Source organism: Gastrolobium bilobum, unplaced genomic scaffold, assembly GCF_033153095.1.
Source record: "Gastrolobium bilobum isolate Gb01-03AN ecotype WA unplaced genomic scaffold, APGP_CSIRO_Gbil_v1 utg1211, whole genome shotgun sequence".
Taxonomy (NCBI): Eukaryota; Viridiplantae; Streptophyta; class Magnoliopsida; order Fabales; family Fabaceae; genus Gastrolobium; species Gastrolobium bilobum.
The window spans coordinates 319,830-391,918 of NW_026898913.1; the positions used below are offsets into that span (position 1 = coordinate 319,830).

General features: G+C 33.9%; 5 protein-coding genes and 1 non-coding gene across 7 annotated transcripts; 2 read left to right on the plus strand and 4 right to left on the minus strand.

Annotated features, from left to right (window-relative positions):
• Positions 1-4,961: 4,961 nt before the first annotated feature.
• Positions 4,962-7,938, minus strand: LOC133285381 (FCS-Like Zinc finger 11-like). The gene is made up of 3 exons (XM_061482590.1): positions 7,725-7,938; positions 5,521-6,678; positions 4,962-5,449 (listed from the first exon to the last, which is right to left on the minus strand). The coding sequence occupies exons 2-3, from the start codon at positions 6,558-6,560 to the stop codon at positions 5,299-5,301; spliced, it is 1,191 nt and encodes a 396-aa protein (XP_061338574.1). The 5' UTR covers positions 6,561-6,678; positions 7,725-7,938; the 3' UTR covers positions 4,962-5,298.
• Positions 7,939-15,972: 8,034 nt separating this feature from the next.
• LOC133285351 (pentatricopeptide repeat-containing protein At3g16010) lies at positions 15,973-18,525 on the minus strand. The gene is made up of 3 exons (XM_061482561.1): positions 18,309-18,525; positions 18,042-18,196; positions 15,973-17,850 (listed from the first exon to the last, which is right to left on the minus strand). Exons 2-3 carry the CDS (start codon positions 18,115-18,117, stop codon positions 16,007-16,009), a joined length of 1,920 nt encoding a protein of 639 aa, XP_061338545.1. The 5' UTR covers positions 18,118-18,196; positions 18,309-18,525; the 3' UTR covers positions 15,973-16,006.
• Positions 18,526-20,387: 1,862 nt separating this feature from the next.
• Positions 20,388-26,129, minus strand: LOC133285343 (heat shock 70 kDa protein 15-like). The gene is made up of 10 exons (XM_061482552.1): positions 25,955-26,129; positions 24,208-25,409; positions 23,694-23,921; positions 23,518-23,613; positions 23,159-23,383; positions 21,802-21,996; positions 21,576-21,722; positions 21,193-21,342; positions 20,977-21,107; positions 20,388-20,890 (listed from the first exon to the last, which is right to left on the minus strand). Exons 2-10 carry the CDS (start codon positions 25,375-25,377, stop codon positions 20,674-20,676), a joined length of 2,559 nt encoding a protein of 852 aa, XP_061338536.1. The 5' UTR covers positions 25,378-25,409; positions 25,955-26,129; the 3' UTR covers positions 20,388-20,673.
• Positions 26,130-37,984: 11,855 nt separating this feature from the next.
• Positions 37,985-43,470, minus strand: LOC133285342 (heat shock 70 kDa protein 15). 2 transcript variants are annotated; one of them, XM_061482550.1, is made up of 10 exons: positions 43,330-43,470; positions 41,597-42,798; positions 41,069-41,296; positions 40,892-40,987; positions 40,536-40,763; positions 39,395-39,589; positions 39,169-39,315; positions 38,786-38,935; positions 38,570-38,700; positions 37,985-38,482 (listed from the first exon to the last, which is right to left on the minus strand). In XM_061482550.1, exons 2-10 carry the CDS (start codon positions 42,764-42,766, stop codon positions 38,266-38,268), a joined length of 2,562 nt encoding a protein of 853 aa, XP_061338534.1. In that variant the 5' UTR covers positions 42,767-42,798; positions 43,330-43,470; the 3' UTR covers positions 37,985-38,265. The 2 variants fall into 2 exon arrangements, with proteins under 2 accessions (XP_061338534.1, XP_061338535.1); XM_061482551.1 differs by having other exon boundaries at positions 37,986-38,482; positions 40,539-40,763.
• A 13,377-nt stretch (positions 43,471-56,847) lies between these two features.
• LOC133285394 (small nucleolar RNA snoR101) lies at positions 56,848-56,929 on the plus strand. Its single transcript, XR_009748002.1, has one exon. It is a non-coding gene; the product is annotated as a small nucleolar RNA snoR101 (small nucleolar RNA).
• A 1,051-nt stretch (positions 56,930-57,980) lies between these two features.
• Positions 57,981-70,648, plus strand: LOC133285363 (regulator of telomere elongation helicase 1 homolog). Its single transcript, XM_061482572.1, has 24 exons — positions 57,981-58,088; positions 58,495-58,751; positions 58,984-59,132; positions 59,993-60,074; positions 60,210-60,357; positions 60,551-60,707; positions 60,951-61,234; positions 61,388-61,433; positions 62,163-62,304; positions 62,391-62,545; positions 64,895-64,986; positions 65,071-65,169; positions 65,267-65,335; positions 65,699-65,785; positions 65,948-66,016; positions 66,086-66,201; positions 67,217-67,274; positions 67,346-67,451; positions 68,081-68,154; positions 68,252-68,609; positions 68,692-68,846; positions 69,520-69,665; positions 69,966-70,100; positions 70,285-70,648. The coding sequence occupies exons 1-23, from the start codon at positions 57,987-57,989 to the stop codon at positions 70,045-70,047; spliced, it is 3,033 nt and encodes a 1,010-aa protein (XP_061338556.1). The 5' UTR covers positions 57,981-57,986; the 3' UTR covers positions 70,048-70,100; positions 70,285-70,648.
• The last annotated feature ends 1,441 nt before the right edge of the window (positions 70,649-72,089 follow it).

Here is a 72,089-nt window from a genome sequence, read left to right on the forward strand (position 1 = left end):
AAAGTTATAAGCAATGCAATATATCAAGAAAAAGAAAAGGAAAAAGTTAATTCACATAGTTGCATAGGTTAACAGTGAAACTTTGACATAAGTCTTCCGCTTAAGCTTCTGTTTCATGTTGCGATTTTGTACTGTATGCATGTTAATAAATCGGTTTGAAATGAGGCATTACACAAATAAGTGCAAAAACCAATATCAAATACTCGTCTTAAAATTTTGATTCTATATTTATTTATAAAAAACGTAAGGTCATGATTTAAATGATATTCATTCGATGACGAAATAACATATCCATGGTGAAAAGATACTCATTTTCAAAATCAAATTTTTTATTCATAAACATAATTAATTTAAAATTAATTCCAACAAATACTCTATATTTATAATTATTTTCATTGGTATTCTATATATATATATATATTTTTTTTTTACAAAGGAGGAGGTAATGATATTATATCGAAAATAAACTCTAAAAAGAGTAATATTTGATAGTGTCGAAGATGATGGAACGAATCAAAATTAATGTGGAAGCCCAATCATAGAAGGTGTGGCTGGAACACTTTGTTGGGAGATGTGCCACAAATCTCCAATATCTAGAGACGTTTTGAAGTGCTTTCGGATCATTTTTATTGGGTGGGACAAACCAATAAAATTAGGAGGGAGAAGAAAAAACAGAGAGAAAAGAGAATAATTTTTTTTTAATCCATATGTCATCCTCTCAATGGAAGGAACACAAAATCTTGGTGCACCCAAAAAAATTTCCACTATCTGCATGTCTGCCAGCTGTCTGTCAATTGAAAATGTTTTCAGTGTTCAATATATCACTTATCAAATATGATAAAAATATATAATATTTTTGTATAATATAAGCTATATTTATAAATTTTTTGTTTACAAATTCTTACAAACTATATTATGTATTATGGGTAATACATATTTAAGTAATATGTACTATCCATAATGGGAAATGACATTGTAACAACCAAGTTGTGTTACTACCATATTACTACCAATCAATCTCACCGTTAGATCGATCATGTTGATCCAACGGTTATATTTATTTCCATCTTTGTATGGTTATGATTTCCAAATTTAAAGTGAAAGCATTAAATATGAAAAATCATAACCATACAAAGGTGGAAATAAAAATAAAGTATTAAATTTGAAAAATCATGACCATACAAAGATGGAAATAAATATAACCGTTGAATCCACATGATCGATCTAACGGTGAGATTGATTGGTAGTAACTCGGTAGTAACACAACTTGGTTGTTACAATATCCTTCCCCATCCATAATACATAATATAATTTATAAGAATTTATAAATAAAAATTTATAAATATAACCATACTCTTTTTATACTATCTTTTTTTTATGATTATTTTTGTTTATATCTTCTTTTTCTTTTTAATAAAAGAATATGTACTGTCGTTGTACCAAAAATAAGCTTTGTCAACCACATTTCTAAAATCCCTCCTCATAAGTTGAGATTGATATGTTAATGGACGATTCATTTTTGATGAGTGAAGACATTCAAGGGTGATGAAATATAGCAGTTACCTAAATTTCAGTTCACTTATACTCTCACTTTAATTTCTTTCATATTTTTCTTTTCACATTTAAATTTTATTTTATTTAAATCTCGATTGCTATATTTTTTATATTAAATTAGACTATAGTATTTTAAAACCAGGCGACAATTTATTTTACTTTCTTAAATAATTATATATCATTCTTAACTTATTTTTATATCATCATTAGAATTTTTTTTTTAAAATTTCATCTATTTTTTTATATTCTACTTAAATTAGTTATATATATATATATATTATAATTGTAATTTTTATAATATTTTAATATTTAATTTGTACATATTAATTATGCATATAAAACAAGATAAAAAGTATTATTTAAATGGTTTAAACAATATTTTACTATGTATTTTTTTAACCTACTTGAGTTTTGGTTCTATAGATTTTTTTTCTTTGATTTTACTTCTTATATTTTCCTCCATTTTTTGTTTTGGTACTTATTGAAGTTATAATTCTTATGTCTATCACTTATTTGAACTTCATATTTTTTATTCATTGATGTATTTCTCCTTGTCTTCTGATCAGATCAATCAAAGATGGGTTGGGTCAAATCATACACGATCGAAGGTTGAAGACTTTGGGCTATGTGTCATAATAAATGGGCTTGAGATTATTTATGTATGTGTAAGGGTTGTTTAACGATTCCGGCGCAATGAAAGAGACTAGGGGGTACCCTTCACATTTATAGCAAGCTTTGTGCCGCCTTTTGTAGGCAGCATACTTTCTTTGGTTATCATGGACTCCTACCTTTCTGTCTCAATTGGTGCCTTTCTGTCTTATTTCTTTGGTGAACAAGTCTATATAATAACATGTCTTAGAGTGGTGGCAAGCTGGAACTGTCTTCCTTGTGTTAGCCCTTATGTGCGGTAGAACTCAGCTTATTACTAAGACTTTCCTTAGCCTTTAACTCATATAAGGCGGCTTAATATTATAATCCGCGCAATGCTTGGTATATGTATACCGCGCAATTGGATCATTGTGCCTTCTCGGGCCCTTTATGGGCTTTAAACCTCACGGGCCTATACATTCATCCAGATCATCTTCCATTAAGGATTTGTCTTTATAATTTCATCCATTAAGGTTTTAGTTCTTAAGAGACTAATATACAAATGAATAAAAAATAATAACTAAAAGAAAAAAATTAGGAGACCTATGACTCAAATGGATTGAAACTATAGAAACTATAAAATATTTATTTAAACCTATTTAACTATATAAATTTAGGGATTAATTTTTATCATATTTTAGGAGATAATTTTATCTCCTACACATACATAAAAGTGTGTAGGGTCATGTGAGGAAAAGAAAGATAAAAGAAAAACACGGGTCCCACACATTTTTATATGTGTATAAGAGATAAAATTTATCTCGTACAATATGAGAAACATTATTTCCATAAATTTATTTTATTTGGTTTGTCAACATACAATATAAGATAATTTATCGTATACAATTCAATGTTATCCGGCATGCCAAATAGACAACAAGAATTAAAATGTGATAATTGAAAAGGTATCATCACGTAGGGTTGGCAACGGGTTGGCTCGTAACCCATAAAAAATGAGTCGGGTTAAGTTGGCAAAAATGAGCTTCCAACCCGACCTGAGCTAGCTCGGAAAAAAATGAGCCAACCCGTGGGTCAAACGGGCCAGCTTGCGGGTTGAGTTGTTTAAAAAAAAAAAATACAAAATATAATATTCAAAAATGGACAAAACCTACACATGTTATCATCGTCTTTCTTCCTTCTCTAAATCTAAGTCCCTAATCTTCTCACTTCCCTGTCATTTTTATATTGTTAGGTTGTGCTGGCTCTGTTTGGTTCAAATATCTTACCCACTTGGTAGCAAGTGATTCTGATTGTTTCTTGATGTTAGTACAAATTTGTTTGTGAAGAAAATTCGAAACTAGAATATTTTGTTTTTATTTCTCATTTTGTAACCCTTTGTTTAAGCTAATGAAAGTCATATAGTTGGTGCATTAATACTACAGGTTCATTTAAATAGGCTGAAAATGAGCCAACTCGCGAGCAATTTTCGAGCCAACTCGCTAGCCAATTTTCGAACCAACTCGCGAGCTATTTTTTCAAGCCAACTCATGAGCCATATTTTTGAGCCAACCCTAACCCGACTCGGGTTGGGTCGGGTTAGGTTTTCTGACTTATTTTTTTTTCGAGTCAACCCTAACCCAATTTATTTTTTCTAATTGCATGCGAATCTAGGTTGGGCCGGGTTGGCCCGTTTTGCCAACCCTATCATCACGCAAGTATTTGTGTTAATTGAAACTAAATTCTTAACAAATGATCTTGAGCATACTCTCCCCACATTTAAGTAAATTGATTGTCTTAATTTTTTTTTTGGTAAGACAGATTATCTTAAATTTTGAATCCAAATATTAAGGTAAGAAATACATCTTCTTAATCAATAAACAGCTTTCTTGAGTTAATAAATAATATTTGTCACCAACGCTTAAATGGTGGCTTTTTTTAGTATTACTCTAGGTATTTTTTAACCTTGAAGAATTTACATGCTTAACAGAAGAAGTTCGGATAAAAAAAAGTAAAATTTTAAAGTAAAATTTCAATGTATTTGCAAATTTAATTTTTCAATATTATTTGAGAATGATATGTAAGAAAACCAAAAATTTCAAGAGCATCCATGCATAGCAACAGAAGATGGGCATGTAAAGTACTGAATGCTTTTTATAATTTTATAAATATTAAATTCTTATATACTTTATTTAATATCTGTTTTTTATTTTTAAACCTATGCCTTAAGGTACTCATCAGCAAAATCCTTTCTTTCATATTTTTTAACCCAAAAAAATTATAAAATAAGAAACGGATAATTTTATCAATTTATCCCTAGTCATGCAAGGCCCCTTCTCTTGTGAAATCAGATGACACAATGACTAATCTCTTCATAAGAGGTAGGAAAACTTTATGAATACATCAGTGGGAATTAAATAGTTATTGGGTAATTAGACCTTATCCCTTTAAAAAGAGGTCCTGTTTTCCAAATTTCACTGCTATAAAATATGGGTTTTCGTTTTATCCTTTAACATAACACAACAAACTTTCCTACTCTCACAACATTTTGTGGGGCCCACACTTTTTAAAACAAAAAAATAAATAAAAAATTAAGGCACGCAAAACGAATCTCTATAACATTACACAATCACTTTTCCTACAACATAACTCTTATAAAACCCATAAAATATACTGGTATATATAGCCAGGATATGAGAATAAATTTATTATTCCAAATTTAGTTACTGACAAAACAATGAAATATTAAAACCAGAGTAGTTAATCAAAAGAAATCTCAATGGCAAATATATAGTATGATTAGGTTTAAAATAGCTAATTAGGTTTTTTGCAAAGGTAAAAGACAATGATAGACAGAAAAAAACAATTGATGAGCGAGGGCATGTGGCCTCTTTCAACTCATCTAGTGACATTACAATGCATATTTCTGTTTTAAGAGTTATCAGAATGAAGAAAACACTGCCTTTTCTAGCTATAACTCACTGAACCATGAAATTTGGTTCTTGACAACCAGCAAACTTCATAATTTGCTTAGCAATCATCCATAGCAAAATCAAATTCACATGGACAACTGTTTGTAAATAAAATTATCCACATCTTATACCCTCGAAACAATTTCATAAATTGGATGCTGTCTCTCAAGAAAATAAACAAAGCATGTTATTTGGACCAAAGCAGACCCGTGAGGAAGAGATCATGGTAACTTGAGTTATGAGAGCTCTCTGCTGAGTTAGTATAAGTTTTCTCCAATTCCTCCTCCTCCAAAATCTCCTCTGATTGACAGTTAAAACTGCAAAACTTTTTCTCATCTCTGCAAGATATAAAATAAATTATAGCTAATGCTTGTGGCTTAACTGAAGAAGTGAGATCTTTGGGACATACCTGTATATGTAAATGTCTTCCCCCTCTTCTAATTTCTTATTACATGAGGAACAAAAGCTCAGAACATTGTCAAGAGGACATGGGGCTGACCCTTCTGAAAATGCAGGAACATGAGAAGATTTGAAAGCAGGTTCTTCCTTCTTGCTGAACTCAGTAAAGTCATTGTTGTGATATTCCAAAATGCAGTCACCAAAAATATGTGTTCGCTTAGGGTTTGGACCATGAGAAATTATACAAGTATAATCCTCAGAAAGCTCTATTTCTCTTGCAGAGAGTGAGCCTACATATCCATTAGTAAAATCAATGGATATTGGAAGTGAACTTGATTTAATTTTTAGAGAATCATCTACTTGTGAACTTCTGCTTGTCACTGCAGGCAAACTCGTTACTGTAGAGGTATTTTCTACAAATAAGTCATTGTTTCCCAAATTGGAGTCTTGATTTGTGTTGATTAATGAAGAAGGCTTAGAGGAATCAGGCAAAGAAATATTACTTTTGAAAGCTTCAGATTCCCAATTGAACTCTTGCTTTCTAGAGACATCATCAAAGCTTTCCACTTCAGATTTGGGACTTTTGGTTTCAGAAGGAAGTGAAAGTACATAGTTTTTGGGTAAGGAATTAGATTTCAAATAAGATGCAAGAGATTCATGGTTGTTCTTTGAGAATTTAAGAATGCCAGTCTTCACCTGTGGTCCAAAAATTATATTTTTCCTCTGAAATTTACCAGGGATCTCATTGTTAAGTTTGGTTTCATTAGCAAGCGAAATTATGATGCCAAGGCCTACTTTACTGCAATCTAACTGCTGCTTATGCCCAGTTTGTAATGATGGTCTAGAAGATTTGACACTAAATGGGTTGCTAAGATTTGAGAAGAGTCTGCAATCCAGAGGAGATGTAGGGCTCCAAGCGGATTCAGAATCTGTAAAACCTTTTGCACCAACCCCCACCTTAGAACCAGCGGTGTGGAAAATTGAGAAGCTTATTTGTGTTGGGCTTAATGCATCACAAGGTAAAGAGAATTTGGAAGAAGAGTTAGCCATGATGAGATCACAAATCTTCCAAATATGATCCTATTCACTTCTTCAGCATAATCCTAGTGCCCAATTCCTCTTAAAAAGGATAAAATCATCATTTCCTTGCTGCATCATATTCAAAAAGCTAAAGAAAACAGCATTCTGTTAATTCCCAGTAAAACAGGAATCATGATCAAAGTTCACAACAACAACAACTGAGCAAGGCATGAAAGAATTGCTCATTCATTTAGCCACACACACAGCTATTTTCCATGTACACAGACATTATAAGCGAAAATGGAACTTACAAATTTAGACAACGATTAGCATAAGAATTATTACAAATTTGTGAATGGCAAAATGCTCTTTTAGCCAAAAAAAAAATCCGGAATCCATTGATAATTTTTGCAACTCAAATTAATATCAGAAAGAGTATTAGTTTCCATTCGCAATAAATGTGATATTTGCTGCACGAAGAGCAAGACAATAATCTAAATATCCATCTGAAGTGTTAAATTTTGAATGGCGAATCTCATGAGATATTAAGCACCCGATCAAATAAAAGCTTTGACAAAGACATTCTCGACAACAGAATGCTTCAAAATCAACTTGGAAAATATAATTTTAAGAACAAAGATCAAGAAACTCGAACACTAGAAAAAACCAAAAAAGGAAATCAAATCAATGCTCGAATTTCTACAGTCTACTGGGTTATTAACGTTCTCCAGCTGTTCAGGATGATCGGATTTTAAAAACAAAAAACAAAAAAGTTTGAAAAAACTGCAATGGGTATATATTTGAAGCTCCAAACTAACAAGTCAAATTTGCAGATGATACCACAAACAAGCACATAAAAATGCAACTCCTAAGAAGAATACCAAAATCCAATATATTGGTTGCAATTTCAAAAGATCTTTTTTTTAAAACAGAGGATTCATCAAAAGCTCAGAAATCAACATGAAAAATCAGCTTATACAGTCTGATTGAGAAATCTCGCAGAAGCATCAAAGGGTCTCTGATTAATACCCAAAAAAATTGAAAAAAAAAATGTTTCTTTGATGAAAAACCACTACACATTCTCCCAAATGAACTCCAAAACCATCCATACACATCTGGAGAAGCAAAACAGGAATCAAATAGGTCAGAAATCAAAGTACACAAAGCAGATAAATTTACAGTAAAGGGACCTACTTTCATCCAATCCAAGAGAAACCCAAATGCAGAAACCTTGCAGTGATGAACATCAGCAGCAAAGACCAAAACCTACTTACTGAGCATAAAACTCTCTTTGCATTTTCCTTTCTTTGATCAGAACAACTTTTTTAACTCATCTTCCTCTTGCATGCATCAAAGTGAGAGAAACACTGAAACTCCAACTCTTCCGATATACTCTTCTCTCTCTTTCTGTCTTTCTCGTCTCCCTCTCATGATTGAGAGCTGCAGATACGTACAATACATGTACACCGTATATGCATAAAAAATTGTGTGAAAGTGAAATATTATATGTTATTTAATTTTATTTAATTTTTAACCATGTAGGATGGAAAAGTCCAAGTGTAAGTAAACATTAAAAGCTAACACTACGGTAATAATAATAAAAAATGATACATTAGTTACTCTACTGTATACTAAATAAATAGCTTTTAATAATTTGAAATTTACTTACGGTGAGATATTTTAATTACTAAAAATTCTTACTACTAACTTACTACCTATCACATCATCATTGAATCAAAGAGAGAGAATGTTAAAAAAAAATTGAAGAAAGAAAAAATATTAATCTAATGATGATTAGATAAATAGTAAGTTAATAGTAAAAAAATTTGGTAGTAAAAATATCTCTCCTATTGGTTCGGTTCTGCTTAATAGTTTGGAATTTTGGATAGTTTTCTTCTTTGTTCAGGTTTTTGGGAGAGTGAATTCACAACTGCACATTCTGTGTGGGTCCATGTACCACGAACTTCAATTTCAAGGAAATGAATACTTTGTGATTATTTCTTTCTTCAGTAGGGATAATTAAATTTTACTTATTTAATATATGTAAAAAGAGAAATAAATATAAAAATTTCACAATCATATAAAATTTTAATACGAAAGGATTTACTCTCAACTTCAGCAAACATAAAAAACAAAAAAGCAATATTACCAAAAGCCAAAAAAACGCCTTTTAAGTTTTTGATGGTGTTTGAAGCATTTCATCTTTATTTTAGAGTTTAAACTTTAAACTTTAAAGCACCTGGGTTCATGAGTATTATTTATTTATTTTTGTCGCATTTTTTTTTATAAAAAAGTGGTTTGAGTTTAATTAACTTAGTTTCTTCCTTGTCATGTATCAAAACTCAAAGGATATTATTAGATGTATGCCAGAAAAAAAACATATTATTAGAATGTTCACTGAAAAAAAAAGGTAATTTTCATCATAAAATTTTAGTACCGAAAAATTGGTTGAAACGTCAATTATAGAGCAACAGCATGGGTAACATCACCTACCTTCATGATTTTGCGGGTCCCATATTTCTGAGCATCGAGATACAATATCAAAATTTGGATTAAACTCTTTACAAAAATATAAGTAAATAAATATCAATATGTCGTAATTTTAATTTATTAAAATTTATTTATTGATATATTTTTACGAAGAAGATTATATTTATTATCATTTTAAGTTTACTATTCTTATTATATAATTGGTTACCATTTGATCAATTTAAAATCAACAGCTCAAAAATGAGAAAAATTAGTTGCTGTTAATTTTAAATTAATCCATTGATAACTAATCAGGTTATAAGAATGATGAGCTTAAAATGATAATAAATATAATTTGCTTCTATTTTTATTTATCTATTTTATAAATAAAATCCATTTAAATTATGGGCTTTTGATTTCTCTTACAAACTTAGAATAATAATAATAAATTGCATGAAAAGCAAGCTCTCAAGAAGAGACTTCTCCCTCAACTACAACAGGAGAAGTCATTTGCCCCCTAAAATATACTAAATATCTCCAAATAAACACTTACGATGATATTTAAACGACATGCTCAAGAAAAATTATTAATGAACAATACCAACAACAAGGTAATATTGGATAATTGTTTATTATATTGTAAGAAATAATTTTATTTGCTACATAAATTTAAAAGTATGTGAAATTCATATTTTTTTATTTTTCTTCTCTTCGCATGACCTTATACACTTTCATATATATGTACGAGATAAAATTATCCCCTACAATATGAGAAACATCAATCCCTTAATCTTATAAGTCAAACAAATTATTAGTGACAAACTTATTTTTTTATTTTGGGAATAACATCTGTCATTTTAAAGGATATAAGCTTATATCATTTTAGATCATAACCTTTGATTTCCGTCCATCAACGATTATAATTTATTGGATCAAAATTATTAATTAATTAATAATAAATTTAGCCCATTAAGTTTGACCCAATAGATTATAACCGTTGATGGACGGAAATCAACAGTTAGGATCTAAAATGATATAAGTTTATATCCTTTAAAAGGATATATATTTTTCTCTTTTATTTTTATTTTATATCACTTTTAAAATATACATTACGGTATTTAATACTTAAAAATATTTTAATGAGAAAAGTAACAAATAAAATAACATATATCACCAAAAGAATGTATACATGAAGAATTTTATGGACCTATGTTGACGAACTTGGCAAGTGCACCGGTTGTACAAGTAATAAAGTGATAAGAAAGTTGTCGATCCCACGAGGACTGATGACCAAGCAATAATTTATTTATTTAACTAAAGTTGGATCGATCATTAAAGGTTTTCTTGAGAATATTGTGATTAATTTAAAAACAGAATTTGTAAACTATTTTTGATTTTTAATATTTTAGAAATTAAATTCAGAATTAATTAAAGCTAAAAATTGATTTAAGTTTTCAATAAAAAACGTAGCTAGGATTCAACTTCCTCAATGGTTTCTTAATGAGTTTGCTTATTCTTATGATTACATTCAAGATCAAATTATTAACAGCTCTTTCTATTATTGACTAAATCTCAATCCTTTGGTAATCTAATCCTTTATTCTAATCCAAAGCCTAATCCCTTAGTACTTTTTCATAAAATAAGCATTAACGCAAGAACTCATAGTTATAAAATCCTCTATCCCTATATCAAGCAAATTCCAGCAATCAACCAATCAGAATCATATACCAACATCCATATTGTCATATATGACTGATATGTTTATCTACGAGTGATCAAGTCATAAATAAAATTAATCATAAATATCGGATTGATTGCATAATTCAAAAGCAAGAATATAATTCATAAGAAATAAACAAACATCAACTAAGAACCCATTGGTTCTGTATCTTCCTAACTACAAAAATAATTTAGCTTGACATAATCATAAAGACAGAATTAAAATATGCACTAAAAGAAATTGAGTTCATGATAAAACTTGTCTAAAAGTGATGATCAATGATGCAGAACTGCTTCCTTCCTTCTCCTCTGCAATGATCTAGTGTTCTCTTCGGCTCCCTCCTTCGCTTCGTCTCGGTCTCTGATTTTCCTTCGCGTTCCAGAATGTCCTTTCACGGCTTCCTTCGCTTCGTATTTAAAGGTTGAAATTTGGACTTCTAAATTTTGGACCCGCTCGCTAAAGCGAGCTGCTTAGCAAGCAATTTTTTGCTTGTCGCCTGCTCACTCGCTTGAGCGAGGAGTATGGCGAGCTTCAATATTTTGCTCGCTCACTTGCTCGCTTCAGCGAGCAGTGGAGCGAGCGTTACATTTTTTCATTTATTATTTATTTAATTTCTGATTTTCCTCATGCTCCGCGGATTCCATTGTTGCCTCGTCCTTATCATATTGGTACTTTGTTATTCTAGTCTAAACAACCTGAAACAACAACAAATATTTAGAATCTTATCTATTTGTTGGCAATTCATTCTGTTTTATTGTTTTACTGTTTTATTATTTTAACACTATATTTTTAACTATTTTAATAATTATTTGAACTCTTTTTAACCATAAAAACATAGTGTCTTGGACACTTATCAACCTATATCTGAGGCCCACTATTATTAAGCCCAACAAGAGACAATCCAAACATAAATCAGACATAATTAAGGAAAGATATTCATCAAGTATACCAATCCTAATAGGACAGCATAATACATGGGTTTGGGCAGTTAGCAGAAGCACTAAAAGTCCAACACTCAATACCCACATGTAAACTCTATAAATAAGAGGTAAAATCTACAGCTTTGTTTGAGAGTTTGGAGGGGAAGGTAAGGAAGGGGATCCAAGGGGGAGGGAGGGGAAGAAAATTGGAGGGTATTTTCTTCTCTTATTTGGGTGTTAAAAAATGGTAAGTGGAAAAAGTGGAGGGATAATGAGATATTTTAGCGTTTTAACCATTTTTAAAAATTAATATAATTATTATATTTTACAAATTAAATTAAATTTTAAATTTCTAACAAAATTATTTATGTACTTTTCACACTACTAAAAAATATCATATTTTCAACGAAATTTCTACGTTACAAATGACAAAAATTATATAGAAAAAGTATTTTCCCGTCGAAAAATACTTTCCATTCACAGGCGACAAAAATTTGTATCCGTCGAAATTTTTTACAAAAATAAATTTTCTGTCAAAATCTATAATGGAATTTAGTTTCTGTCAAAAGTTTTGACGAAAATAAATTCTTAAATATTTTCGACCAAAAAAAGAATTCCGTCAAAAATTTTGACGAAATATTTTTCGTTTAAAATTTTCGATGGAAAAGAGTTCCGACGAAAAGTTCGACAAAATTATTTTAATAAAAAAATTTTAGGGAAATGTTTCGGTCGAAACTTTCGACGAAATTTAGATTCCGTAAAGAATTATGACAGAATATTTTTTCGTCAAAAGCTTTAACGAAAATATATTTCGTCTAAACCTTTCGATGGAAATATGTTTTGTCAAAAATTTCGATGGAATTTAGATTTCATAATTTGACGAAAAAAATTTCTATCAATTTTTTTTTTACCGAAATATTTTTCGTTAAAATTATTTATAGAAATATTTTTCGTCAAAAAATTTCGATTGAAATGTGTTTTGTTGAAAATTTTGATGGAAATATTTTTCGTCAAAATTTTTGACAGATATTTTTTTTGTCAAAATTTTTCTGCGGAATGATTCGAGGAAATTTAGATTTCGTAAAGAATTTTGAGGAAAAAAAATTTCTATCGGAAATTTTTACAAAAATATTTTTCGTAAATTTTTTTTACATAAATATTTTTTGTCAAGAAATTTCGCTGTAAATGCGTCCCATTGAAAATTTTGATGGAAATGTTTTTCGTCAAAAATTTTGACGAAATTATTTTATGTCGAAATTTTTTTATGGGAAATGTGTTTCGTCAAAATATTTTGTCAGAATTTTTTTTCGTTGAAAAGTTGACGAAAATATTTCTATCGAAAGTTTCGACGGAATTTAGATTCTACCAAAAATTTTGCTGTATTTTTTCCCCTCGAAAATGTATGTAAGTGTTTATGACAAAATCTTGTAGAGTCTCTAATTTCGTCTCTAGTTTTGATGGAAATTTTTTTTGTCTCTGTTTTCGACGTAATATGATTTTTGTCAAATATTTAGTCATTATTTTCAATGAAATTTTTTTCATCGTTAAATTCTGTCGGTATTTGAGACTTTTCTAATAGTTTCACATTTGTGTAGTTTTCATATTTTAATGCTAAGGATGAATAAGTAAATTTTAATATTTCCCCCATCAAACCCCTCAAATTGGGGGAACTTTAATTTTAAGGATGAGAGGGGTTTTAGAGGATTTTGCAAAAATCCTCAATTCCCTTCCTTCATTTTTTTAAACTCACAAACAAGGAAAAGGAGTAATAAAATCCTCTCTTTCCTTTCCTTTCCCTCATAAAACTAACTCCCAACAAAGCCATATGCACGCTCTCTCTTACTGTTATGTTGTCACTGTGTGCGCTCACACACACCTTTGGCAAAGCCGTATATTATTCTTTGTGCGCAGTGATCTACTTGACTCAAGGGCATCTAATTCATAGATACCTTAAAGAGGGCACCTAGATCCAAAAGTTACATACTAGCCCATTGGGCTAGACATTTCTGTCACTAAGACAGAACAAAGAGGATTTTCATTCTTATATGAATTCAATGTTTCTGTTTTTTCTGCAAAAAAAAATTATCTGTCACATTCACATAAAAATAATGAACCTCGTTGTAAAGAAAAGATATAAAAAAATTAGTGGAACCCATTCATTTTTATATGAATGTGGCAGAAAAAAAAATTCAGCAAAAGCATAAATATTTGGGGCAGGATATACTTACCACAAAAATGTTTACCATATTTACAACCAATCTAATCACTGTTGATTTCTGTCAATCTAACTGTTATAATTTATTGAGAATTAATAATTAATTAATAAGTACATCCCAATTATTTCCAATAAAATATAACCGTTAGACGAAAATCAACGATGATTAATTTAGTAGTAAGAGTTGTAAAACTTTTCAGTAGTAAATATAACCTCCTTTTGTAATATTTGAAGGTTATTTTTCCTGTTTTTAAAAAATATATACAAAAATGTAAATATTTAAAATAATACTTGTAGTTTTGTTTTTATTTTAACTTGTGACTTAACCATCTTACTACTAAAAGCTAGCTCAAAGAGTGGGAGTATCCAAGACCTTATAAACTTCACATTAGTTGCACATACAACCAATGTGGGACTATATATCTCAACATACCCCCTCACACGAGAGCCCATGGAGCTTGAAGAGTGGACAATGCAACATGTCCAACTACCTGTGCTAAGAAACGCCACAAGAGAAAGTGGGGGGCAGCAAGGCTCTGATACTATGTAAAGAACCAATTCAACCCAAAAGCTTAAGCTGTTGGATAAGATTACATTAATGATTTTATATATCTCAACATATTCATAGGTCTTAACTTTTAACCTATCCAATACATTGTTTATACCGAGTGATTTATAAATTAACGTAATTCTTCGTTTATAAGGCTTGACATATGCATATATACTTTTTTTAGTTGGGAGCATCTTTAGGACCCGGAAAAAAACAACCAATATGAAACAACTAGAGAAGAAAGAGTTTTTGATAGTTACTAACTTACTATACAACAACAATAAAACTTTCTCCTAACAATAAAAAAAAAAATGTTAGATAGTAACATGAGAAATGTGTTAAACTTGGGCCGTTTGAACCAACAAAGCACCGATATACAATTTTTTTAAAAAAATATGCGTTGAATACCGATATATTCTGACACGTATCCAACGTACGGTCAATATTTTGTGATATACGATCAATGCTTCGACACATGTTCCTGACACGCGATCAAAACTCCGACGCACGATCAAAACTCTGACGCACATCTGCATATTTTTTTTAGGTCTAAATTTTATTTTATTAATTAAACATAAAAAAAATTATAAATCAAATTTTTTGTTACAAAATTTGTCATGAAAAATTATCAAAGTACAAAAAATTATATTTTCTTTATATTTATGTTATGAAATTTTAATATTTAATTAATTATATGACTTATTATGAGCTCATATATCTATCAAATATAAATTATTATATATTAAAAATATTATTTAATATTAAAACGTGTCCTAACGTGTCAAAATATGATATTTTTTAGAATTAACGCATTAACATATTATGTCATGTCCCGTGTCAGTGTCCGTACAACGTAAGTTTGAACCTTAAAAGAAGGTTCATTGATTCGACTAGTAGTCAGTTGTCACCAACGCCCTAACTCATTGTCTTAAAGAGAAGTTTTTAATATGGATGAGCAAATCAAATAATGCGCCATTATCGTTGCAGATTTCTTAGCTCTAACTGTAAGCTGCAATCGTAATTGTATTAAGCAAGCCTCATCCACTGCATGCCGCCTCAACATTATTAGAACGTTCCTCAATGGCTCAATATTAAAACAAACCAAAGATGATCTAGAAGCTCAAATAAATACTGTGTATTCATATACTATTGGTTCTCTACGGACATGATTGCCAGGGCCCAGGGTTCCGTTACTGTGTCCACTCTAATATAAGTGGGAAAAACAGAAAGAAAAGTGATATTAGTTGCATGAGTATGTGTCCAGATTGTGCAAATTTTGAGCTAATAAATAATTAAGTAAAATTTATTAGTTTCTTTAATGACATAAAAGGGATTGCGAAGATTAATATATCAGAAATTTCCTTACCCAGATTGATATCAACTATATTTTTTAAGGTTTCTCTACACAATAATATATGTTTTTTTTTTTTTTTTTTTTAGTTTTTGAAACATATACGGAAATTTGCACATTTTTCTTGAATGGTTCCTAAACCTTACCAGCAGAAAATTTGGATCCTTGCATTCAAAATCATTATTGAAATTCAAGGGTATTGATTAATAAGCATTGATAGAGTCAGTCAAAAAGGCAATACCAGGTAGCTCTCAGGACCCTACCATTTTACAATCTTCATCAACATTACCAACTGCCTCAAGTATTGAAGAGTAGGTGATGAGATCATACTGGAATCCTTTTGAACTCATTTCTTTCATAAGTTTTGCTGCCTCTTCAAACAGACCTGCTCTGCTAAGACAACCAAGAATTGTGTTGTAAGAAACCGCATCTGGCTTAATAGTAGAATTTTTCATTTTTGTGAACATTTCCATAGCACGCTTGGGGCCACCTGTCCTAGCCAAGCCATTTAGGATAATATTATGAGAATTTATATCTGGGGTGCAACCATTTTCTTCCATAGTTCTAAACAAGGAAAAGGCTTCATCTATCATGTCTGCCCTTACTATCCCAGTCATGAGAGCATTATAAGCATAAATATCAGGGGTGCATCCAAGTTTTTTCATCTCATTAAAAAGATTGGTAGCTTCATTGAGTCGCCCACATTTTCCAAAATGCTTAATCATTACAGCATACACACGAGCACTTGAACGTCCACAGTTCTCTTTCAATTCCTGGAATAGCTCATTTGCAGCCTCATAGCGTTTTGCTCTTCCAAGGCTATTGATCAGGCTGCAGTAGGCAGCAGGACAAGGTGGAAAACCTTTTTCATCCATCTCCTCAAGAAGCAACAAAGCCTTCTCAACTCGATTTGTTTTGCAGAAACCATCAATGAGAATTGAATATGTAAATGAGCTGGGGACTATTCCATCCTTTTTCATACTCTCAAACCATGAAGCAGCCTCGGAAGGTGGAGCTTTGGCTTCAAATAAAGATTTGATAATGGTATTATAAGTCACAACATTAGGCGCGCAATTCAGCAATTTCATTTCATCAAAAAGCTTAATAGCATCTTTTAAGCGATCTGATCTACCCAAAATGTTAATCAAATTATTCATCAGAACGACATCAGGTTTACAACCATCTTTCAGCATATTCTTGTATGTTATGTATGCGTTTTCAACCCTCCCAGATTTCCCCAGTCCCCTTATCAATTCTGTATAAGTAAAGACAGTTGGGGAACACCGCCGCATTCTCATCTCCTGGACAAGGCCCAAAGCTTCCTCAACCCTACCCAACTTAAAGTATATTCCCATCAAGGTTGTATAAATTTTTGCTGTAGGCTGTAATCCATTCTCCTTCATCTCATCAAATAATCTAATGGCAGACTCATCACGATTTAGTTTTGCAAATGCTGATATAAGTGCACTATATGTAAATGTGTCAGGGAAACAATGGCCCTCACTGCACATTTCATTATACAGCTCATGGACTTTTTCATGATGTCCCTCCTGCATCAGCATCAAGATGACGGAGTTGTAAGTGCTTGCTGTAGGTCTGCACTTGCGACCCTTAACCTGGTAAAAGACAGATAATGCCTTGTTGACCATCTTTGCCTTGCCCAAGATTTTCACAGTTTCAGACAATTCAGCAGGATCAATTGCACATGGACTTTTAACCATGTCTTGTATTGTCTTCCACAGTTCACCAACCAGCCTATTTTCATCCAAGCTGCGTATCAAAGCCATATAAGTGGTTGAGTCATGTTCAAAATTCCTTCTCTTCCCAGCCCACTTGAAAAACTGAATCTTAACATTGACCTCAACATCTATCTTTAGAACCTCACGAACCAAGCGAGCATCGACCTTCAGCTTCAGCACTTCCAATGCCTTTTCTGCATCAGGTCCCCATTTAAATATTTTCAAAATCCTAATGAATCTCTCATCCAAAACCCGAGCACCAGAGTCCTTCCTCAAAACCCACCCTCCTTTCATGGGAAGGCCATTGTTTCCTTCTTGGGAATTAGGCATGCGAAACATTTGGACAATCTCATTTTCTGCTAGTTTAAACCACACACAATCAGATATAATTAAAAGTTGCATATATGTAAATCAAACAAATTCAGATTTCCTTCATTAACAAAGTTAATAATAGACAAGGAAATTAACAACAACAACAACAACAAAATTCAAGTTGATAACAAACCCATTTCTATAAACTAAGTATCTAATTATAAATGAATACAACCTGTTTGCTTTATTCTCTGAGAGACATGAGGCCAAGTTGATATCCTCCTCCTTGCAGCAATGAATCTAGCAAGCATTGTTGCTACCTACCCCTGAAGGCTGGAGATGCCTCGGCCCTTATGCTATGCCAAAAGCTATCAACTTGCTTCCCTGACACTGAAAGTAACAATTTTTCTCTCTCATTTTATGTGGGTACCAAGCAAACAAAACATGAATTTGAAAATCCCTTGTAAAAGGGTGCTTTAAAATTCAAACAGTGCCATCCAACCTCCTTTGTTACTGGATTGGATTCATAGTTCATGTATGATGTAGATTTCGAAGAACGCTAATAATCCCAAAACTCAAATCGTTCATTTATAATCCAATTCGCAATCCTTCTCTTCCATTTTTCCTGCTTCACACCATCGACCAACCAATAGCCGAAGCCCGAAAGCCCAAGAACGAAAGCGTTTCTTAGCAAAATAACCGAGCTTTAATTACGTGGGCTTCTTGTAAAACTGTGATACACAACTAAATAATTGCCTACTTTTATATATGGAAGAATTGTTTATCATTTTTAAACGACATAACAATCGTCCTTTTAAGAGGGAGAGACACAGAAAAAAAAATTTATTTAAATTTTAAATTAGAAAAAATCACCCACTTCCTCTCTCCCATGATTTCTATTTTTCTGTATCTATCTCTCTCCTAAAATGACATAACTTATGTTATTTAAAATGACAAACATTTTTCTCGTATATATATACATATATATATGTGAAGGTTCTTTTGACTCCAGAGTAAGACTTTTAAGTCTTACTCCTCATTTTACTCGTTGATGGACGGAAATTAACGGTTGTCATTTGTATTATAATTAATATGACTTCCTAAACTATAATCGTTGGATGAACGAAAATCAATGACTGAGATGAGGACTAAGACTTATAAATTTTACTCTGGAGTCAAATGATCTTTCTCTCTCTATATATATACATATATATTTCTGCAGCCGCTTCACGTACAACAACAATAGATATATGGTTATGATCAAGGTAGTCAAAATCGAGATTTTAACTAAAATCGGAAAGGGAATAAAAAATTGTAAATCGTAAAATCGTAATACAAATCGTAGATTTTACCTGCACTCTAAAATTAAATTTTTATATACATATGCTTATGTATAAAAAAAATTAAGAAAAAATAGACTACCTGCCACCATCCTTATACATTTGCATACAATTGTCACACTCTAAGGGTCTAAGCTAATAAATCATTCAAATTATTATCATCGAAGACATTCTGTTCCACATGATCCTCAACTACATCATTCAAAATTGTCTTTATCTAAACTTTCATCATGAGATAAAGTTCCTTCATTTTTCACAATCCATTCATCTTCGGATGAAACATCAGCAATGTTATATTCAACAATTTTTCTAACTTGAACAATTTTTAAGATTTAAATCCAGATTTTAACTACCATGGTTATGATTCCCCACATTTAATGCTTTCATCCTTTGTATGATTATGATTCCCCGTATTTGGTGCACGTATATATAGGGAAAAGTGTTTCTGCAGATAAGTTATCTGCACGTATTTCTATAAAGACATCGTTTTGATATTGAAATTTTAAAAAATTATAAATATAAAGACTATTATAACCCTGAAATAAATTAAAATTATAAAAATATCATAGTTTTCGCCTCAAAACGACGTTGTATTGGCCTTACTGCACATAAGTTATCTGCAGTAACTGCAGAAAAAGCGAACACATATATATATGGCTTTAATGTTTCTACAGTGAATGTAGATAAGTTATCTACATTCGTTCTCAAAACGACGTGAAAAATAAAAAAATTATAATAAAATAGACTATCATAATAAAATAAATTATTATTACAAAAATATCGTGATTTCTGCTTCAAAACGACGTCGTTTTGGACTCAATGTAAATAAGTTATCTACATTGACTGTAGAAAAAACGAACCTTATATATATATATATATATGACATATTAGATTTTATTAGTATTTATTAATATATTTGTGTTTTGATGCATAGTAATCAGGGAAAACATCAACAAACATAATTGTCACTGCCAAAAGAAAAACTTCTGCCGAAACAATACGAATTTTTAAGCAAACAATTATCTTTATATTTAAACAAGAGAGATACATATAAAACGCTATTACTCATTTTCAATAAGCTTGTATCCTCTAATAGCTGCAATTACCTCCGCGTTGTTAAACCAACCTGCACCCCAAGGCTTAATCCAATTAAACCCCGCTCCGATTTACTTCTAAACTTCCTTGCATATAAGAAATTAAAGACAATTCATATAACGTACTATGGATAATGCCAAGCAAAATAGAAATTGGAATATTTAATTTAAATGAAAACAAACATTGTAATTCCACTTGTAGAAAATGGTACACAAATAACCTAAAAAACTAGAGAACGTATTTTTTTTTTAAATAAAAAGAAAAAGAAAAAGATCCCACAACATGATATTTAATAAAACTAGCATCCCAGCAACCGCTCACTGTCAACTCATCAAAACCTATTTTCTCATGCACAATTCATATTCTTGTACAAAAGGTAGAGAGAGACTACTCGAGATGTCATGAATTTCAGAGAAAATTCAACAAACAAAATTAGGCAGAGCCTGCATTCTCTGACTTGTCAGTCTCCATTGGTTCAGTAGAGGGTGGTGGGACCTGATTACCACTGTCCCCTGCATTCTCATTGGTGTTAGCATCAGCATTCTCCTGAGGTTGCTGCTGCTCACCACCCTGAGGTGGCGGGGTTGCTGGTGCTTCTGGAGTAGCTGGCTTGGCTGGCCTTGGTTTCATCATAATCGGCTTACAGAACCTATTACCAGAAACAGAAAATAGATAAACAATGAACAAGGTTAAATCTAAATACCAACTAATCATAGCAAAAACTTAAACAAATACCTATCAACAGCCTCGGCTTTCTTTCTTATTTCAGTTGACAAGAGTACAGGGGTGGCATATTTTGGAAGCGAGTCCTGTTGCTGCTTCTTCTCCCTAAGCCAGTTCTCAGCTTCCACACATTCATTTAAGACCTACAAACAAATAAATTGGAAAAAACCATCAGATTAAATGGAAACCAGAACGTAACAGGGCGTGCGGAAATTGAAGACAAATTACCTTCTGTTTCTCGTTTATGTCAATGTGATCAAACTTGGGATCATTTGACATCGCAGCTTCTCTGTAACTATTTACGCAATAGATGAGTTGATCAATTATTGTACCCCTCTCCATGTAATCTTTGTAACGCTCTTCAATTGGATCACCTTGCTGCAATTGTGTAAATCTCCATTAGGATTGCAAAAACTAAAATTAACACGGGAATATACCTCTTTCACTTGTGTTAGGTGCAAAACAACATAGAAAAGACAATATGTGCACAAGGTGCGTCTCTTATCACTTCGTTTTAGATATGTTTTATGCTTTGACATCCAACAACAACCAAGCCTTATCAGACCAGGCAAGCTGGGGGCAGGGATTTTGTAATCCCTAAAATTTCTTACCTTCTTGAGCTCCTCTAGTTTGGCAACATATACGCCTTTAGTTTCATCTTCACCCTCCTCATATAACCAGTCTTCCACCTCCTGAAGCTTAGCAGTAAGATTTTCCCTGTCTGAAGCAATGACAAATTCTTGATATTTGTCATTAAGCTGAAATGACAACAAGAAATCTGTGAGCATTAATCGAATATCCAACCTCGAACAAGAAGAAAAACAAGATCATCCTCACCTTGTTTCTCATGTCATATACATAAGCCTCAACTGCATTTTTCTTGTCTTTTGTTTCCTCCATCACCCGATCTTGCAAAGCCATTTCAAACTCCTTCTCTACAGCTTTCTGGACATCCAGAGGTGCCATCGCTCCATAAATTACCTCTGCCACTGGAATGTCTGTTTTCTTCACTTTTTTCTTTGGAGCCTCAACCTGTAATAATCACAGCCAGTCATATTACAAACTACCAATGGTCCATGCTTGACAACTTAACTGAAGCATAAAGTTCAACAAGCACATAGTACATTACGTATATGCATGATCATATTCTGCAGTATATTTAAAGGAAGCTGAAGACATAGAGCACTTTTGGTTTATTATCTTGTTTTCAAGGTTGTTTTCACAACTTCCTTTAAATAATTCAAAAAAAAGGAGACAAAATGAAAGGTCGCATTCTTGTAATTATAGTGGAAGAAACATATCCATTGTAAATGAAAATTAGAAAATAAATCTGATACGGATGTGCCGCATAATAGATTTGGGAGAGTGTTTTACAGCTTGCAATTACCAATGCAAGTCAGCAACAATTGGTTAGCTGGGAATTAGAGAGTCACACCCATCTTACGTGACTGGTTATTAATAGGAAGGGGGGAATCAATTGGAGGCGTTTTGGAAAGTTGGGACTCTTGGACTCGTGGGAAAAAACCAGAACCTCTTGAATTGTTTTGGATATGAGTGCTGTATTTTGTTAATTCTCAGTCTTGAAGCTTTGTTGTTTTGTAATTTCCTTTTCCATTTCTTGTAAATTTTCCTTGAAGTATTTTGATATGTAATTAGCTATCTTCATTTACCAGTATTGTAATTTTTCATATCAGTAATGCAAGTTTACATTTCCATTCAGAAAATCACAATTGTTGCTATTTTTCTGCTTATAAATTTGAGGTCTCCATCAAAATCAAACGAGCTTACATTCCGCAAGGAAAAAACATTAATTAAATCCATACAGGAAAACCCAAACACAAAGAAATACTATGATAAAACTCAACAATGAGAGAATATTTGCTACAGTCCTCAGACGAATGCTTAAAAAATTTAAGATGTCATAATATCGCCTTAGTTATCAACACCGACTAGTTATGATTCATATAAGATCTTAGCACCCCCAACTCTAAACACAATAACCAAGCAATGACATCTAATTGATGTAAATACTGCTCATCTAATGATCATTGGTTTTCCATTTTTAAAAGCAACAGTGCAGACAGAAAGCCATAAAATATCATTACTAGCTCACAATATCTATAAAAAAAATTCATGTCAGAAAATTGAAAAACAATATATTTTGAGCATGTCTATATTTCCTTTCATCATCTACCTTGGTATCAGTATCCATTTGCATAGGCTTGTCTCCAGTCTCAGGGATTCCATTTTCAGCCCCAGGGGCATCAGCAGTTGCCTTAGCATCTTGCATATTAACATCATTGTCATTAGGGCTGGGAGGTACAGCAGCATCAGCAGGAGCTTCGTCAGTTTCCATCCCAGCACTTTCTCCTGCTGATTCTTTGGAAACTGGAACCTCAATTTCTTCCTCTTCCAGGAGCTTAACAACAACAAAATAAAAATGAAATAAATTTAGTAACAAAAGCTCTGAATTTACTACAAAAATCTCACAAGATATTTATGGTGAAAAATATAATAAGAAATACAGCAATCACTAAGCCCAAGAAGACTTACAATTGCTGACTCAACAGATACAATTCCATGCAAATTAAGACGAACTTTCACTCTAATTTTTGCCTTCTCACTTTTTGTAGATTGGAAAGGGCCAATCTGCACATATTTAAGAGTCAAAGAACAGCCAAGAGGGAAAAAACATTCTAATAAAGAAGATAACTTGAAAACTGACTTACAGTATATGTGCTGATCTTTGCAGGTGTTCGCAAATCACTCGCATCATCATATTGCACATCAGCAGAAAAGGTTCCAGACCTGTAAAATGTCAGAGCCTTGACACTTGGAATGGGATTTCCCTTAGGGAAAACAATGGTACTTAGCTTATTATCAGGTCCACTATCCTGTGCATCTGGACCAGAACCTTTCCACGAAAGAGAAATAGAGAAAGGAAAGCTTTCGTTGACCTTCATATTATGAAATAAAACAGCAGCATTATATCAGACATAATACCAATTACATGAACAAATCACTGAAAGGAAATGAAAATCAACAACAACGAAATATACTGAAATTTAAAATCCCAAAATAATCTTAAACTAAGGGGGATACCAGAGACAAGCAAATTAAAGTATATAACATGTACCCAAAACACAACAAATGCTGAAATTCATAATTCAGACCTAAACAGTTATACACTGAATGAGTTTTAGACATGTAGGAGGGCCTTCTGAAAAAGAGAATGATGCATACCTGAAACTCTCGTACTTTAAAAGTCGGACTGAGAATCGCACACTGCAACGCACAACCCCTAGCAACACACTCACTAGCATTCATTGTACGCCTAGGCTCCTTTTTGAAAAACTCTGTCAATATTTTGTTTATAGCTGGTACACGAGAACCTGAACCAACCACCTCAACCATGTGTACATTCTCAATTGTAAGACCTGCTTCTGCAAGAGCCTTCTCCAAAGGTCCCTTCACACGCTCCAAAATTGGAAGACTTAGTTTCTCAAACTCATCACGCTTGATAAATCCCCTCACATCCTTCTCATCCATTAAGCACTCAATGTTCAGAGGTGCCTCTGGATTCGCACTAAGCATCTTCTTCAGCTTTTCACAAGCAACCCTCAGCCTTAGACAGGCCCTAGCGTTCTGGAAAACATCAATCTTGTACTCCTCCTTAAATTTTGCAGCAAAATGATGGAACAGAACCTCATCAAAATCCCTACCGCCCAAAGACCTATCATATTGATGGGACAACACTTTCAGCTGCCCCTTTTTAAATCCAGCAATGCACACTTGCATGCTAGCATGTCCAATGTCAACAAAGGCAACATTCAGCTGATCATTCTCAGGAAGATCAGTCTTATAAATTCCATAAGCCAAGGCAGTTGCTGTTGTTTCATGAAACAGGCGAAGTGGGTGCAAACCAGCAATAGTGGCTGCATCCACGACTGCCCTCCTCTGAATATCAGTAAAATAAACAGGAATTCCAATGCAGCAATCAACAACGGCTGCATTCAGATTCTTCTGGGCTATTTCTTTAAGATTTGAAAACATCATTCCAAGGACTTGGGTCGGTGTAAATGTTTTAGCTTCACCAAGGTACCTTGCATGAATTAAAGGATATCCATCAGGCCCTTCAGTGACAACAAAAGGCAATGACTTCAGATCCCGCTGCAATTCTGGATCGGCAAATTGTTTACCAATTAACCGCTTTATCTGCGATATCGAATTCTTTGGGTTCATCATAGTAGTTGCAGCTCCAGCTGTTCCAATGAACCGTTGTTTGTCACCAAAGCACACAATTGCAGGTGTTTCACGCTTGGACTCATCATTGAGAATAACATCAATCCCCCTCTGCCTCGCAACGGCAACAATGCAGCTCTCGTTACCAAAATCAAAACCGACCACGCTCATCTTTGGTTAATCTCCCAGCCAAAAAAAAATATCTGGAAAAGGAAAATAGATTGGTCATATTCACGCCTAATTTGCTAGCAAAGTAATTAAAAAAAATGACTCAAAAGAGAAAGAACAAACAACAAATACAAGTAGATACATCAACTGAACAATGCTCATGTCTAATAACAGAACAGGGACCCGCAGCTAACAAATACAACAGTAATTTAAACTAATTCTACCTAATAGCATAGCATTCAGTTGCAAAAATGTCTCAAAACCAAATCGAAATATTTACTTTCGATATGAAATGAAGCATTAAATAGTACATCTGCATCCAGCACCAGAAGCTGAGTGATGGAGATCAAATCATCCAATCCCTTCCATCAAAACCCAGTTTAAACTAAACTAAACACACGAACCAATGATACAATGCGAGAGAAACACTAAAAATGTGAAAACAACGAACAACCAAGATTAGCCATAAATAGAAGAATTCCAGATAAAGTTGCATGAATATAACACCGCGAACCCACAGATCTACCATCAGAGGAAGCAAAAGGAACATAAATCTAGAGAAAGAAAAAATAGGGTTTACCTAGCGAAGCGATCGATGAGAGGGAAGGGTTTTTGGGGTTCTGGAACAATCTGAAACCTTTGGACGACAACAAGGTAATAACGGACTCGCGAAGAGAGGGTAACTTCAAAAGACGGAAGCGGCTTTGCTTTCTTATAGAATTTTTGGGCTTTTGCTTTTTTATTAATTAATTTATTTATTTATTTATGACCGTCCCACTTATTAAACTACCAGTTTATAGGAGTTTTTGAAGGAAATAAGAGACGTGCTCAATTGGTCCCAGAGATCTCTGGAGGATGCTGCTTCCTTCTAGAAACATCCACAACTCTACACTTGGTATACCACTCGTTGTGGTGAAAGTCAAGCTTTTGTTTTATTTTTTATTTTTATTTTTTTAGGTTTTAAAACTTACCAATTGGGCTTGTCAGGCCTCATTTGAAGAAATATAAGCTCTGGACAAAACTTTGGTGGAAAATATTTTATTTGAATTCAGCTTTTGATTTTATTATTTAAGGGTGTGTTTGGTAGAGGGTATCAAAAAGATTACTGGTAAACCTTTTTTGATAAACGTCAATTACCATGTTTGGTAGAAGTAACAAAAATCATTTCCCGGATATCCAAAGTTTACCGGTAATTTGATTTACAAAGAAAAGTCACTATTCAGATTACAAAAAATAATGTGGTAATTCAGAATTTCAAGTAAAGGGAAAGCACAATAATAATTTTTGAGACAAAAATATCTCGAACACATATCAAAACCTAGACACAATCTATCAATTACAAAAGTAAAAATAGTTTGGGGTTATTTTTGTAAAATAACCTCATATTCCAAGTCATATTTCGTTCTAAACCAAACATGGAATCAGTAATCTTTATCCAATATTCTCGGTAATATTTTGACGAACTAAACACATTTTTTGTAAGATTCAAAGTAAACTCAATTTCTATTGTATTCCCATTAATCATGATTCCCGAATACCAAAAAATTTCTCTTGTACCAAACACACCCTAAGAGAAAAAGTATGTGTCATTTTAAAGGTTATAAAGTTGTGTCATTTTAAGTGAGAAAAAGAAATAAATCATGGAGAAAAGAAAGTGAAAAAAAATAATAAAAAATAAAGATATAAATATCACTTCTATAATAAAGTGAAATGACACAAATTATGACATTTAAAAGGACATACTTGTTTCCCTTATTTAAGTCCAAAAAATTTTCCTTTTATGGAGTGATGTGACGTACATCCAGTGCATTGTAGATTTTTTTTCTCTTGTTACACCTTTTTCTTTCCGATTAATGACTATCTAATTCAAAATGTAGATCACGATATTAGTAATACAATGAGTCAGTAACTAAGATTGTTATTATAAATTCTTACTTGTTTTTTTAGTGGTATTGCTAAATATATTAGTTAATTAAGGCAGGATTGTTTGATATGATGTCAAAAATTTGATATTAAATTATAACCGTTAATTTTTATCAATCAACGATTGTTATTTATTACAAATTAATAATTAATAATAAATGTGATTGACGGAAATTATAACCGTTGATTAGCGAAAATCAACGCTTCAGATTTGATGTCAAATTTTAAAGTTTGACACTAGTATCAAATAATCCTACCCCTAATTAATTATATCTTCACATTTTTTATGATAAACTAAGCTTATACTGGTAATTAGTTTTCCAAGCATTTAAAGTCGATTCCTTTATTCCCTTCTTTATGTCGTTAATGAACTTTGGTTTTGATCTTGAATAAATTTTGAAAGGGTTCATTTTTTATAATGTTATGTTAGAAAATTTTATTTAACATTCACCGAAATGAAATCATGTCGTTTTAGCGTGGAAATTAAAGTATATTTGTAATTCCAATATATTTCAGGGTTATAATAATCTTTATCATTCTAATTTTTACTCTTTCAATCTAAAATGACATTGTTTCGGTGAACATCAGACAAAATTTTCTTAAGTAACATTAGATACTTTATTCTCATTTTAAAAATACTAATTTATTGTTGTTTTAATTTGATCATTGAATGGTAATTTTTTAACAAAAAAATATTTAAACAAAATACTCTTAACATCAATATGTTGGTGAAATAATTTTTTTAAAATTTCTCTATCGGTTCATTCATTACCTGAATAATCTAGTTTGAGATTGACAAAAACACAAGACTAACAAAATTCTCTCTATTAAATTTTAGTGGAGATAACCCACGTGTTTGATGGTATACAACTAAAATAATGTCATTGTTGACTAAATATTATCAATTGCTAATAAATTTGATTTGAGATCACTAACATTAAATGTCAAATTTAATTTTAAAAAATCAATTATAAACTCTTCATGCCCACTTTCTTTTTAAAGTATTTCATTTTTCATTAAATTATCATTTTGCCATTTATTTATTTAATTGTTAATATAAATAATAGAATTTTGACTCGATATTTTACTTTTGAGATTAAATATGGTGACAATTAATTGTATATTCAAAGCACACTAGAAATAACACATTAGATATTTCTCTTGTCGTGGCTTTTGTTCCGACTTGACTTATTTCACCCAAATCTTATGTTGAGCCCAACTTCTCTTATTGTGGCTTTTGTTCCAACTTAGTTTCTTTCGCTTAAGTATTGTGTTGAGCCCGACTTCTCTTGTCGTGACTTTTTCATTTGAGCCCCACTTTTTTGCGGTTGCTTTTTTTATCTGAGCCCATCTTTGTTCGTCGTAGTTTTTTAGTTTGAGCCCGCTTCTTTCGCCGTTGCTTTTTATCTGAGCCCAGCTTCATTCACCGTGGCTTTTTAATTTGCGTCCATCTTCTTTCGCAGTGGCTTTTTTGTCTTAGTACTACTTCATTCTCCGTAGCTTTTTAATTTGAGACTCATTTCTTTCGAGGTGACTTTTTTATCTGAGTCGGGCTTTATTTGTCGTAGCTTTTTAATTTGAGCCCGCTTATTATGTGATGGCTTTTTATCTTAGCCTGACTTTGTTTGTCGCGACTTTTTAAATTAAGCATCGCTTCTTTCACGTTGGTTTTTTGTTTTTTATCTTAGTCCGGATTTGTTTGCTATGAATTTTCAATCTGAGCCCCGCTTCTTTCGCGGTGGCTTATTTCTTCAACAAGAAGAAAGCTATATTTCTTCCTCTCTAGGTTTAAGGTTGGATTTTTTAATTTTTTTTTTTTTTTAGATTTCTTTTCCAATTAGTTTCAGACTCATGTGCTTCACTACGAGCATGAGCTAATTTTTCTTATAGGGATTAGGGAAGCAAAGTATCCATAACACTTCTATTGTGTCATCCAAAGAACAATAGTAAAAATAAAAAAAAACAACATCTCCAACTTTAGCAGTAAGATTAGAAATCTCAAAACTTGAAATCTCTAAAACAAACAGCCGCAAATTCTTGAATTGAGGAGTAACAAGTTTTATGCTTCCTTCATGATGAAGGGTACTAGCACCGTCTCTTCTTGTTTATAAATAAAATTGTAGGTTCTTATTATTTTCAAATCAGTGAGTGAGAGTTAAATTCTTCTCTTCCCATAGTTTTCTTTTGTGTATCATCATGTGAGGATTATTGGGTATATTGGGATTAGGGTTTGAGTGCTTAAGTTATTTTCACAGTTTGTATTTCATTTTATTTTAGTAGATACTTTTGATATATCTTATGTTGGGCCGTGCACAGGGAGCTCATGGCGGGAAGATACCATCAACCATGAGCCAAGTGAGCAACAACATTAAGTGGACTCGGAATACCACAATCAAACCCAAAACCTCAAGGCATTAGGTGCATGAGTCATTTCACTTATATGGTGCTCAGTTAGTCCATTCTTAACTAATGTGGGACTTTTTCACTCAATCATTCACACTTGGATTCCTCAACATTAAAATAAAATAATTTTCAAAAATAATATTAAATTAATTAATATAGCCCAAGTGGGAGAATGTTAGAAAATTTTCTTTATGTGGCCAGTATTAATTAATTAGTTTTGTTTTTTAAAATTAATCGGTTTAATGAATATTCCAATTGCATTATCTTGATAAGCTCGTTGCGATCATGTTGAGTTGGGCTTTTGGCATCTGTTGGGATTGGCCTAGTTGGGCAGCACAATATAGGCATTAGTGTTTGATTGAGCTTCTGTGATTGATGGACTCATCAGACACACTGTTGATTGTGATTGAAGGGTACTAGCACCGTCTCTTCTTGTTTATAAATAAAATTGTAGGTTCTTATTATTTTCAAATCAGTGAGTGAGAGTTAAATTCTTCTCTTCCCATAGTTTTCTTTTGTGTATCATCATGTGAGGATTATTGGGTATATTGGGATTAGGGTTTGAGTGCTTAAGTTATTTTCACAGTTTGTATTTCATTTTATTTTAGTAGATACTTTTGATATATCTTATGTTGGGCCGTGCACAGGGAGCTCATGGCGGGAAGATACCATCAACCATGAGCCAAGTGAGCAACAACATTAAGTGGACTCGGAATACCACGATCAAACCCAAAACCTCAAGGCATTAGGTGCATGAGTCCTTCCACTTATATGGTGCTCAGTTAGTCCATTCTTAACTAATGTGGGACTTTTTCACTCAATCATTCACACTTGGATTCCTCAACATTAAAATAAAATAATTTTCAAAAATAATATTAAATTAATTAATATAGCCCAAGTGGGAGAATATTAGAAAATTTTCTTTATGTGGCCAGTATTAATTAATTGGTTTTGTTTTTTAAAATTAATCGGTTTAATGAATATTCCAATTGCATTATCTTGATAAGCTCGTTGCGATCATGTTGAGTTGGGCTTTTGGCATCTGTTGGGATTGGCCTAGTTGGGCAGCACAATATAGGCATTAGTGTTTGATTGAGCTTCTGTGATTGATGGACTCATCAGACACACTGTTGATTAGGATTTTGCTAGGTCCTCTTTCTAGCCTATTTATATTGTTTTGGTTAAGCCTCATGAGTCGTTATGCTCCAATCGCTGAAGGCTGCCATTTTGGAATAGGTCATAGAGAAGAATATTCTAATCGTGAGATCAAGGTTCTTCGCTCAGCAGATAAGATTGTCCAATCAGGTACACAAATTCCTCTTTAGAACGAAATTGATATATGGTGTTTTATCTATCATGCATGTTTCGATCTTTCGGTTGAATTATTATAAGAAAAAATCTTACATCTTGACCTATAGAGTAAGCAAAATGTCAAACCATGTAAATACATGCATGTGTGCCATTTTATTTTCCATATTATTTTCTCTATCTCATATTGCTTTAATTCCGATGTAAAGAACATTGGGATACACCACCCCAAAAGCTAGCTCTAAGGGTGGGAGTGCTCAAGATCTTATAAACTCCACATTAGTTGCTCATACAACCAATGTAGGACTATATATCTCAACACGCCCCCTCACACGAGAGCCCATTTGGCTTGAAGAGTGGACAATACAACAGGCTCAGCCTACCTGTGCTAAGAAACGCCACAAGAGAAAGTGGGGGGCGGCGAGGCTCTGATACCATGTAAAGAACCTTGGGATACACCACCCCAAAAGCTAGCTCTAAGGGTGGGAGTGCTCAAGATCTTATAAACTCCACATTAGTTGCTTATACAACCAATGTGGGACTATATATCTCAACATCCGATCTAATTTTATATTTGTTGCTCTATGTATAACAAACTAGAATAAGAGCTTCAAAGATGTTGTCTAAATATGAGATTCAGAAATTTGATAGCAAAATTAGCTTTAACTTAATGGCATCAAGATGTGTGCTATTTTATTCCAACAAGGACTACAAAAGGCACTTTGGTCCAAAGAAAAATTGCTCGAAGAAAAAGGAGCTGATAGCAAAGCTGCAAGCAAAAAATAGTATCAACTACAGAATTGGCGGAATTTGACAAGAAGGCTCGCAATGCAATTATTCTAAGTTTATCAAACAAGGTGTTATATGAAGTCATGGGGGAAGACATTTTCACTTGATGTGTGGCAGAAGCTTGAAACCTTAACGAACCAATTTCAACTATTCCAACAAAAAACAGTGTCAACTGCAGAATTGGCGGAAGTTGACAAGAAGGCTCGCAATGCAATTATTCTGAGTTTATCAAACAAGGTGTATGTGAAGTCATGGGGAAGACACTTCACTTGATGGGTGGCAGAAGCTTGAAACCTATACGTGACAAAAAATTTCACTAATAAGTTGCACCTCAAACAAAGTCTTTATACACTTCGAATGAAAGAAGGTACGCCTATTAGGCTTTGTTTGGGAGTTTGGAGAAGAAGGGAAGGAAGGAGATCTAAAGAGGAGGGAGGGGAAGGAAGGGGAGGGTATCCCCTTCCCTTGTATGGGAGTCAAAAAAATGGAATGGAAGGATAATGGAGGGTCAATGAGATATTTTTACCATTCTACCCTTTTTTTTAAATTAAAATAATTATTATACTTTACAAATTAAATTAAATTTAAAATTTCTAAAAAAAAAATAATCATTTAATTTTTATTAAAAAATATTCTCCCTCTAAAAATTATTTTCTCTTTCTAAAAATTATTTTCTCGCTCTAAAAATTATTTTCTCTCTCTAAAATGATAATACATAAATTATTTTTCTGATTTTAATGGGAAGGGTAAAAAAGTAATTTTAAATATTTTACCTCTTAAACCCCTTGAAATGGGGGAACTTAAATTTTATGAAGAATGGGGATTTTTTAGGGTTTAGTAAAAAATCCCAAAACTTTTCCCTCATTTTTTTTAACTCACAAACAAGGGAAGAGCTTCCTAAAACCCTCACTTCCCTTCCTTTTCCCTCCTAAAACCATCTCCCAAACAGACCCTTAAGGAACACATTGATGAATTTAATTGAGTAGTAATGGATCTTAGAAATGTTGAGGTTAAAATTGATGACGAAGATCAGGCCCTTATTTTATTATGTTTCCCACCCCCTTCGTATGAGTATTTTGTTACTACTTTGCTCTATGGTAAAGACTCTATTAGGATGAAAGATGTTAAGGCATCCTTAATTTCTCAAGAATTGAGAAAAAAAAGTTTCTAGCAATAACACTCATGAAATTGGTGACAGTCTTATTGTGCGTGGGAGGAGTCTAAATTAGAGACCAGTAAATAAAGGCCGATCAAAATCAAAAAAAAGAAAAATATTGAATGTTATTGTTGTCACAAAAAGGGGAACACTAAGTGGAATTATCCTAAATTAAACAAAAAAAATATGAGAAAATGGACAATAAGGAGGAAACTTCTTTTATTATTGCTGAAGTTGTGGAGGAAAATTTCTTGGATGACAATTTTCTTTCAGTCACTGTTGCTGATTCTAGCTCAGAAAATAAGTGTGTTCTTTATTCGAGTTGTTTCTATCACATGTATCCCCATATATATTGTTTCACTACATATAGATCAATAAATAGAGGTACCATCTTAATGGGTAATAATATGACTTACAAAATTATTGGAATAGGTACAATTCAAATTAAGATCTTTGATGGTGTTGTAAGAACTTTGACAGATGTTCAACACATTCAATAGTTGATGATTAATTTGATTTCTCTAGGTACTCTTGATTCCATTGGTTGTAAGTTTTCCATTAAAGGTGGAACATTGAGAGTTACGAAAGGTGCTTTAATTTTGATGAAAGGAAAAAGAAAATGAGATATTTATTTTTTGCTGGGTGATACAGTTTATGGCTTTGCTTCGGTTTCATCAACAGTTGATCAGGATTCAGACATTACTCATTTGTGGCATATACGCTTAGGGTATATGAGGCAAGGAGGCATAACCGAATTGAGAAATCATGTTTGTTTGTTGTTTGTTTTACCAGAAAATAGGTAAAATTGATTTATGAGATAACTGTGTTTTTGGCAAACATAAAAGAGTTAAAAATCAATATTGGTGTGCATAGAACCTATGGAAATATGGATTATATTCATTATGATCTTTGGGGTCCTTCACATGTTCCCTGTCTCAGTGATTTTAGGTATTTATTGATGATTATTTTCGTCCAATCTAGGTTTATACCTCGAAGAATAAAAATGATGTGTTCCAAAAATTTAAAGAGTGGAAAGCCATGATAGAAAATCACTGTAGTAAAAAGGTAAAGCATTTATGGACGGATAAAGATTTAGAATTCTGTTCAAGAGAATTTAATGAGTTTTTCAAGAAACAAGACATCATGAGACACCATACAGTTAAAGGTACTTCATAACAAAATGGAGTTGCAGAACGTATGAACATAACTCTTTTGGAGATAGTAAATTGCATGCTCTTTATTGCACGTCTGCCAAGAAGTTTTGGGTTGAAAAAGTCAACACAACTATTTATTTGGTGAACATATCTCCATTGATTGCTATTAAGTACAAGACATCTGAGGAACTATGGTAGGTAAACCTGTTGATCATTCTTGTTTAAGAATTTTTTATTGTCCAAGTCTAGATCCAAAAAATACATTTTTCTTGGATATGTCTTTTGCTCCAATGTGTGCTTCATTTGATAAATTTTATTAGCCGAGTAATAGAATTCTATAGGCAATTATAAAGTTGAATTCAATTGAATTTTTCTGCCAAGATTCTTGAGGAAATGATGCTAGCGCCTCAATTACCCTTATTACTTGTTGATGGATATTATTGCGTGCTTACTTGTAGCAAGACAACATTTAGCATTCAATGTTTTGCACCTCTTGTGTGATTCACAAGCTATTCTGAAATTGTACAGCTAGCTATTCTATTTCTATTGGAGAGTTCTTCTTGTTAGATCTCATTGGATATATTAATGAGGGAATATTTTATTTTTCTATAATGAGGACCTAATGGATTTTATTAATTAATTTATCTGTTTCTATTCATAGTAATCATTAATAAAACTACTACCAAAACCTGCAAATATGATATTCATGTTTCTTGTAAAGAATTATAGTAAAAAAAAAAAAAACACTTTTCTGCCAAAACATTTATGACTTTTAAACAAAATTATATCAATGTTAAAACAAGAGAAACAAATATAAAACGCGATTACCCATTTTCAGTAAGCTTGTATCCTCATATAAGCTGCAATGACCTCCGGTCTGTTAAACAAACCAGCACCCCAGGGCTTAACCAATTAAACCCCGCACGATTTACTTCTAAACTCCCTTGCAGTGAGAAATTAAAGACAATTTACAAATGGCATCATTGATAATGGCACACAAAATGAAAATTAGAATATTTAATTTAAATGAGGAAAAAGTGTTTGTCCTTTTAAATGACATAACTTGTGTCATTTCACCCTTACAAAGAAAAGGACTCACACCTTTTTTTTTTTTTGTTCACTCTCTCTTCTTCATAATTTATCTCTTTCTCTCACTTAAAATGACACACACTTTTTCCTTTAAATGAAAACAAGCATTGTAATTCCACTTGTAGGAAATGGTACAAAAGCAACCTAAAAACCTAGAGAACGTATAATTGTAAAGAAAAAAAGAAAGATAAAATATGGACCCCAGACCATAGTACTTAACAAAACTTGCGTAAAAATTCAACAAAGAGACCTTGTATAAATATCTAAGGTAGTGTTTGGTTCGGGAGAAAAAAAAATTTACTAGGAAAATGTAATTGATAGGAAAATGGTTGAAAAGTGAGTTTGGTAGGAAAATGTAAAAAAAATTGTTTGGTTGACCCAAATATTACCAGAAAAATTTATTTAAATATGCAAAATCTATGTTCGGGAGAAACTTTGCCCCTGTTTTTTCACTTCCCCAGTTATCTCAAAATACCACATCTCAAGTGGTATTCTGTAACAGTGAATCTCATCCAAATATCAACACAAAAGTCATTTTCTCATCTATCCTATTTGTCTGGTATTTCTTGAAAAAACCTGAACCAAACGTGGTATTTTCCAATATCCACTTATACTTTCCCATCAATCCCAAAATAAACCTCCAACCAAACACTATCTAAAAGGACGTTTGGTATAAAAAAAATTTCTTTTTTTTTTTTTGTAACAAGGAGGGGCTAAGCCCCAAAGAAAAAACAAAATTACATGGCTAAACTAGTAGCAACGAAACATTAAGGACATCTCTAGACATCAGTTCCAACAGACTTGGGGGAGGGTTAGTGTAAACCTGGATCATATTATTGCTGCAATGATTCTTTGATAACCAATGGGCACAAGTGTTGTTTTCCCTGCATGTATTAAAGTGAATCTCCCAATCCTCCTCCATCCATTTCCATATTTGGTTAACAACTCTGGACATTCTTGGATCCTCCTGCCTCTCTTGCACATATGCAATTGCATTAATTGAATCACATTCAACCTCCAAATGTTTTATTCCTGTTCCCCAAGCCATCTCAAGCCCTTTTAGAATACCTTATAATTCTGCATCTAAAGGATTACAGAAGCCAATATTAGAACTAAAAGAACCTTTAAAAGTTCCATTGTGATCCCTTAAAATTCCCCCGCAAGTAGCTCGTTTTGTTACGCTAGACAAAGCTCTGTCTACGTTTATTTTGAACCAGCCATGCTCAGGACAAGACCACTGTCGTTGGGGGTAATCTCTATTGCCACTGTTAGATAGATGACTCTCTCTATCCTTTGCTCTCTTAACATGCACCAGGAAATTTGAAATTATCAACTTACCTCTATTGGGTCTATGAAAATTCATGTCGTGTATTTGTTGATTACGCAAAGTCCAGAGAAACCAGCATGTTGGGAAGAATATGTCTCTCCAGTCAGAATTTCCACTCCAACCCCATGATCCTTCTACATTTCTTTTTAGCCAGTCATCGATTCCCAAACTATAAAAATTATGAGGTACGTGTCCTCTAAACCAATCATGCCAAATTTCTTTAGCATGCTTACAGTCTCGCAATACATGAAGAATGGTTTCTTCATGATTAGAGCAACTCTGACACACATTTGAACCTGCACCCTATTTACTGGTAGTAGCCCGAACTGGAAGTTTACCAAGAACTGTCAACCACATCATCGTTTTGACTCGCTCTGGCCCTTTCCAAGCCCATAATTTTTTCCAGAATGTATTACTTTGGATTTCTGGAAACATCATTGTATTCCTATACGCTACTCTTACAAGAGATGAAGAAGCATGATTCTTAATCCAGACTTGTCTATCATGTTCACTGCCTTCCAGCTGTAATGGAAAGCTTGTCATCTTCATGATCCAGTCATTATTCAAGAATCTTTTTAGGTAGTCAATATTCCATTCCCCTTGGACGAAACAATTTGCTATAGTTGTGTAAAGCTCCTTCTGTGGCACCTGGGTTTCTGTAAAATCACAAAGAGGTTTCTCCGACCCCATCTAATTATCAAACCATAATCTGACTCCTGAAGACAAATTTCTTTTTATCCGAAAATCATGATTACCGAAAATATGATCGGAAATATTTTTTTTCCGAAAATATTACTAAAAAAGTTGTTTTGGTAAAGCAAAATTTACCCAGGAATAAGCATTTGGTTGATGGTAAAATATTGTTGAGAATGTGAACCGAAATTACAAAATTACCCATACGTTTGAATATTGAATCTTTTTTAACGTTACAAAATTATTTAGATTATATCAGTTTTCAAAAAATAATAAATATTTTATGAATTTTTAAAGTATGTATTTTATCATTTCAATCAGTTTTTAAATTAATAGTATTAAAATTAATTCGACCAACGAAATTCATATTCAAAAAAATTTACTTAATAATTGTAATGATATATAATAAATCTAACTATTTTCTCAATTCTTAGTATAATTTTCATCCTTATTGAATTATTACATTACTGTGTTGTTCTAATTTTTAAAACGTATTCTCTCAACTCTTAGTTCCAATTGCGTCATCTTCTGTGTCTACTTCCTTTCAATTTCCATGTTCACAATGTAGTGGTGGTTAGAAACGAGTTTTAACCTCCTACCAGCCACACGCGGAGAGGGAGCAGACAAAGAAAAGATCGGAATTTTCGAGCACACGAAGTGGCGTTTCAGTATGATATTTTTAGAGCAAACATTTTTCACTTGTATTCAAGGGCATTTTGGTCGGAAGAAGTCATTAATCATTTCCCACTATCCGGGAAAAAAAAATATCATGCGTGAGAGTGAGATGATATTTTGAACTGGGAATATGTAGTTAAAAATTAAATGATGGGAAAAAAACATTCTGGAAATATTTTACTTTTCCTCACACCAAACGTAGGAAAATATTTTTGCCCGCTCCACTCTTTAGGATTTCAACCAAAATCTCCATACCAAACAGCCCTAGTGTCAACTCACCAAAACCTATTTTCCCATGCAATATTCTCGTACAGAAGGTAGAGACTACTGGAGTAGACATGTCATGAATTTCAGAGAAAACTCAACAAACAAAATTAGGCAGAGCCTGCATTCTCTGACTTGTCAGTCTCCATTGGTTCAGTAGAGGGTGGTGGGACCTGATTACCACTGTCCCCTGCATTCTCATTGGTGTTAGCATCAGTATTCTCCTGAGGTTGCTGCTGCTCACCACCCTGAGGTGGCGGGGTTGCTGGTGCTTCTGGAGTAGCTGGCTTGGCTGGCCTTGGTTTCATCATAATCGGCTTACAGAACCTATTAACAGAAAAAAGAAAATAGATAAACAATGAACAAGGTTAAATCTAAATACCAACTAATCATAGCAAAAACTTAAACAAATACCTATCAACAGCCTCGGCTTTCTTTCTTATTTCAGTTGACAAGAGTACAGGGGTGGCATATTTTGGAAGCGAGTCCTGTTGCTGCTTCTTCTCCCTAAGCCAGTTCTCAGCTTCCACACATTCATTTAAGACCTACAAACAAATAAATTGGAAAAAACCATCAGATTAAATGGCAACCAGAACGTAACAGGGCGTGTGGAAATTGAAGACAAATTACCTTCTGTTTCTCGTTGATGTCAATGTGATCAAACTTGGGATCATTTGACATCGCAGCTTCTCTGTAACTATTTACGCAATAGATGAGTTGATCAATTATTGTACCCCTCTCCATGTAATCTTTGTAACGCTCTTCAATTGGATCACCTTGCTGCAATCGTGTAAATCTCCATTAGGATTGCAAAAACTAAAATTAACACGGGAATATACCTCTTTCTCTTGTGTTTGGTGCAAAACAACATAGAAAAGACAATATGTGCACAAGGTGCGTCACTTATCACTTCGTTTTAGATATGTTTTATGCTTTGACATCCAACAACAACCAAGCCTTATCATACCAGGCAAGCTGGGGGCAGGGACTTTGTAATCCCTAAAATTTCTTACCTTCTTGAGCTCCTCTAGTTTGGCAACATATACACCTTTAGTTTCATCTTCACCCTCCTCATATAACCAGTCTTCCACCTCCTGAAGCTTAGCAGTAAGATTTTCCCTGTCTGAAGCAATGACAAATTCTTGATATTTGTTATTAAGCTGAAATGACAACGAGAAATCTGTGAGCATTAATCGAATATCCAACCTCGAACAACAAGAAAAACAAGATCATCCTCACCTTGTTTCTCATGTCATATACATAAGCCTCAACTGCATTTTTCTTGTCTTTTGTTTCCTCCATCACTCGATCTTGCAAAGCCATTTCAAACTCCTTCTCTACAGCTTTCTGGACATCCAGAGGTGCCATCGCTCCATAAATTACCTCTGCCACTGGAATGTCTGTTTTCTTCACTTTTTTCTTTGAAGCCTCAACCTGTAATAATCACAGCCAATCATATTACAAACTACCAATGGTCCATGCTTGACAACTTAACTGAAGCATAAAATCCAACAAGCACATAGTACATTACGTATATGCATGATCATATTCTGCAGTATATTTAAAGGAAGCTGAAGACATAGAGCACTTTTGGTTTATTATCTTGTTTTCAAGGTTGTTTTCACAACTTCCTTTACAAAATTCTGAGGACAGGGGACAAAATGAAAGGAGGTCGCATTCTTGTAATAATACAGGAAGAAACACATCCATTATAAATGAAAATCATAAAACAAATTAAATGAGCTTACATTCCACAAGCACATAGTACATTGCATACATGCATGATCATATTCTGCATTATATTTATAGGAAGATGAAGACTTAGAGCACTCTTGGTTTATTTTCTTGTTTTCAAAGTTGTTTTAGCAATATCCTTTACGAAATTTTGAAAAAAAAGAGACAATCATTTATGTAATTATTGTGGAATAAACATATCCATCGTAAATGAAAATTAGAAAACAAATTAAACAAGCTTACATTCCACAAGAAAAAACATTAATTAAATCCATACAAGTAAAACCAAAACCCAAGGAAATACCACGATAAAACTCAACAATGAGGTTATATTTGCTACAATTCTCAGACAAATGTTTAAACAGTTTAAGCAGTCATACTATCAATTTAGTTATCAAGACCTACGTGTTATAATTCATATAAGATCTCAAAACCCCCAAGTCTAAACACAATCACCTAGCGATAACATCTTATTGATGTGAATACTACTCATCTGACGAGCATTGGTTTTCCATTTTTAAAAGCAACAGTGCAAACAGAAAGCCATAGAATATCATAACCAGCCAAAAAAAAACACGTCAGAAAATTGAAAAGCATAAGAAAACAATATAGTTTGAGCATATGTTTAAATCTTCCTTTCACCAACTACCTGGGTATCAGTATCCATTTGCATAGGCTTATCTCCTGTCTCGGGGATGCCATTTTCGGCCCCAGGGGCTTCAGCAGTTGCCTTAGCATCTTGCATATTAACATCATTGTCATTGGAGCTAGGAGGTGCAGCAGCTTCAGCAGGAGCTTCATCAGTTTCCATCTTAGCACTTTCTCCCGCTGATTCCTTGGAAACTGGAACCTCAATTTCTTCCTCTTCCAGGAGCTAAAACCAAAAATAAAAAATAAGAAAATAGTAACAAACGCCCTGAATTCATTACCTAATCTCACAAGATATTTATGGTGAAAAATATAATAAAAAATAAATCAACCACGGAGCCTAAGTAGACTTACAATTGCTGACACAACAGATACAATTCCATGCAGATCTAGACGAACTTTCACTCTAACTTTTGCCTTCTCGCTTTTGGTAGATTGGAAGGGGCCAATCTGCACACATTTAAGAGTCAAAGGACTGCCAAGAGGGGAAAAAATACTGTAACAAAGAAGAGAACTTAAAAATTGACTTACGGTATATGTGCTGATCTTTACAGGTGTTTGCAAATCACTCACATCATCATATTGCACATCAACAGAAAAGGTTCCTGACCTGTAAAATGTCAATGCCTTGACACTTGGAATGGGATTGCCCTTAGGGAAAACAATGGTACTTAGCTTATTATCAGGTCCACTATCCTGTGCATCTGGACCAGAACCTTTCCACGAAAGAGAAATTGAGAAAGGAAAGCTTTCGTTGACCTTCACATTATGAAATAAAATAGCAGCATTATATCAGATGTAATACTAAATACATCAAGAATTCACTGAAAGGAAATGAAAATAAACAACCACAAAGTATATTGAAATTCAAAATCCCTAAACAATCTTAAACTAAGGGAGATACCAGAGACAAGCAAATTAAAGTACTTAACATGTGCCCAAAACACAACAAATGCTGAAATTCATAATTCCTAACCTGAACAGTTATACACTGAAAAAGTTTTAAACATGTAGGAGGGCCATCTGAAAAAGAGAATAATGCAGTGGATAAAACTTTACCTGAAACTCTCGTACTTTAAAAGTCGGACTGAGAATTGCACACTGCAACGCACAACCCCTAGCAACACACTCACTAGCATTCATTGTCCGCCTAGGCTCTTTTTTGAAAAACTCTGTCAATATTTTGTTTATAGCTGGTACACGAGAACCAGAACCAACCACCTCAACCATGTGTACATTCTCAATTGTAAGACCTGCTTCTGCAAGAGCCTTCTCCAAAGGTCCCTTCACACGCTCCAAAATTGGAAGACTTAGTTGCTCAAACTCATCACGCTTGATAAATCCCCTCACATCCTTCTCATCCATTAAGCACTCAATGTTCAGAGGTGCCTCTGGATTCGCACTAAGCATCTTCTTCAGCTTTTCGCAAGCAGCCCTCAGCCTTAGACAGGCCCTAGCGTTCTGGAAAACATCGATCTTGTACTCCTCCTTAAATTTTGCAGCAAAATGATGGAATAGAACCTCATCAAAATCCCTACCACCCAAAGACCTATCATATTGATGGGACAACACTTTCAGCTGCCCCTTTTTAAATCCAGCAATGCACACTTGCATGCTAGCATGTCCAATGTCAACAAAGGCAACATTCAGCTGATCATTCTCAGGAAGATCAGTCTTATAAATTCCATAAGCCAAGGCAGTTGCTGTTGTTTCATGAAACAGGCGAAGTGGGTGCAAACCAGCAATAGTGGCTGCATCCACGACTGCCCTCCTCTGAATATCAGTAAAATAAACAGGAATTCCAATGCAGCAATCAACAACAGCTGCATTCAGATTCTTCTGGGCTATTTCTTTAAGATTTGAAAACATCATTCCGAGGACTTGGGTCGGTGTAAATGTTTTAGCTTCACCAAGGTACCGTGCATGAATTAAAGGATATCCATCAGGCCCTTCAGTGACAACAAAAGGCAATGACTTCAGATCCCGCTGCAATTCTGGATCGGCAAATTGTTTACCAATTAACCGCTTTATCTGCGATATTGAATTCTTTGGGTTCATCATAGTAGATGCAGCTCCAGCTGTTCCAATGAACCGTTGTTTGTCACCAAAGCACACAATTGCAGGTGTTTCACGCTTGGACTCATCATTGAGAACAACATCAATCCCCCTCTGCCTTGCAACGGCAACAATGCAGCTCTCGTTACCAAAATCAAAACCGACCACGCTCATCTTTGGTTAATCTCCCAGCCAAAAAAAAAAATCTGGAAAAGGAAAATAGATTGGTCACATTCACACCTAACGCACAGATTGTAATTTGCTAGCAAAGTAATAAAAAAATGACATAAAAGAGAAAGAACAAACAACAAATACAAGTAGAAACATCACCTGAGCAATGCTCATGTATAATGATAGCATATCAGCAACTATCAAATACAACGGTAATTTAAAAAATTCGACCTAATAACATGGCATTCAGTTGCGAAAACGTCTAAAACAGAATTCAAAAAAATTAGTTTCGACATGAAATAAAGCATTAGATAGTACATCTGCATCAAATCATCCAAACCTTTCCATCAAATATCAATATTCTGTTTAAACAAAATTAAATACACGAAACAATGATACAATGCGAGAGAACCACTAAAAATCTGAATAAAACAATCGATATTAGTCACAAGTAAGTATAAGAATTCAGGACAAAGTTGCATGAATATAACCCCGCGAACTCACAGATCTACCGTCAGAGGAAGCAAAAGGAACTTAAATTTGGGGGAAGTAAAAATAGGGTTTACCTGGCGGAGCGATCGAAGAGAGGAAAGGGATTTTGGGTACTGGAACAATCTGAAACCTTGTACGACAACAACGTATTTGCGGACTTGGGAACAGAGAGGGTACTTACTACTTAGTAACAGGGTTTGGCTGCAGAATTTCGGGTTTTTGCCTTCTAATTTTCTGATGACACTCCAACATATTAAATTACAGGCAAATGATAAATGTATCAGGGAAGCATATTCTAATAACCAAGTTCAAATTGTGTTACTATCACGTTATTAGTAATTAATTTTATCGTTAGATTATCACGTTATTACTAACGGTTATATTTATTTTCATCTTTGTATGATTATGATTTTCTAAATTTAATATTTTATATTTATTTTTACTTTGTATGATTATGATTTCTCGTATTTGATTTGGAAAACAAATCAAATAAAGTATTAAATTTGGAAAATCATGACCATACAAAGATAAAAATAAATATAACCGTTGGATCAACATAATCGATCTAACGGTGAGATTGATTGGTAGTAACATGGTAGTAACACAACTTGATTATTACAATATCCTTCCCCAAATTTGTTATGTTAAAAAAATATATAAAATCAATTCATTAAATAATGTGGTTTTTTATTTTTTCAAGGGAAAATATATACTTACCACCAAAAAAGTTTACAACATTTATAACCAATCTAATCACTATTGATTTCCGTCAATCTAACGGTTATAATTTATGGGAATTGATAATTATTTAATAAAAGCGATCCGATAATTTTTAATAGATTATAACTGTTAAATTGACAGAAATCAACGATAATTAGATTGGTGATAAAAGTTGTAATTTTTTTTTTGGTGATAAGTATATTTTTCTCCCTTTTTAAATATGACAATTACTCATTTGTCATGTTACATGACAAATGCATTTTCTTAAATTATAAGATTTGAAGGAGTGCTATAAAAATCGACTCGAACGAACCGGTTGGATGGGTTGATCAATAAATCGAACCTTTAACTGATTTGGTTTAGGTAGATCGGTTAAGCATCTGATCTCGTATGAGATTGGTGAACCGGTCCTCAATTTAGTTCAACCGATATTAAATTGATATTGGATTTTTGAAAAATTAATTTTGTGGAATTTTTGACAAAATAATTAAAACATCACTAATGTATTAAAAAAAACATCACTAATGAAATTCGAATCTAAGTCATGTAGAGTATAACTTATAACACTTATTATTAGTCTAAGGGGATATATTGGATTAAGACTTTTAAAGACTTTTTTGAGATAAAAAATCTTAAAAATTTTAAAAGACTATTTATAATTGGAGGGACTTTAAAGACTTTTTCATAAAATTGAATTTATAAGATTTGAAAGGACAATATGTATTTATAAGATTTTCAAAAATCATATAAATTTGTAACAAACATTTAAAATTACAAGAGTCAATGAAAAAATAACAAAGAAATACAATAATATTAACAAAAAAATAAAACCTAACATAATAATTAACAAGCATTCAAAATTTCTAAGCAATAGCTTTCAACATATCTAAAGTTATACCACTATCCTCCATGCATTAGCATTTTCTTGTTCCTGCTCTTGGGTTTTGATAAGTGTCAAAGACACTATATTTTTAATATCAAATTTAGTTTAAATAATGATTAATAGGATTAAGAATATAGTGTTAATTAATAAATCCAAAAGATATCAAGATTCCAACAAATAGATAATATTCTGATCCCTTTTAATAGTTTCAGGTTTAAAGTAATTAATTACAAATACTAAGGGATAAAGGCAGTTGCAAGGGATAAAGGCAGTTGCAGAGGATAAAGGCAGTTGCAAAGGATAAAGATCAAGAAAAATAAAGAATTAATTCTTGTTCAGTGAACCTTAAAAGCCCAATTTTATTTCTTTAAAAGGGACGCAATTATGGCTTTTAAAAGAATTCTGGGATGCGACTGAGAAAGGTTAGGAGACAACCAGAGATGACTTAGGAGGCAGAGAAGCTTCGTTCCGGACCTGATGAGTGAAGAAATGGTCAAAGTTTCACCGTGGAGACCGGGTGTTTTATGTTTCTTTTATGAATTATTGTCCTTTTCATCTTTTAATTCTGTTGTTATGATTATGCAAAGCTAAATTTCTTTAAGTGGTTAGGGCGAAACGAAACCAATGGGTTTTTAAACGTTGTTTGTCTTTTTTTATGATTTATATTCTTGATTTAAAGTTATGCAATCAATCTGTTCTTTATGATTAGCTTTATTTATGAATTGATCACTCGTAGATAAACATAGGAGTCCTACATGACAATAGGGATGTTGGTGTATCGATTTCGGTTGATTGATTGCTAGAGTTTGTATAATCTAGGGATAAACTTGTAAATTCTATAACTATATAGTTTTTGCGTTAATGTTTGCTTTATGAAAAAGTACTAAAGGATTAGGCTTTTGATTGAAGTAAAGGATCAGATTACCAAGGGATTGAGATCTAATCAAATATAGAAAGAATTGTTAATAACTTGATCTTGAATGTTAATTATAAGAATAGGTAGACTCGTTAGGAAAATATTGGGAAAGTTGAGTCCTAGCTACGTCTTTTATAAAAACTTAAAACCAATTTTATAACATTATTAATTCTGAATTTAATTTCTTAAATATTCAAAACCAAAAATAAGTAGTTTTAAAATTATGTTTTAAATTAAATTAAAATATTCTTAAGAAATGGGCAGTATATACTCACCACAAAAAAAGTTTACCACCTTTACAACCAACCTAATCACCGTTGATTTCTGTCAAATTAACCAATGTTATCAGACCCGGCCCGATGATCGAACCGGTCGAGGTACTGAGTCGGTGGATCACTGGTTCAACCAGTGGGTCACTGGTTCAACCAGTGGGTCACTGGTTCAACCGCTTGAACCGGATAAACATATATAAATTTAAAATTTATATTTTAATTTATATTTTTTTTTAAATTATGACATAAAATAAATATTTATAGCATCAAAATAGAAAAACACAAATACAGTACCCATTATATGAGTCTGATTCCATCGTATGATTTTGTGTTTTTTATTACAAAATCAATACAGTACTCATCTCAAATCCACAATACAAAATAGAATAAGGAATTGTAAATGTAAATAATAAAAATTAAAAAAAGAAGAAGACAGATAAGAAATGAGTGGTCCAAAATAAAACCAGAATTCAAAAAGTAAAACCAGCCACAGCCAGCCCATGGTATTCTGATTTTATTCAATCTCCCTCGTTTTTTGATTTTATTCAAAAATAAAACCACAACACAGCAAATCAATCTCTCTCTCTCTCGTTTTCTCTTTCTCCTTCATGCGCAAGTTTTGAAATGAAATTTCAGTTTTTCTCTCTTTCGTTATGGCTTCTCTTCAATGGCCGCAGCACGATGCTTTTTTCAGTTTTTCTGATGTCTTCGACTCTTTTTTATTCATTGTCTCGTCTCCTCCTTCTCCTTCTCTGGGTTTACATGTTTCGGTTTCATCCCAAACATATTCTTTTTTTGACCCGGCGAGTCACCGGTTTTAGTAAATCCGGCCAGTTCACTCCGATTCGCACCGAGTCAGTTACATCTCCGATCTATTACTCTACCCGGACCGGTCACATGACCGGTTTACCAGTTTCCGGTTCGAACCGACCGGTCCGGTCCGGTTTTTGTAACACTGAAACTAACGGTTATAATTTATTGAGAATTAATAATTAATTAATAAATGTGACCCAATAATTTTCCAATAAATTTTAACTGTTAGATTGACGAAAATCAATGGTAATTAGGTTGTTGTAAAGATGGTAAACTTTTTTGTGGTAAGTATATCCTTTCCCCTTAAGAAAACCTTTCACGATCGATCCAACTTTAATTGAATAGGTAAATTAGTGATTGTCATCAGTCCTCGTGGGATCAACAACTTTATCTTATCACTTTATTACTTGTACAACTGATGCACTTGCCGAAGTCGTAACAGGTTTGACCAATGAGTTCAAAACTATATTCTTTATTTGGTATCAGAGCTATGCATATATGATTATAATACCCAATTTTTCTATTTATTGAAATAATTCTAAATTTGCATATAGAACTTAAAGTTCATGATAAAAATTCATTTGGAATTTTTTGCAATTGATCTTGAAAACCTTTGGGGGTTTTGTTCTACATTCTGAGACTTTTCTAACCATATATCAATGCATGATTTCATTGAGTATTTTAAGAAAATTTTGAATCTGGATTTCTGGGTTTTACTATAGCTCTAAAAAATTTACTGTTTTTGAAATGGATTATATAAGAATCTTGTTTGTTTGATATTTCTAAATTGTTTTGTGATGAAAAGTGCTCAAAAATTAGTTGTTTTTGAGTTTTGACGAAGTTCTTATAGCGGAACTCGATATCGAGTGGGTCAACCAGACAAAGGAAGAAGAAGACACTGCAATATAAAAATCTCAATAAATTATAGGGGTTAGGTGTGATTATGAGAGAATCATCATATTTATATTTCTCACTAAAAAAATCTCATGAAATCCACACCAGTAGAAATTTCATTAAAATCGTCAAATTTTTTAATATCGCAATATTATTTTTTCTTTGTTTAAAATTTCGATTGAATACCAACGGATTTGGATAGACTCTAAAATAATATTTTAAAATCATTATCGAATATCACATTACCTTTTTTCAATTATTTAAAATTCTAATTGAATACCAATGTCCAAATTTTTTTATTAAAATTCTTTGAGAACTCAATCGAATACACCCTCTTAACTCTAATTATTGGCTAAAATGCTTGTAATTTTATATTTATTATATTTTAGAGTAAAGACCCAAATTGGTCCCTGACAAAAAATGCGGTGGCCAAATTAGTCCCTTACAAAAATAAACTCGTTGGATAGTCCCCAACAATGTGAAACATGACCCACGTTAGTCCTTCTGTCAATCCAAAAGTGACGGTGTGAATGACGGTGATGATGTGTCACATTAAGTGACATGCTGAAGGCCATGTGGATATGAAGGAACGACGTCGTTTTGAGAGTCTCATACACATTGGACAGACCATTTTTTGTTAAACCCAAAATTGCCCCTCACCTAACCGTTGGACACTTTACCTTTTCCCTTTCTTCTAACTTCGACGCTCCATTGTTGAGAAGGAAGACGACTGTGGAGTAAAAACTGGGAACAACGCGTTTGGAATACTACGAACTTCTTCAACAATCGAAGCAAACCGGTGGAAGACAAAGAGAAGTTGGGTTTTTTGTGAGGCTGAGCCTACCGTACAAAAAGGTAAGAGTATTTATATGTTGAAACATTTTTATATTGTTCTTTGTCATCCTTTTGCTTGTGGTCCCCATGTTTTTCCCTTTGTTTAATGCTTGTTTTTTTCTGCATGAAGTGGACATTGTGGTCCATGTTTCCATTTAGGGTTTTGTGTTAAATAAAGTAACTATCGGGTGGTGTGGTCCCTGTTTTTGAAAAAGTGCCATAGTTGACCCAGTAACATTTAAAAACCCCATGGTAATCGTTGGAAAAAAAGTCAGCATTCATAAAAAATGTTGCTTTTTTTATTGCTTTGTATTGTTTAACCCTTTCAAAGTCTGTGGCCGTTGGTTTAATGATAGGTTTGGTTTTTTGGTTTTGACAGATGTCCGAATACATAGTGATTGTTTATCAACACGGTGGTATTTTAGTCAGAGATGAAGATGGAGTGATGACCTATATAAATGGAAGGGTGGACTCATTGCCAGAGATGGACATTGACTACTGCAATATCCGTGACCTTGACACCCTGTTTAAGCAATATGAGTATGAAAAATGCAAGAGGATGATATGGCTACAACCTGGGGTACCCGATTTGGAACAGGGGCTCAGACCTCTTAGTACAGATTCAGATGTGTGTGCCATGTGTGAGGCTGCTTTAGGGAATGACAATGAGATACATGTCTACTTTGAGGACTGCATCTCAATTCTAGAGTTTGCTTCACCTACACATGACAGTGAAGAGGATAATGTCATTAATTCAGCACATAACGAGGACCGTGAAGAGGTTGATGATGGGATCAATTCACATGAAGGGTGTGCACAAGGTGATGATGGGGTCAAAGAAAATGAAGACCATGCATAGACTGCTGATGACCTGAATGCACAAGGTGATGATGGGATCAAATAAAATGAAGACCATGCACAGGCTGCAGATGACTTGAATTTACATGATGATGGGATCAATTCAGACCATGATGAAGAAAGTGCAGAGGATGCTGGTAATGGGTCTGAAGCTGATAATGCAGATGATGACCATGCTTCCTCACGCTCAGATTTATACGAGAGTGCAGAGGATGAGGTTTACAAGCCTCCCCCACCTGGTGTTGAGGATGATTCAGATGATGATGATGATGTCAATGTGCCATTGGTAGAGAAAAAAAGGCCTGCAAAACAGACCCCAAGGAGGAAGGCAGTCAAAAAGGACGCCCCAATTCAAGACTCTGAATCTGAAGAAGTTGATGAAGAGGAAGACATTATGTCATTTGAGGAAGAAGGATATACCTATCTGTCTGAGGAGTTGAGAACTCCTCCTTCAAGTGATGATGATGAGAATGTTAGACCAGTTTTGCCAAAGTTTAATGAACAAGCTTCTTTTGGGCATGTCTATTTAGAACTTGGTATGGAGTTTATGAATCTGGACCAATTTAAGTGTGCAGTAAAAGATTATAATATCAGTCTTGGGAGGAACTTCATATGGGTTAAGAATGACAAGGTTAGAGTAAGGGCCAAATGCAATGTAAAAAACTGTGAATGGATGGTGTATTGTGCCTGGAACACCAATCTAAGCACATTCCAAGTTAAGACTTTTAACGAGACTCATACATGCTGCAGAGTCTTCAAGAATAAAAGGGCTACACGAGATTGGGTGGTCAAGAAATTGGAGAAGAGAATACTAACACAGTCCAAGATGACCAGGACAGAGGCATTTGAACACATTAAGGAGGAATACAATGTTCATTTGGATATGAAGAAAGTAAGTAAGGCTTTGAAAAAAGCAAAGGGGACCATTGAAGGTTGTGAGAAGGAACAATATGGAAGACTAAGAGAATATCTGGCTGTGCTGTTGAGGAGCAACCCTGGCTCCAGTTGCAAATTGCAAGTCACCCCCAACCTATTTCACAAGCATTGCCAATATTTGACCGAATGTACATCTGCCTTGATGCTTGTAAGAAGGGCTTCAAAGCTGGATGCAGGCCCTTAATTGGGCTGGATGGTTGTTTTTTGAAGGGCTATTATGGAGGTCAATTATTGAGTGTTGTGGGTGAAGATGCAAACAAGCAATTCTATGTGATTGCCTATGCTGTGGTTGATAGTGAGACAAAGGATAATTGGAAGTGGTTTTTGACATTATTACAGGAAGATTTAGGGGATCATGCAGTATTTGGTTGGAACTTCATTTCAGATCAACAAAAGGTAAGGTTTTTTTGCTTGTGTTGGTATGAATTTTTTGTTGTCATTGCTGTGAAATGAATTTTTTGGATTGTGTTGGTATGTTTTTAATGGTTGTTATCATTGATGATCCTACTTATACAATTTATGGTTTTTGTCAACAATGGTATGTTTGTTCTGTTTGCTTTGTCTATTTAGGGGTCATGTGTTGCTTAACTACACTTATCATCCATCTGCTTAATGGAACCATTTTAGTCCTTGTTTTTTAACAAATGGAACCATTTTGGTCCCTCACATTTTATCGGGATACTTAATGGTCCCTGCTACAGTTTTGTTAACACCAGTGTCACCATGGGCACTTAACACACTAGCAATGTCATTTCCCCTTGTAAATTGCTGATATTTATTTCACATTATGTTCATATGAGATTGTATTTTATTTTATTTTTTGACATTCGTATACAAGGACTTGTCCCAGCCTTGAAGTAAATTATGTCAGGTTCACACCACAGGTTCTGTGTACAACATGTATGGAAGAACTTCATTGAGCAATGGAAGGATAAAGAAACAAGAGGAATTGTGTGGGAATGTGCTAGATGCACCACTGTTCCCCAATTTGAGAAGGTCATGCAAAGGCTGAAGACTCTAAACGAACCAGCTTGGAAGTATCTTGACAATATACACCGTTCGTGTTGGGTTAAGGCCTACTACAGTCACTGGCCTAAATGTGACAATATAACGAATAATATGGCTGAAGTGTGGAATGCAAAGATTGTGAATTATAGGGACAAACCTATAATGACATTATGTGAGGAGTCAATTTTCTAGGGCAAAACTGATCAGCCACCACAAGAACCCACGCATAGAGTCAGTTTTCTAGGGCTTTGTGCCCTTAATAAGGGTATATATAGGCACTTAAGCATTAAACACACAGTATTAGCTTTAATTGCTACGCTTAGTATTTTAATCCCAAACTTTGAATTCTTAACCTACTCAATTTTACAATAATTTTCATATTTTTATTATATTTTTCGGAGCACCTTTCCGGTACACGCTTTTCATAGCCAGTATCAGTTTCTGGCACCAGTTCTCATTATTTGGACTTGAAACTCGTTTTACAAGTCCTACATATCATTCTAGTAATTATCATGCACATACTTTAATTTTCCGGGATACTTTTTTGGTACACATTTATACCGACTAGCAGAATCGGTATCTGCACTTTTCTTCCGAAAAGCGACTATCAGCATTCTAAATCACTTACTATAATTATTAGAGCCTCATAATAATTATTAGGGTCAATTATGAAATTATTTCCTATTTTCACATAATTAATTAATTAATTAAATACCTTATTTAATGGTGCGAGTTCTTACACACAGCCTATATATGTATGTTCGCACTGTTGAAATTCTATTTGAACTTAAAGAATATATTTTTGACACTGCATATTGAAATAAGACTTAATTGATTGGTTTAATGTGTCAATTTTGAATCGAAATAATTTTCACTTGATCTGAATGCATCGAAATGTTTTTTAGGTCCAATTACATGTATTAAAATGATAGAAGTAATTTTGAATAAAAACTAATACGAAATTTCACGAAATATTAGCATATCCGGATATGCATATCTCAATATGTAATTTCAGATATATGGATACTAGAGGGTTACATATCACGATATGTCATCCATAATGCTTTTAATGGCTATAAACAACTACTTTTTGTTTGAAAGTTATATAAGCTTTTAATAACATTTTCATTTATTGAATGAAATTATATCATTTATTGAGTTATTATTACTCCTCCTAACACATTCTTGCTCATTGAATATCATATTACTTCGACATCATATACTTAAGCTTATCTTTATTCTTTAAGTTATACACTCACTGGACTTCAACTTATATTTTTTGCACGTTTGAGTAGGTCGGTGGGTCAGATTTGTGTCGTGTCAAGTTTGACCCTAGGTCAAATTGTCCAACCTGTACATGATTTGTTCTTGTTCGCTTGTCAAAAATTGAAACCTTAACACGACTCGCCACGGGTTGCGGGTCACACGGGTTGACCTGCAAAAATTGATAATCTGGTTCTTTTAAACAAAAATAAATAAATGGAAAAAAGTGAATAAAATACGCAGGTTAAACTGTGCCCCGCAATGAGGCATGTAAAAATTACCAAAATGTCTTTTTTATAAAAAAAAATATACGGGTTGACACCCTAGTCACATGGGTCAACCCGTGACACGACGACACTAATTCGTGTCATACACGACCTGTTTTATCACACAGGTCGACACAACCCGCATTTTGGCGTGTCGTGTCATAGGTTGACTCGCGAGTCATGACGCATTTTGCCATCCCTAACTTTGAGAATGCTTAATTTGTCGTAAGCATATTTATTTATTAAGTGATTGTTGATTGAAGATAGTGAGACCCTAGTTGGAAAAGTTACCCATTGCTTAAGAAATTAGGTGGAAGTGTATGGAGTCCAAAAACTATAATCTTTGTGTGATTCTACGTAGTGGTTTGTTTAAGTACTCTTAAGCTTGATCAATAGTGGACCAATCATTGTAGTGATTAAAGGTTGGACATAATTATCGGTGGTTGTGAATGGAATAAGATAAACCGAGTTTGTACTTTCTCTAACCTTCATCTCATTTACATGAGCATTATTGGTATATTTGAGCATATCTAACTTTTAATGTGTTATTCATATTAGCTTGTCTAAGTTTCAAATTCATTATATTTTTGCATATCCTAAATCATAGAACCTTAATAAAAAAAATTTATAAAAAAAGTGAAGCATTTTGTAAAAATATTTTAAAACTCAATTCACCTCCTAATAAGTTTTGAGGTCACTTGCCTAACATTTTTTACTAGATATCTTACTTGTAGGACAACAATCAGTAGTTTGGATTGGATGCGATGACAATTAATTTCAAATTCAAAATACACTAACAATGAACAATTAGGTAAAATTTTCAGTAAATACATCTTTTTATAAAAATTGCTTCCTTCTCACTATTGTGATTTTTTTTTTGGGTAAGTATAAGGGACTGAAAGCCCCAAGAAGAAAAACTACATAGAAGTATTAGAAGTAGACGAAACTAAATTACTGCAATCAGCCTTAAATAGCTGCAACAGGTCCTTAGGACGGTGCATGAGTATTTGGAGACCAGAAGTTCCTCTGAGTATAGCATTTGCGAGCCATTCTGCGCAAGCATTGTTCTCTTTGTTGGTATAGTTAAACTTGACCTCCCAATCTCTTCTAACCCATCCTTTGATTCTACGCACTATATGACTGTCATTTGGTTCGTTTGAGGGGCTACGCAGAACATTAAAGTTATCTAAAGCATCTCCTTCTATGATTAGCTTTCTAAAGCCCATGTTCCAAGCTAGTTCCAGCCTAGTGAGGATCCCCCAGAATTCAGCCAAGAAAGGTTCACACCGCCATATAGAATAGATGAAACCCCCAAGCCACATCCCTTTGTCGTTCCTGAAAAGTCCCCCATAACTAGCCATCATGGAGTTGCTGGTAACAACTCCGTCGATATTGAGCTTGATCCAAAAGTTAGGGGGAGTATGCCACCTTGACATCCCAGAGGAAGACTCAGCGCCAAAATGATGGGGAAGCTGCCCTTCAATACCTTCATGCCTCATTAGTGAAGCTTCCCGATTACAACTGATAAGAGTTTCTCTTATATGATGCGATATGATGTTTTACGGGTTGAGTGGGGGAGAGAAATGATCGTCATGGATACCTCTATTCCTCCAGTTCCATGAGCACCAACATGAAATGAAAAAGAAATAGCGCCAATCAGGTGTACAGTTCCTACCCATGTCATTCGGGATTCAGATTGAAAAATGTGTCTTTCTTCTTCGGGTGCACAAAGCTATTACAGACTTTCACTGCTAGTTTGCAATCCCTTAGGACGTGAATAGTATTCTCATCTTGTTTTCTACACACATGGCACCTTGGCGAGACTGAGCCCCATCTACAAGTACGTTCCTTCATAGGAAGTCTGTTGAGACATGCTTGCCACATAAATATTTTCAAAACCCAAACTCTCTTCCACGGGAAAGACTGTATGATATTCTTGTCCCGTCCCATGATGCTTATTTATTCACCAAAGATCCTCTGTGGGAACCCCCCAACTCACTCCAACATAGACGATATTCGCCTTCAGAGGGATACGATGGAAGGATACTATTAATAAGATCTAAGTGGTTTTGATCTAGAAACTGCCCCAGGTAGTCGAAGTCCCATCTTCCCTCCTTTGTGCATTCCGCTAGTTTAAGGGATAAGTCATTTTGAGGTAGTGTGAATTTGTCACCTCAAGTAAGCTTTCCTCACTGCCTTTCCAATTATCAATCCACAAGTTAATCGACCATCCATCTCCAATCTCCCACTTAGCCATCTTGTTTGTTTCCTTCCATACATGCCCCAAGTTTCGCCAGAGTTTAGAATCATATGGCTTGCAAGAAATCTTTCTTCTAAGGTCGCAACCCCTTCCATACTTTGCCAATAAAACACGCACCCAGAGTGCCTCACGATTTAGGATGATATTCCAGAGAAGCTTCACTATATATGCTGTATTATGGGCTCGAAGGTTTAAGATCCTAAGGTTACCTAACTCATTAGGGCGACTGACTTGATTCCAAGCGACGTGATGCATTGTTCTTTTATTTTCTGTCCCTCGCCATATAAACCTCCTCTGAAGAGCTTCAATCTCGTCACAAAAGGAAGAAGAGAGTGCTGCATTTGGAAGCTTGGGATTGCTGAGATGACTGAACGAGCTAGAGTAACTCTCCCAGCCATGGATAGGTATCTGGTATTCCACCCATTTAATCGACTGTGTACACACTCCATAATCTCAGAGTATGATCTTTTGGTTACTCTCCTTTGTTTAATAGTTACCCCTAGGTATTTGCTCATTTTCCTTGCCCTCTTAAAACTGCATTTATCACCAATTGCTTTGGCCAGGTCCTTATTTGTGTTCCGGGAGAACATGATGACACTTTTGCTAGTGCTGACAAGTTGGCCGGAAGCTTCACAAAAATAATTTAAGCACGATTGAATTACATCCATTTGGTCCAGACTCGCTTCTGCAAAGAACAAAACATCGTTCGCAAACAAAAGGTGGGAGATACTAGGCCTTCCTCTACCTATTTTGAAAGGTTCCCATCTTCCAGATTCAACTGCATCCGCAATAAGATGTGAAAGTTTTTTCATGCATAGAACAAATAAGTATGGTGATAATGGATCCCCTGCCTGATCCCTCGACCTGGAGTGAAACTCTCAGATTTGGACCCATTCCACAAGACCCTGAAGGAGGACGTTTCAATACAATTCATAATAATCTGTACGAGGCTCGTGGGGATATTTGCATCTTCAAGAACTTTCTTAATGAAAGACCAGCTCAAACGATCGTATGCTTTAGCTAGATCAATTTTAATTGCCATTAGACCATGCTTCCCTTTCTTGCGTTCCATCTAATGAACCATCTCCTGGGCGATTATTATGTTGTGAAATATTTGAGATTAGTGATCATATCTTTTTTTTTAACCCTTTCAACGTCTAAGTTATTATCCACTTATTATGGCTCAATGAGTGAGGTAGTGGAATAGGAATATATTTTTAATATGATAGGAGTAGGTATTTCTTTACAAAAATTGAAATTAAACCCCAAATATTATTAACCATAAAAAAGGATGAAATAAGTAAAGGGAGGTGTATTTTCTTCTTCTTCTAATTTTAGCAATAATATATTGAATCTTCGGTATCATGGGAATATAGAAGATATTTTTGTGAAATAGATAAATTATTATATATATAAAATATATATTTTGAAGTTCAGCTTATTATTATTATTATTATTTTTATATTAAATATAAAGCAATAATATTTAATAGTCGCTTCGTTTGTTAAGACTTCGCAGTTTGGTTTTTTGTGCTGGCAAATGTACTTATTTATGTCTCTAGACTTGGTCATGGTCGTTTGGATAATTGGATATACATGTCCTATATTATTTTAACCAAAATCTTAGCTTTATGAACTGAAATGCAAGTGCAAAGATAGTGCATATGATGGTTTTACACTTGATCTCTGAACTTCAGGTAAGTTCATATGTTGACAAGTTCATTCCCTTGATCTGTGAACAATTTTGATGATTCGAATTATCAAATATCAGTTGGAATAGCTCGAATTAACAAATTACTAGTTTTGACTGAATAACTAAAGAGGCGCTAATAGTATTTACAAAACTATTTTACTCTAAATATAATTCACTTATCACAATTATTTCATAATGCGATTTGCAAATTGTTGCATGAGACTACCCTTTTATCGTAGAAATAAACAAATAAAAAGTGGGGAATGTAAACGAGAGTTGTAAGAAGTGAATTTCGGAAATTTTCATAGGTACCAAAAAAAATTAAATGAATGAGAGAGGGAGAGTCGGAGAGGGATGCCTGTGAAGTGGCAAAACTGAAATTCAATGGACAAGATCTTTTAGAAAAACCAAGTTAATCTACTGAAACCATGCAGTCATCATACACTGCAATTAACGTGAATACTCAAATATTGTTTGAAATAATATGTTACACGACACAAATGACAATGACTATAAATATTAATTTGGTTTGAAATAATATTTTATGGGTTATAAAAAAAACTTACTAGTTACAACCACTTGTAGAAACAAGAAAGTGTGGGATCCATTAGGAGAAAAAAATAAAAAAATAAAAAAGCCAGCGCTACTTTTGATAGGTGTGGAGGAGAATTTCTTTTCTCCACCTGAGATGAATTATCCATATTTTATATGACATAAATAATAATGACGATATTTTTTAATTTTATTTAAAAAGATATCAGCAAAATGAAAAGACTTTTTGGGGAAATATTTTTTTCAATCAAAGAAAAAATTATATTTGTTAATTAGTTGAGTAATCACTCAATTGATGCTAAGCCATTATATGAATACATAATTCTGATTTACATACGTTATTAACATTTTCTTTTTCCGATTTTAGTTTCTCACTCATAAGTATGGTCACACATGTATTACGACGTCGCTTATCTAATCTCCAACGTATTGGCGGGAAAATTATCTCAGTCATGACTAGCTAGTGGCGGCATCTGATATTAGGGTTCATTCATGTTCAAACAAACTCAGCGAAGAAACTAATTTATATTTTTCTTCCAGGTTTCAAGAGGAAACGAAGAAAAAATGCCAACATACAAGATCAGGGGAATCGACGTAGATTTTCCATATGAAGCCTATGATTCCCAGCTCGTTTACATGGACAAAGTCATTCAATCACTTCAGGAGGTAACAATGACCTTACTAATTGCATTTTTCCCCCAAAGCCATTTTAACTGTCAGATTATCTATTAATAAACGGGAATATGATTTAGGAACTTATTAGAGTCGCGTTGTGATTGAGGCAATTGGCGAATAATAAGAGTCGCGGATGCAATCGCCTTTGCGAACCAATTCAAAATTCTTGACATTACATTTATAAATTTGCTTTTGGATCACTAGTTGGAAGTGACCACACAATTTTAATGTTATTACTTATCACCATAGATTAGTATCTCTTTTTGAGGTGTGCGATGTTCATTTAAAATCTTCTGTTCTCCTTCTCCATTAAGATTATGATTGATTATTAGTGAAAATTCGAGTATTGTGCTGTTGATATTCATAATGCACGTCTATATGTGTTTTGGCATGGCAGAAATGCAATGCACTGTTGGAGAGTCCCACAGGAACCGGGAAAACACTATGTCTTCTCTGTGCTACCTTAGCCTGGCGGAAGAGCCTGGGCAGATTCAGGACTGGTGTAAGCATGAAGACTGGTGATAATTCAGAGGGTGAAAAAGAGGTTGCACCATCACAATCTGAGGCCCTAGGTTTTCCTACAATTGTATATGCTTCACGCACTCACAGCCAGATCCGTCAAGTAATTCGAGAGTTGAAACGAACGTCTTACAGGTCAATTTATATTCAGCCAGATTTGTTTGTTGGTTTTTTATAATAAATTTACCATTCACATGCACTTGCCTCAGTTTTTGTTCCTGTCAAATTGGTGATAATGGTCCAGATACAGAACATAGATTGTTATCTACTAGACTTATGCTTGATAGAATTGCACTTATAGCTTACAGTTTTTATGGTGATATAAGTTTCTTGGGCCTAAGCTTACCTGGTATTTATCAGTATGCAGGCCTAAGATGGTAGTCCTAGGATCTCGGGAGCAACTTTGCATTCATGATGAAGTGAAGTTACTTCACGGGAAAACACAAACAAATGCTTGCCGAATGCTCTGCCGAAGGGGTGGGAAGCGTCAATGTAACCATTTCAATCAAGTTTCTGGTAATTTTTTTAAAATAATTTCTAACGCACAGTATGGGTGCTTATATTTTACATGTGAACTTTGTTGTTTGTCATTATGCATTTATGTATCTGAGTAATTCATAGTTACCACTTAACATGTATTTTATGTGGATGGACCAATGTTCTCAAATTTATTCCATGATCTCTCTTAGTTCTATGGAGTGCCATGGTTCAAATGATGACCAACAAACACTGAAATTAAGAATTACTAGATTTTTTGTTTAGTTTTGTTTGTTTGTATTTTAATTGTTGGCATATCTTCTCTGTGCCATTTGGAGCGGGTTTTTTCATATAAACATATAGTTTCTCACCAATCCTGTATCGAATGCAATTGTTTGTATAGGAGATAAAAGTTTGAATTATGATTTTAGATTACCAGGAAAGTCATTCTGCTTATTGTTTTATTGGTGTATGGGAAGTCATTCTTGTTGTTATGGTTTTACGAAAAATATTCTGTGGTATTGAACCAATTGATCACACTTGTAAATGATGTGCAACCATATACCTTTGTTATGGATACCATAACTTCGTCATCCTTGCTCTTGATTAAATTGTTAGTTATGCAAAACACCCTCATGTAGACGTAAATTAAATTTCTTTTGCAGACTATTATAGTTTTATATGGATTGTAATCAATTATTTTGTCCCTCATGGATTGTTTAAAATTATATCTCTGAACTTCAAGTCCTGTCAAATGTTTGTAAGAATAAGATGTAATGTTTATTGAGGTTACTGAAAGTTGCAGATCACTTATAAATTATTGACATCTAATTTTGAAGTTATGGTGTGTTATCATTATGACTTAGATTATCTTGAGTGTTATTGATATTCTGCTGTAGGTTACTTGAAGAACAATCCCCATCTGGGAGAAGAACCTGTAGATATTGAGGATTTGGTCAATATTGGCAGGAGATTTGGGCCGTAGGTTTTCTCAGCTGTGCTGTATCCTTTCTATAACATCTTAAAAGCATTTTTTTTTGTATTGCCTCCATGCTCCTCTTTTTCTTTTTTCTAATTGCTTGGGCTTCTGTTTTGTTTTGTGTCTGCTTTTTTCAGTTGCCCTTATTATTTATCAAAGGAGCTCCACAAGATTGTTGATATAGTATTTTCTCCATACAACTATCTTATTGATCGTGGTTATAGAAAATCTCTGCAATTTTCTTGGAGCAATAGTATACTCATATTTGATGAAGCTCACAACCTGGTAAGTAGATATATTACAAATTTGTAATTGGAAAATATGATTTACTCCATAGTCCATCTTTCTATTAAGTGTCAAACTGTCAATGCTATGTTTATTATTGTCCTTTCCACTACTCTGCTATATGTGTTATTAAAACTTATTCATGCGATTCAAGTTTGCTTGTCATTACTTAACAATGGTTATCTCTTTGCAGGAAAGCATATGTGCTGATGCAGCTTCCTTTGACTTGCCTTCTTGGCTTCTAACAGCTTGCATTTCCGAGGCTGAAAGTTGTATTAACCTTTCAATAAAAAGAAGAGAAAAATCAAATGATAAGTCACATAATCCAGATGATTTTGCTATCCTTAGAGGTGAGCTTAATCTTATAGAATGTTTGTCAAAGTTCCAATTTCTATGTGAGAATACCATGATGCATGCTTGTACTTACATTGACAAATTATTGAGGAAAACTTATCTAATATAAAATTTGTGTGTTTACCGGATTTTCTGTTGAGGCAGCCAACTATTTGCACATGGGATCTATTCTGTTTAGGGTAATTTGAAAAATGAATGCAGTATATTTTGTGGCATCTCAGGTATTTTCTTTCTTGCAGCACTTCTTCTAAAACTTGAAAAGCGTATTGCTGAGGTGCCTATTGAATCTAAGGAGTTGGGATATACCAAACCTGGGCCTTATATCTATGAATTGCTGGCTGATCTTAACATCACACACGAGACTACTAGTAAGCTTACCAAGATAATTGCAGAAGCTTCAACCCTTCTTGAGGAACATAATCAGCAGAAATCAACTGGAACCATCTGCCGGTTGGATAATATCAGTGACATCCTAGACATTGTTTTCAGGGAAGGAAGAACCACTCATGCTAAATACTATCGTGTAAGTTTTGGACTCTTATTGAATTAGAGTTACACTTCAGTGGATGGTTTTTGTTTGACTTGTTGCTTTATAGCAATTCTTGTTTGTCTTTTTTTGCTTTTCTTGTGATATGATATATCTTAATTTAAAGCTTTATTTCCCTGTACATTAAAGGTTAATGTGCGGGAGGTTGAGGCTTGGGCTGCCAATGGCTCTAAAGGTAATCTTACACTTATATGGATGAACTACATTTTCTCAATGTATGGAAATAGTCTTAATATCTTCACTACACTACCTTTCCATTTATTTTGCCCTCTCAATTAAACTTTTCACCCAGTATATTATGTCAATTTTCACACATTTACTATAAATTTAAAACATAAAAAGTATTATAATTTATATAATATGTTGGGCCATGATTCATAATTTCTGGGGCACTTGTTCGGTGTATTGTTTATGATTATGACTTGTGACCCTTAATTTATTTATTTTTTTAAATTTTTATCCATTATTGGGTATTTTTTTTTTCAGACTCACTTTATTTTAAGCTTTTTAGATTTAGACAGTTGATATTTTCATTTTTATAAAAAAATTATTTTTATGTTAAAAATATGGTTGTTTCCTTTGGATAATTTTATCTTGAATTTATTGCTATATTCCAAATATGTTAAAGATTTTTGGCCTTCGGATCACATATTTTTTGGGGTGGACATGTGAAAATGAATTAGCATTTATATGTTTAACATGGGTCTGTTTGGTTATATAAGACAAGTGATAGATACCGTGAGTAGGAAATGTTTCCTGTAGAACTTTAGTCCTGTAAATGAAGATATTCCTTTTATTGTACTGACAGTCAGTCTAACTTGTTTCCAGTAGACCTGTACAGTGTTTGTAACTGTAGATATCCTTCCATTCTCAGTTATTATGTCTTGTTATTTTGATGCTGCAGGCAAGGTATCAAGGACACTCGGTTGGTGGTGCTTTAATCCAGGAATAGCTATGGAAGAATTTCCTAAGTTTGGGGTCAGATCTATTATCCTGACATCAGGAACATTATCTCCTATGGAATCTTTTGCCCAGGAGCTGAAATTGTAAGTTCCTTTTCTTGCTGTTTGTGTTTTCATCCAGTAATATCTTGATTGTCATTTACTAACAGAGTTGATTCTGGTCATCTCAGAGACTTCCCCATTCGGCTGGAAAATCCACATGTAATAACCCCAAGTCAGATATGGGCTGGAGTTGTACCAGTTGGTCCTTCAGGACGTACTTTCAACTCCTCTTACCGCACTCGCGATTCGCCGGAGTACAGACAGGAGCTTGGAAATGCAATTGGTATGTGACATAATTATGGTTATACCGAGTTGTGTAGAACGAAGCTTAACATATTATTTGTCTCTCCACTCCGAAAACTGCATATATAGTTAAAATTTTTTGGAATTACACTGTGCTTGAAAGTTGGAACTTTATTAGTGACAGGAGCATTGCATTCTTGTCAGGGCTTGATCCCGCTTTTATATTCCAGCCTTCTATTGCTATATTTCATATTTTAGAGTACTTTAGATTTACAGTGTTATGCTAGTCAAACATATTTTGGTTTTGCATGTTGTAGCATAGGAATTTTGATAGATTGCAGTAGTATGCGAATGATAGGTACCAATCTGCATAGAAAGGAATACGAACAAAACAAAGGAAATTTGATATTGATACGGAAGCTTAGTTTCAATACAATGTCACAGAATAGCAAAAGGTGTGGATACAGTGATGGAAATGCAAGAAAATACAAGAAGGAAACATAAAGGTAAAATAGTTTTAGAGCACTTAGAGAGGCTCTAGTACTCAAGCCTAAGATTCCAGATGATCAGAATCAGTGCCTATTCCCCTACTTATCTAGAATTCTTCCCGCCACTTCCAAACCTCTAACAGAATTCAGTTTACTAGCTTCATGAATATTCTTTGCTAACAAACTTCTTTCTGACTTAACAGAAGCTTCTAGCCTCTTATATTTCTCAAAGTGTACACTTTAAGGGTGTATTCGTATCAGCGAATCATTCCTAGAAAGGTCTGCAGTATGTTTCTATTGAGAATTGAGATATATAAAACCATTAATGTAGTCTCACCCAATAGCTTAAGCTTTTAGGTTGAGTTGGTTCTTTACGTGGTATCAAAGCCTCGGTGTATCGGGTTCGATCCTCACCGCCCCCCCACTTTCTTTCTAATGGAATTTCTTTCTTCGCACAGGTAGGTGAGCCTGTGCACCGTCCACTCTTCAAGCCCAGTGGGCTCTCGTGTGAGGGGGCATGTTGAGATATATAAAACCATTAATGTAGCCTCACCCAACAGCTTAAGCTTTTGGGTTGAATTGGTTCTTTACAGTTTCATACTGTTTTTAGTTATTATTTTTAACTGATCCTAAACGTGAGTTTTGACCAAGTAGATTTTAAGTTGTCATAAGATTTGATAATTTATGTTCTTATCTAGCTATTGATTTGGAGAAAGATGTGAGATGTGGGTGTTTGAGGCAGATGAGTATGGCTTTGCTTACATAGGCATGGGAGGCAAAAAGATAACTTTCTAATAGCATACTGGGACCTAGGGGTGTGCATGGAGCGGTTTGGTTTGGTTTTTACTAATATTCAAACCGAATTGTTTTTAATGGTTTGGGTTTCAAACCAAACCGGTTTGATTTTTTAAAAAACCGGTTTTAATTTTTTCAAACCGGTTTGTAACCGGTTTCAAAACCGGTTTTGTAACAAAAAAATTGGATTTTTTTTTTGACTCTCTGGTGTGTTCCTCTTTCTCTCTCTCTCTCTCGCTTTCCGTCTGTGTATGTACCATACTGCTAAGTGCTGCTCTGCATCGTGGGTTAAAGGTGGGGCTATATTTCCGGTTGTGTTAGTGTTTGAGCATGTAGACATGGTTCTGCTCTAATTAATTAGAGCCTATTATTGTTGATGAACTAGCTAATTGGACTTCATTTCAGTACCAAAATCAGTCTTCGATTATCAGTTTTTTTAATTTCATCTTGCATGTTTTAGTATTAGTATTTGCTGTTAATAGTTTGAATATTGGTTGTGGTGGCTGATATAACAATGGTAATGGAGAGGGTCGATGCATTTGGAACCTTTTTTTTGCGTATGTGATATCAGCTAGAGAGATGAGGATTTGGTTCGAAGCTCTAGTTTGTTTGTCTATTCTGATACTTAACGCTGGAAGAAGGAACTTTCTTGGTAGCATCAATGCGTTCTCACCTGCATTTTCCTTTTCCAAACCGGTTTTTTAATTTTTAAATTTGGTTCGGTTATTTTGGATATCCAAACTGTTATGAAAATGGATAACCGAACCTAAACCAAAATTAAAAAACGGGATTGGTTTTTTAAACTGTTTTATAAAAATCGGTTTTTTTGAATTGGTTTGGTTCAGTTCACAAAATGGTTTGGATCATTTGGTTTTTTTGAACACCCCTACTGGGACCTAAGGAAGGAAACTTAATGTAGATTCCAAGAAGTTAGTATTATATAATTTACATTCATTGGTTTCATTATACTTTTTGACTAAGTAGAGAGGCAAGAACCTGCAGAATTTGGAAATAAGTCACTTGCAAGCATTAACAGAATTTTAGAAAAATAAAAAGTGGGGGCTATTACTGACTGTCCACGTTTCCCTTTTTATATTGTATTCCAGTAAATTTTGCCCGAATTGTTCCTGATGGACTTCTTGTATTCTTCCCATCTTATTACCTTTTGGACCAATGCATTGGGTGCTGGAAAAGCTTGGTAAGACTCGTACAAACCTAATGAAGCGATAAATTTGTTTGCTCTTATCTCATGGTGTATTGTGTTGTGGTTTTTTGTTTTCAGAATAATGAAAATTCAACATCAATATGGGAGAGAATTTGCAAACACAAGAAACCAGTTATAGAACCTAGGGAATCTTCATTATTTGCCTCATCAATTAAGGTAACACTTTAATGTAGCATAGTGAAACAACATTCTTCCATAATTAGCATTTGGATGTGTCATATCCTACTATGGACCTATATGTTTTTTTCGACAGGACTACATATCTAAGCTGAACGACACCTCTGCATCTGGTGCAATTTTTTTTGCTGTTTGTCGAGGGAAGGTATGCCTTGATCATGGCTGTTGAGAAACAACCTTCAATTGTGTTCTCTGGCATTCGTTTTATAGTATGTTCAGATATTGGTATGCATAGCATAGCTGTACCTGTACTGGTATGATACCCTGATACTACCTTACAGGCAGGGCTGTAGGGGGAGGGGGCGCGCGATAGTGCAATAGATTTGAAAAATCTAAGATACGAGAATGTGTATATCATATAAAATATTTAGTGATATATGTAATTAAGGAGGAAAGGTTTATACAAGAAGCATTATACCTGAAATTGTACTGCAAATGTAGCTTACTGCCTCACTTAGATGTGGCATCTGAATCTGAAGTTCATTTGTGCCAATGGTTATTTTAACAGGTAAGTGAAGGATTAGATTTTGCAGATCATGCTGGAAGAGCTGTGATAATTACTGGTTTACCATTTGCCACAAGCACTGATCCTAAGGTTTGATAGTATTTTCCCTTTCTTTATGAAAAAAGAAAAAATCCTTTCTCATTCTTTCCTTAGTTTGCCTTGAAAATTTGTCTATTATTGCATTCATTAAGCACGCCATATATTACTATTAGTTATGTATGTATGTTAATCAAATGCATGTATTGTGTACAGGTTCGTCTAAAACGTGAATACTTGGATCAACAATCTCAGACACAAGAGGGGTTGTTCAAGGTTATGTTGGTTTCACTTGACATAAAAGTTGTACACTTCTATGCAGTATATGTACTCATTTATATGGAATTTAAGCAGGTTTTAACTGGAGACGAATGGTATAACCAGCAAGCCTCACGAGCTGTGAATCAAGCTGTTGGACGTGTAATTCGCCATCGCCACGACTATGGAGCAATTATTTTCTGTGATGAAAGGTTTTAACCTTGTCAAATTTTCTTCAAAATACATATACTGGTACTACTAGCAAAGTAACATAAGCTTTGATTAGTGTTAGAGAAAGGTAATATAAAAATTATTAATGTAGCCTTACCTCAGTAGTCACGAGTTCGATTCTTAGTTCCCTCCATTCCATTAATAAATAATTAAAATTAAATATTGTGGAATTTCTTAGCACGGGTAGGCGTGACTTGAGGCATTATCTATCATTCAAATCTAATGGGCTCTTGTGTGAGGGGTTGTGTTAGAGAAAGATAATATAAAAATCATTAATGTAGTCTTATCTAACATGGGTTGTATTGATTTATACAATTAGTAGCTCTCCATTCTCTAAGTGTTACTTTTTTAAAGAAAAAAATTGAACCGGTTGTTTTTTTGTCTTATAGATAATTGAAAGTCAGTGGCTCGTTTTGATCCTGACAAATTTCTGTAGATTTCTGAGTGGTGTTCTATCTAAATCTATAAACTGAGTGAATTATTAAAGTAAGTTGGTTATTGTCATGATAATATGATATGAACCACTTAAATTTCTTCTTATCTAAATTTACTGAAATAAATATCTCAAATGTCAATATTGAATTGATTTTTACATTTAGTAACACGCCATTCTCTAAGTGTTACTTTTTTAAAGAAAAAAATTGGACCAGTTGTTTTTTTGTCTTATAGATAATTGAAAGTCAATGGTTTGTTTTGATCCTGACAAATTTCTATAGATTTCTGAGTGGTGTTCTATCTAAATCTATAAACTGAGTGAATTATTAAGTAAGTTGGTTAGTGTCATGATAATATGATATGAACCACTTAAATTTCTTTTTTTCTAAATTTACTGAAATAAATATCTCAAATGTCAATATATGCATTAGTAATACAAAAGCCAACCAACACGTGTCAAGATGCTAGGTGTAATTATTCTTTTTCTCTATTAAATCTCAATATTATTAATTGTGCCTTTGTTGTTTTACCACTTTTGGCTGAGGACTGAATGATTTACAGGTTTGCACATCCACATCGTCAGTCCCAAGTCTCACGTTGGATACAACCTCACATCAAGGTTCTGCACTGGAGTTGTCTTTTCTTTTTGGATTCCATATATTTTGTACTAATTGATTTCCAATCTTGCAGTCTTTCTCAAGATTTGGAGAAGTCGTTTTTACTCTAACTCGATTTTTCCGGGATGGAGGAACCCAGGGTTCTAAAAAGCTGTCATTATTAAAAGCTGAAAATGAGGGTCAGTGTCTTCTAGTAATACATTCTGCTGGCTTTCATTGTGCGTTGACTTGTGGTCCCTACCTTGTTTTGTGATCGTTACACTAAAGTATTGTATTTTGTTGTTTGGAAGGGCATTCGGTATGGTTTCTAATTTTGTAAATTGGCAGTTGAATCTGTAGAAAATCAGATTTTTATTTTTCATAATGAGGGAGGGAAATATGAGTTGCCTGCAATGTGATATTGGATCATAATAGGATACATGAGTGGAGTTACATGATCAGACGGGCTTTGCATAACTCAAAAAGTCTGCTAACTGTGAATAATGGGGCCACTGGGCCAGTTCTAGTGCTGAAGTTGTTTGGTAACTCATTCCATTAAATTAGTTTCATTTTCCCAACATTTTTGTGGTCCATACTGGTTTAAATGAGTTTTACCATAAAAGTTACTGTGTTTTATTTGAATGTAACGTTTTGGTTGCAAGTGAATTGCTATAGTAAATCTATAATAGACGAATGGTTATATTCCAGCTCTGCAGTCTTCAATTGATGCAAATTTAATATTTTTGCAAACAGTAGCTTCTCTTTCTTTCGATCATTTTTCCTTTTTTTTTACTAATATGATTGAACTAGATGATCCTTCATCGCACAGGAAATCTGGGAGAAATGCCATCATCAGAGAACTGCATGGACAGGTTTTCTGTGGAAAAATTTCTGTCGCCTCTGGTAACTCCTTGATTGTGCACTGTAAAGATAAATATATTTTTTGAATCATATAATCCTATTATTTGGCCCTCCAGTTTATTAATGATTGTATATGCAGACTACACCAGTGGCTCGAAATAGCTCTCTGAAAGCTTCATCTTTGCTTGATACTAAAAAAGGCTGTACTTCATTCCCGGGGGAAATTGTGCCTGCCAATCGCTCATCTCTTGCTTCTGACAATTGCAAGATTGTAGGTTGTGAAAGTTCAAGAGATATATGTGGCACAGTTTTGCATGGAAGGAAGACCATGCTCTCACGGGAATGTGATGCGGTTGATTTGTCTGACAGTTGCGAATTGGGTGAAAAATCAAAGGAAACGCTGATAAAACCTTGTTCTGCCAAGAAGCGTCGATTTATAGCTGGAGAGTATGACTTAAAGCAACATTTTGGAAATTCTAATGAGCATTCATCATCTGGTACAAATTTTTTGAATCTTACAGCTCTCAATTCAGTTTGTAATCCTTTCAATCATGATAAATCTGTTGATTTATAATATAGCTAGTCAAAATGCTCAAGGTGGTGATCTGCGATGTAAAGGTGACGGGACCTCCCAAAGTAGAAGTCTTGAGTTCGTTAGACAAAATGTCAATCTTCCTACTGATTCCGCACCTTCTGCAAGTCATGAAACCCAAGGTTCAGCATTCCTTGCTCAGGTAATGGCATTTTATGTGATACATGGATCTGCATATAGCATGAGGAGTATGGAATGCAATAACTAGCAATAACTGGAACTAAAAGATTAAAGCCAATATGCAAGAGAATCCAATCAAATATACAAACATGAGCAGTAAGCACATGATCAGATATGGTCTTAATTTTGACATCGGTTTGCATAATTCTTACAAAACCTACACGGGAAATTTCTAGTTCCTATTTATTTGTTGTTAGTTCTACGAATCTGCTGGATCAGTTTGCATTAAATTTTAACGGTATGTTCCTAATTGTTGCAATATCTTTTTCATTTTTACGATCATTCCTCAAGACTTGTAGTTGGGCTTGGATTTTTTTCTTACTGAGGTCTGATCTAGTCAGTCTTATTTTAATGTTAGAAGTGTTGCATAATGAGTTGTGGGTTTGAAAAAAAGTGCTAATCCTTATAGTTATTGGATCAGGACCAGAGACTAGAAAGATTTTTTTGAATAAAAGATTTTATTTATTTATTTTGAAAGAAAAAAGATAGAAAGGAATGGAGGGAGTCTTTTTTTTTCTGTAACCTCAATCCTCGCCGTGGGGCAACATGACATTAAAATTTGATGTTGCTTTCTCGTCAAATATATTGATGAGAATTTTGGAGTAAGGATACTTTGTTTTAATCATGCTCTACAGGTACGAGATAAGCTTAGTGCTACAGAATATATAGATTTTGTGGGTTATATGAAGGCTCTTAAGACCAAAGCGATGAAGATTAGCGAAGTTTTACAATGCATTTCTAGATTGTTCAGTGGACCCGAGAGGCTTCCTCTCCTTAAAAGGTATTTAGTGAAAGTACAATATTATAAGTGTGACCTTTTTTGTTTTTAAGCGTGGTCCTTGTAACCATTCATTACTAGTCGATTTTTGTGTTATTATTGAGAGTTCTGGGTATTTGACGGTGAAACTAATTGCAACTCATATAACATCTTGTCCTGTATAATCGTAATGAATGAGCCAAGTCATTTGATATTCTAACTGCAAAGTGTAACGCACGGAGTCATTTGATATTCTTGCCATTTGATCAAATTGAAATATCTGATGTTAAATCATCTTATCCTTTATCGTCTTGTGTTCAACAGCTTCAAGGATTACATCCCAGCAAAATATCATTCTTTGTATGAGCAGTACGTTGAAGGCAAAGATCAACCACTTGGAAGTTAGGTGAAGGTGCCCTTCTCGTGACTGTCACTGGTAATTTTTCAACTAAAACCCAGGTGCGCTCTTAACATCTCTCTTGGATTTTGTAATTGAAGATATGGAAAATGAATATTATTACATATGACACAAGTTGTAACTAGACTAGGAATGAGGAAAGGCATGAAGCAATTAAATTAGAGATTGGTATTACTTCACTCTTTAATTTAATAGAAAAAATGATCTCAGAAATGTCTGTTTCAGGAGTATTCTCTCAAACAGATAATTATATCGGCTCCTTATTCCAGCAAGTGTACTTTATGGCATGGAGGGTGACACAAACATGTTTTGCAATGAGTCTCCTTGGGATTTGTTGCTGACCTGAGTTGATCAGCAGAAGGAATGAATCGATATACATCAAAAGAACGGTGGAAGAAATTTTTTTAAGGCCTCGAGGCAACTGAGCTCCTTTGAATGAATCCCCAGATCATCTTTGTATGATAACATTCCCATTTTTTTTTATCAAATAGTTGAGATAAAACAGTGCGTCTCATGGCATATTTTATGAAGAAGCTTTTGAATGTCGAGGTCCATGAGGAAATGCAGTGTGTTTTTATCATTGTTTTTGGCCAGTGATTCATGGAGTTTATATATCTGAACTTCATTGTGTATACAGCTAGTTAACACTGCACACAGATAATATCATGTTTCAACTTTTGAATTTTTACTTTATACTTCTACTTCAAGTCAGCAGTAATGCAGACTGAGTTCCTTTGTGTTTTGGTTTTTTGTTTTGTTTTTTTTGTTGCATGCAGACTGAGTTCCTTTTGATAGTCAATGGGAAGGAATGCAAACAGTAAGTTGAAAATGCGTTTATCTATTTTAAGACAGATTTTATTAGATATTTATAAGTTCGGGATCTTATGAAGGCAGTTCTAAAAATTGATATCCATAGCGAGCTGGCTATCTTTCATTTTTACCTTAGAAACAATAACGAGCTTTGCGGCAAATGGGTCTGTAAAGAACCATTTCAACCCAAAATCTTAAGGTGATATGTGACATTCCTTTTTTTTTTTTTAAATATTTATATTATATTCTCTAACACACCTCCTCACGTAATAGTCTTTTGAGCTTGAAGCGTGGATATGGCACAAGCCTATTATTGGTCCGTTTTGTGCTGTACAAGCCCATTTTTTTGGTCTTTCTTGTGCTTTTCTTAATTCCCTCTGAAAGTGGGGGGCGGTGAGGATCAAACTCGTGACCTCATGGTCACTGAAGCTCTGATACCATGTAAAGAACCACTTCAACCTAAAACCTTAAGGTGATAGGTGACATCCCTTTTTTTTTTTAATGAAAGTAACTCATTGATACAAGATTTCATCTTGGTATCAGAGTGAACCTATGATCAAACACTTCCGCAGCGTAAGAGTGTGAAAGCTAGCCTACCAAATGGCAAAGGAGGGTAGCAGCATACTGAAGCCATCAGACCCTGGGTCGCCATTTTACCTGGCAAGTTCAGATAGCCCGGGGATCATGTTGACAACAGTGATGTTGCGAGGAGAAGCCAACTACGAAAACTGGGTGAAGCTCATGCAAAACACACTCAAAGCAAAGAACAAAATCGGATTCAAAACAGGATCCGTGGAGAAACCAAAAAAGGAGAATGCAGCAGAATGACATGCATGGGAGATGTGTAACTCAATGATCAATGGGTGGATACATAATACCATTGATCCAAGTTTGCAACCGTTTATAAAGTGCTTCGACGAAGTGAAAAACCTCTAGGACGATTTGAAGGAGAGGTACGCAGTGCAGAATTTTTCGCGAAAATATCAACTCAAAGCAAGTCTGGCTAGCATGAGACAACAAGGTAGTAGCGTTGGAGAGTACTGCACAAAGCTAAGAGCAATATGGGATGAATTGGAAGGAAGCAAGTCTCGTAAAACCTGCGCATGTGGTGACAATTGTGCATATGCAAAGGAAATTGAAGAAGAGAGGGAACATGATCGTGTGTATCAATTTCTTATGGGGTTAGATGAATCCACTTTTGGTAATCTGCGCTCTCAGAT

Excerpts from the sequence above, each read along its gene's own strand:
- LOC133285381 (XM_061482590.1), bottom strand. The coding sequence starts at position 6,560 with ATGGCTAACTCTTCTTCCAAATTCTCTTTACCTTGTGATGCATTAAGC. Across the intron at positions 5,450-5,520 it reads GAAGACATTTACATATACAG|AGATGAGAAAAAGTTTTGCA; the intron begins GTATGTCCCAAA and ends TATATCTTGCAG.
- LOC133285351 (XM_061482561.1), bottom strand. The coding sequence starts at position 18,117 with ATGCTTGCTAGATTCATTGCTGCAAGGAGGAGGATATCAACTTGGCCT. Across the intron at positions 17,851-18,041 it reads TCAGAGAATAAAGCAAACAG|AAAATGAGATTGTCCAAATG; the intron begins GTTGTATTCATT and ends TTAAACTAGCAG.
- LOC133285343 (XM_061482552.1), bottom strand. The coding sequence starts at position 25,377 with ATGAGCGTGGTCGGTTTTGATTTTGGTAACGAGAGCTGCATTGTTGCC. Across the intron at positions 23,614-23,693 it reads CAAAGATCAGCACATATACT|ATTGGCCCTTTCCAATCTAC; the intron begins GTAAGTCAGTTT and ends AAATATGTGCAG. Across the intron at positions 21,343-21,575 it reads AACTAGAGGAGCTCAAGAAG|CAAGGTGATCCAATTGAAGA; the intron begins GTAAGAAATTTT and ends ACACAATTGCAG.
- LOC133285342 (XM_061482550.1), bottom strand. The coding sequence starts at position 42,766 with ATGAGCGTGGTCGGTTTTGATTTTGGTAACGAGAGCTGCATTGTTGCC. Across the intron at positions 40,988-41,068 it reads TAAAGATCAGCACATATACC|ATTGGCCCCTTCCAATCTAC; the intron begins GTAAGTCAATTT and ends AAATGTGTGCAG. Across the intron at positions 39,590-40,535 it reads TGGATACTGATACCCAGGTA|GTTGAGGCTTCAAAGAAAAA; the intron begins GTTGGTGAAAGG and ends TGATTATTACAG.
- LOC133285363 (XM_061482572.1), top strand. The coding sequence starts at position 57,987 with ATGCCAACATACAAGATCAGGGGAATCGACGTAGATTTTCCATATGAA. Across the intron at positions 58,752-58,983 it reads TTGAAACGAACGTCTTACAG|GCCTAAGATGGTAGTCCTAG; the intron begins GTCAATTTATAT and ends ATCAGTATGCAG. Across the intron at positions 64,987-65,070 it reads TTGGGTGCTGGAAAAGCTTG|AATAATGAAAATTCAACATC; the intron begins GTAAGACTCGTA and ends TTTTGTTTTCAG.